Below are 72,089 nucleotides of genomic sequence, written 5' to 3' on the forward strand. Positions count from 1 at the left end.
ATACAGATGGGTCAAAGGATCCACAATCAGGACTTACAGGTGCAGCTGTATATATTCCAAGTTTGATCATTATATTAAAAAAAGAGTTACTAATCATATTTCGGTGTATGTAACTATTGGCGATATTAATGGCCCTGCAGTGGATAGAGGAGAAAGGAATATATAACGCAGTAATTGCATCAGATAGTTACTCTGCACTGGAAAGCATAAGATCTGGCAGATCTTCTTATAGGATGGATATAATCAATGAAATATTTCTTAATTTATACAATTTAAAGATTAAAGGCATATCAGTACAATTCATTTGGGTTCCTGCTCATGTTGGAGTAGTGTAAGGGAATGATAAAAGTGGATAAAATGGCTAAAGAAACTTTTAAATTAAAACAGGTAGATCTACAAGTTCCATTAAGTAAAGCCGAAGCTAAAGTACACATCAGGAATTATGCACAATCAGTATGGCAGGAATATTGGGATGACACCGGAAAATGTAGACATTTATATAATATACAAAAACAAGTTGGTGCTGGGAGGAAGGAAAGCAGGAATCGAAAGAAAGGGGATTTAATAACTTGTTTGAGAATAGGTCACACAGGTCTTAATAATATTTTATTTAAAATTGGTAAACACCCAACTGGGGAATGTATTGATTGTAGTCAACAAGAAACTGTTGAACATGTTTTGCTTCACTGTAGGAAATACAATAAAGAAAGATGTCAGTTTATTCAGTCATTAAAGAATGTTGATCACAAAGACTTCTATAGCAGGTATTCTAGGGGAAAAGAAAATATATGACTAAATCATTAAATTTATAAGAGAAACAAAGTAAAGCAAAATAATTTAGATTTTCGTTCTTTTTGTTCTTTTTATTTTTTATTATTTCACGTGTCTCATAAGCATGTATCCTGTTTCACACTCCAGTCCAGTTAGTGGCGGTAATGCACCTACGAGTTGGTTTGCCAACCGCCAATAAACACCAAAGAGGAAGAAGAAGAAGTAACTAGGAAGCAGTGGTGCTGCTGATGTGACTGTTGTTACACGTGAAGGAAAATGGCATCGAACAGTCATGTAAAGGTAAATTTAATATGACTATCACACAACATGACACTGCACTGAAAATAAACTATTTCTAGGATTAAGAGATAAATACAGCTGGGTTTTCCAAGTCACTGCAAACACGACACAGCAGATGTTGCAATACTTGGGGTTTTGTGCAACCGAATATTGAATTTATATAATTCTATTTTAATTGTGTTTGACACAAAATGCACGTATGTAGTTTGCATTTAGTACCTTGCATTGTTTTAAGTGTAGCACAAGGAATATCGCAGTGTTTGCACAGATTACTACCCAGCTAACAATTTTTGGTTCCCAAAACGTTTTCCTAACGTTAATTTTTGGTTCCAAAAACGTTCCCCTAACGTTAGTTTTTGGTTCCCATAACGTTATTTTTTTAGGTTTGTTTTTGGTTAGGCAGGAAAGTTTTCTTTACGGAAATAGAACGTTATTTTTAGGTTAGTTTAACGTTATGATAACGTTAGAGAAACTTTAAACTAACCTAAAACTAACGTTCTCCTAACGTTATTATAACGTTAGAAAAACTTTAAACTAACCTAAAACTAACGTTCTCCTAACGTTATTATAACGTACTGAAAGAGCTCAAGATTCTAGCTGCAGTGAAGTATGGCACGTCTATTGGTACATTCCATGTTGTGTTTTTTTCTATCATATTTATCCAAAATAAGTTAAACACATTTCCATATAAAAAGGAATAAACCAATATATTAATAACAACATTTATAACAATTAAATTATTTTATTACTAAAATTTTTTTTATTGAAACATTAGATGAATAACACAGGTTATTTTAAATAAAAAAAAAACTCAACCCACCACACATTGAATTTAGGGTGTTTTCACATATACACTGTTTAGGTCGGCCCAAATGACGTGTCGCTCCGAGTACGGTGCGTTTGGGTCAGTGTGAACATAACAGCCGCACTCGGGTGCGCACTAAACGGCCGCTCCGAGACCGCTCTAAACAGGTGGTCTCAGAGCGGCTGTTGCCGAACTCTGGGGCGACCCACCTGTGGTGTGAACACTGCTGGACCTCGGGCCGAACCAAATACAGGAAGTTCTCCACATGTTTGAGCCACTGGGCTTTCGTTGTGACGTGAGCCGGGTGTTATATTGTGGGTTAACAACAAACAAGCCAATCCTGGTCCGTTGCATAGAGATTCGCTGTCTCCTTTACGTTTGAGCTGATGATTTTATAAATGCATAGCTGTCCTCCACACACAAATAGTGACATTACGGGCTTTTTAGCAAACGGCTCCGTGAGAAAGGTTTAATAGAACAGCTACGCAATTTCGCGTTAAAGCAAAGAAACTTCGCAAAGACGTGCATCGTGTCTCCACATCCTGATAGCTGCGCTCTCCCTGTCAGGCTGGTTGTCTTGGATACGTGGGGGTGGTCATGAGACGGTTAGAGCTGTCAGAGACCAATGACAGCGCTGACCGTTGTCACATGGTGTACGGTGCGGCATTTCGAGTAAAGTAAAAAATATATATATATGTGAACACGGACCGCACTAACTGAAAAATTATACAATGTATTTTGGTGCGCTTCGAGGTCGCACCACGGTGCGCACCAACATATGTGAAAACAACCTTAGATAGCATTGTATTTTATCAAATATATAAATGACTTCAACACAATAAAGAAGACTTATAAAAGATATTTATTGAAAATGAATAAACATTTAATTTACTTTGGATCAAAAAAATCTTACCACAGCAGTTAGCCGCCTCTCCATTATTACAATAATCAAAAACATTCTCTCTTCATATAGACGGGAATCACTAAAATATATATTAGTTCTCACATATAAGTTACTAAATGAAGAAAGAAAATAAACCGCTAGAATAAATGGTAGACTGAGGTAAAACCTATTGACAACAAATACATAAACATTTCATTCACTTCAGGTTAACAGATCAGTTTAACGTTAGCCGAATAGCTCTCAGTTTTTACAACAATCAAAAGCTTCTAACATCACATTCTCCTTCATGGAAATTATAAAAATATATTTTCGTTTTCACATATTAAAGTTACTAATGAAGAAAGAAAATAAATCGCTTAAATAATGTTAGACTCTGAAGTAAAAACCAAATGCCAAATAAATAAACATTTCATTCACTTTAGGTAAAAAGATCTTACCACAGGCGGCTATTCGTTTATTCGACAATAAAAAGTTTCTAACATCATACTCTCCTCAAATTCTCCTCAAATCGATCGGAAATCACTATACATTTTTTCTCACATATTTAAGTTACTTAAGAAAGAAAGAAAGAGATAAAAGAAACGCTAATATAATGTATGTCTCTGAGGAAAGAAAACCGTTAATGACCGTTATTTTTTATATTATGCGAATTTGCGTACAAGAGAAAGCGGGTGCTCGTGAAGAGGAGCACGCGCATAACAGACGTGCTCACTTAAGAAATAATGGGTTTAATTATGCTTTCACTTAATTTCCTAAAAAAAAAACATAATAACCAAAAAATAACCATTAGAGAACGTTAGGTATAAGTTATTTTTAGGTTATTTTAAAAATAACCACCCTGCAAAGTTATGGGAACGTTATTTTATGGTTCCCAAAAAATAACCAAAAAATAACGTTCTGTATAAGTTATTTTTAGGTTATTTTAAAAATAACCACCCTGCAACGTTATGGGAACGTTATTTTATGGTTCCAAAATAATAACCAAAAAATTACCAAAAAATAACGTTCTGTATAAGTAATTTTTAGGTTATTTTAAAAATAACCACCCTGCAACGTTATGGGAACGTTATTTTATGGTTCCCAAGAAATAACCAAAAAATAACCAAAAAATAACGTTCTGTATAAGTTATTTTTAGGTTATTTAAAAATAACCACCCTGCAACGTTATGGGAACGTTATTTTATGGTTGCAAAAAATAAAACCTAAAAAGAACGTTCCCAGAACGTTATTATTTGGTTCCCAAAAAATAACCAAAATATAACCAAAAACTAACGTTAGGGGAACGTTCTGTGTTTGCTGGGTAAGCGGTAAATGCTGGGAGTGATTATCAAAGGGGGTATTTGTGTCTTATTTGCCTTTATCAGTCATTGTTAAAGGACTTTTAACTCGCTCTTAACACACTCTAAAGCCCGGGATACACTGCACGATTATTGGCTGTCCCAGACGAAAGATTGCCATCGTGAAACAATCGTCGCGTTTTCTGTGATCGTGGCTCTTCATCGGTGGTCCTATGTCGTACAATGAGAGAGGTTCAAAGACGGCCTCTCTCCCGGTCTTGCGTCCAAAGATAGCCTACGATAGTTTTCTGACAGTGTCAGAAATTCAGCATGATCCACGCACAGTGTGTTTGCTGCTACGACCTGCACGCCTGTTTTTGTTTACCACGAGCGCATGCTGGTGACGTTGCGCAACGTGTGACGCTGCCGCCGAAGCTTCCGTGTCATCATCGTACAGTCTACATGCCTCTTGTACCCGAGTTTAAACGAGCCATGTCGCACAGTGTGATAAGGTAATGATCTTATAGGAGGGCAAAAATCGTGCAGTGTATTCCGGGCTTTAGTCCCAATTCGCCTACTTATACTACGACCTAAAAGTATGTACTGTTTTTGTGAGGAAAACGTACATACTTTTGAGTGTGTAGCAAAAAAGTATATATATATATTTTTTACTTTTATTAGAGAAAATATAAGCAAAACAATGAGTGTAAATGCAACACAATGAAACTGCTCAAGTAACATCTCATACAAATAGAAACCATATCATAAAAAAACTTTGAAGAGAAAACTTTTTAGGACAATATCGAATCAATATAACACTTTAATTTTAAAAGCAATAAAAGTAAAAAAAAAGAGTATGCACGTTCTGGGACATACTTCGATGACGTCATGCAACGTGAACGAAAACGTGGTTGCCTAGTTATGCACACCACAACTGTTAACAATATTTCATTCATTCTTATAACTTATGTCCAATATAATTTTATTTACTATTCCCATATTTTTTGTCATTGTTATTTTTCACTAGAGGTCGACCGATATGGCTTTTTCTCTGGCCGATATTTAGAAATCAGGGCGCCAATGGCCGATATGTTTGGCCGATTTTCTATATGTACACAATAATCAAAATGTTCTCATCATTACCAGATATTTTAAATGTAAAAATGTCACTATTTAAGTCAAAGTATTTAAAAAATTATGACACGTCTTTCTGAAGAGTTTTACAACCTCCTCTGCACCATGCATTTATCAGACACGGATATTACCTGAAACTCTGCTGTCATCATCTTTGATCAGTTTTTTACCATGGCTTTTATTGCTTTGTAGGATAAAATCCTTATTTGGTAGACCTGATAAATTATTTATTCATCATAAAGTTAACATAGTAAATGTCTATGTTTTTTAGTTGTGAGTTATTTAGGGCAAATCTTTCTAAACACATTTACATTTTCATTTCTGAGGCGCTATAAGTGACTGATTGTGCTGACAGTGACGTCTTGTGAGTTTAGTGTTGGGACAGATCTGTTGTTTCAACCGTTCATTCAAACATATCCGTTCAAAGGAGTCATTTCGCGAATCGTACGCGCTGTGTTCTAATCCAGGCTGAGCAGCGCAAAACTGTAAACAAAGTGTTACTGTAACAACACGAAAAACATTTCCTCTGTGAATATGATTTGGTCTTCCGACCTTTCGCCATCGAGTCAGTTTTGTTTTGAGTAATAAAAGCAGGGAGACAGTTTAAAGACAGAAAGCATGCGCGCGCGGCTCTGCTCTCTCTGTCACGCAAACAAAACTTATCATCACTCATTAATCACATGAAATGAGCCTAATCTTTGCACGGACAGTGCACCGCGAGACATAAGCCCGTCGCGCTGTTGTACTGGCTGCTTAATTAGCGCGATCCCGCCATCGTTTACTAAAGCTGTTTGTGAACAAGGCATGGCTGCACACACACGGGACGGGAGCGATCAGCTTGCAGCAAGAGGCAGCGTCACAAGTTCTACAACAACCCTCAGGTACCCACAGATGCGCCTGCCTATTAACCGGCCTAATTTTGCAGCAAAATCAGCCAAAGCTATCGGCCGGCCGATAAATCGGTCGACCTTTATTTTTCACAATACATTTTACTATGTGTTCTACCAAGTTATGGAGTGAAGCAGGGCGTCATCATCGTAGAACCAAACGCAGGTCGTTTGTGAGGCGGCTGGTTCTGACATTCATGTGCAATGTGTGTAACGAAAGCTACTTATTTTAAAGTCAAAATATTGAAAGTTTATAGTATAACTATTAGGGGTGGCACGGTCCATGAAAAAAATCTGAACCGTTCGGTTCGCTTGTCTCGGTTCGGAGCGCGTGTGTACCGCACGGTTCAACGGTTCATGGCATGCGCAATGTAGTCTCATGCCCTGTATGTGACCTCAGATAGCGTGTTTCCCTTTCGCGCGAAAGAAGAGGTGACTGGTTTGGAGTACTGCAGGTTATGTTACGTGTAGAAATGGCAAGTGGGAGAGAAGAGGAAGTCTGCCCGCAGTTGGAGGATGCGCCAGCGTCGTATAAGTTTGGTGTGTGGAAACATATTTTTATTTCATGTTACTTATGATGACAGCGGAAATAAAACAATAGATAGAACTGCAGTCTATGGGTTGAATGTGCTCGAACAGCCACAGGAGATCGCCTTCTCTCCGACCATTTATCTAATCTGAGGTACTGACAACAATGTTTTACGTCTTTTCGTATTCAGCGCTATTTTTAGCCTTTCATTGATAAAATTAAAGCGGCTGATTTCCGCGTAGTTTCATTTTGCTAGGGTGTGAAAGTTGCGCGATCTTATTTCAGAAATTGCCCCTCAAAGTAATCAGGACAGAAGTGGTCAAAAGTGGACAAAAGAGACTTAAAGAGATTTAAATATTACAGGTGCAAAGGTTATGTTTCTCTCTCGTCCACATAAACTCTCAGTATTAAAGCAGCCTCTCAGTGATAAACCTAAGAGCTACACTGACTGAAGTTGGCATTTTAATAAATGCAAGTTATCTTTGTGTGCTAAAAATGCACATAAAGTTTATGTAGATGGCAATACACATTCTCTTTTTTGCCAAATAAATGAAAAGCATGTTGAAATCATCAATGTCTTCCCTCTTGCTGTATCAAAATCTCATATGGCTTTCCTCAGAGATGGTCCAATGTGCTTAAAGTCAAATTCAGTTTGTGCATGATTACATGATATAACTTTTTTTAATACTGTATCCTACATTATGGATAATTAATACATCAATAAGATAATACATTTCTGGAGTGTTAAAAATTTAAAGAAAAAATAACAACAAGAACCGTACTGAACCGTGAACCGTGACCATAGAACCGTGATACGAACAGAACCGAGGGTTTTGTGAACCGTGCCACCCCTAATAACTATTGTTTAACGTATTTTATACTTAATTTTATACTTATGTATACAACAAAAAAACCCTGATGAAAATTAACCATGCTTTTACTATAGAAAAAGTGTAGTAACCATGTTTCTTTGTTTGGACTAATAAAGTTAACATTAAGTCAGTGTGGTTAAGCTCCTCCCTCCCGCACGCAATGGGTTGTGGGCAATATTAGCCGTTAAAGTGTGCATTGATAGTAGAATAGTAGACCATCCGGGTATCTTTGGGATACTCATTTCAACATACTACGATTTGGGACGTACTAATTCTAGTTTCACATACTATTTAGGATGGATAGTATGCGAATTGGGAATCAGCAACAATCTCTTTTAAAACATAACAGCATTACACATTTTCAATAGCAAATGTATTATCACTTTGCATGAAATAAGACTTGTTCAAAAGTAAATAATAATAATGCAACTGTGTTTGCATTTTGTCTCTGACAAAAATCTTTTTACTTTTTTTGGCTGGCTTTTTTGGTTAATTGGGTGAACAGTGTCTTGGTTTTCTCTGCTGGTGCCGAATATCTAGTTTTCTTTTCATTCCATGTCACAAACTTTTATAGATGGTTTCAGCAGTAACAACATGAACAAGCGTCTTTCGTTTAGGGATGGCGAAAAAGAAACATTTTCTTGACCGGCCACCGAGCCTCATTAGCCGGTTGAAACCGGTTAACCGATAGGCCTATTAGTTTAAAATATGCTACGCTATGCTATTTAAAATAACAGCCATTTCGAGCCGCGCCTGCAATTTCGCAACTCGCATCTCTCTGCGCTCTGCCTCCGGCTCACACACACACACAGACCTCACAACACTTTTTAAATCCCCTACAGCGCGAAACATAAGTCCCGCAAACGCGGCGCCGTGCTTAGTTTCGAAATAGTTTAGGTACTAGGTGATCGCGTTGAACTTGAAAATAAAGGCTTTTGTGAAGCTCATTTGAAAATTGCCGCGGCTCATTTAAGAAAATGACAGCTCAGAAGAGACTGCGCTTTAGTTTGGGGTAGTAATAATAAAGACATAGGATGATCATCATCACCTTTTCTGTTACCACTGAAATATAGATGTAATGTATTTCCAAATCTAAACCCATCTTATGCGGAATGTTGTCTAATAGACTGCAACACGATAAAACCAATGGATTAAACGGGCACCTTCAGAATGTGTAAAAGACGCACCGGCCAAAGCAGGTCTCGCACTGTGTTTGTTCTAGAACAAATGCAGCAAAGATATTTAATGCTTGTATGAGGCATATAGGCCTACGCTGAATTTTATTTTTTTATGATGAGGTGCGTTCTAATTAACAATGCAATGCAAGTGAACGCGCCGTGCCGGCGCCTTCATGCACGAACCGGTAATTATATACTCTGCTATATTTGCTTTTTATTTATTTAATACATGCATTTGGTTGATGAAACATTTATTAACATTAAAGCTCCACTGTGTAAGATCTACTCCCATCTAGCGGTGAAAGTCTATATGACAAGCAACTGAATAATACTTTCTAGCCCCCCCCATTCGGAACGCGTTTTAACTCGTACGGTGGCCCGGCCGTGTCATGCCAAGGTTAACATGGCTTCCAGTAGCTACAAAGCAAAAGCAATGAGAAAAAAATGAACAATTTGCAATGTCCTTTGCCTGTGATCCATCAAAGCACACCGATTTATGTTTAACATGAAAAAAGTCTGATTGTCATGATATGTCCGCTTAAAATCACATACAAAAAGCAACCATGACGGGTTTAAATGGACGCGAATTAATATTATGTCAAAGTACAATGCTTATGTTTTAAGTAAACGTTACATGTCCGTGTATATGTAAGAGCTTTCTCTCATATTGGTGAAAAAAGATCACGCAACTTTCACACGCTTGTAAAATGAAACGAAAGACGCGCAGATCAGACGCTTTTATCAGAGTATTATGTCAGACATTATGTCAGAGTACAATGCTTATGTTTTAAGTAAACGTTACATGTCCGTGTATATGTAAGAGCTTTCTCTCATATTGGTGAAAAAAGATCGCGCAACTTTCACACGCTTGTAAAATGAAACGAAAGACGCGCAGATCGACGCTTTTATCAATGAAAGGCTAAAAATAGCGCTGTCACCGTGTGTTTGTGCTAGAGGTCAGAAAAGATGAAAAACATTTATCTCAGTACCTCAGATTACATAACGTTAAATGGGCGGAGAGACGGCGTGTGTCTGTTTGAACACATTAAACCACATGCATGTTTACACTAACAAGTGTTATGCATAATCATGCTAAAGTTAGCCAAGGAACTATAAAACTTCAAGTTTACAACATGGACTGTATAGATGTAAACGAATATGCTGAATTACCTGTGGAGAATATAGAAAGTGCAACTTCAGTGTCCCTTGAGCCCCCTCTTGGAAAACTAACTCCAATAGTGACTTTGGTCTTGATGTTTTTCCTGTCGCGTTGTCGTTTAAAATCCCCGTTTCGCTTCCTTGGCGATTTGTTTTAATGTCCTCGAGAATATGTCTTCAACAGGCTTTCAAATCAAAGCATTAGATCGCAGGTTCATCACGGTGTGCGGTTGTTGTAAAATCCGAAGGATTCAGCTACGCAGGTCACAGGCTGGATACGATACGTCATCAAGCCTGGTTTATTTAAATCAACTGAGCATTACATTCGCAAGTCATACGCATATTACATCAATTTACAATTAACTAAAAATAATTGTCAGCTTTATAATTGTTAATATTCTGAAATAAGACTGTCTTGATGACGTATACCGCCTACACATGCAACCTCCGGAGGCTTCAGCTATCGGCCAGCATGAGTGTAGAGTGAAAGCGCGAAAGGCGGAGCTTGAATTTCAGGAATGTCCCTCGTCGGCGAATGTATTTCAAAGATGGAGGCACAACATGGATTCAGCCAGAGAGCGCTTCGACGGTATGCATTTTAAATAGCAGATTCTACACTTACGAGAATACTTTCATTAGTGGGTGGGAAGTAATTACACATGAATGAGCACATACTTTTGAAAGAAAACATGGGTTTTTGTTAAGAATTAACTCAATAAAGTACACAGTAGAGCTTTAAGATACAATTTATACAAAACGAAATTCACTTTAAAGAAATGCTTTCTACAAAGCAAAACTTAATAAAGTGGTAAAAATCATGGCTGAGGATTTACAGAAACAAAACTTACTCTGTACTGTTAGCCTAAAAGACATAAATGTTAATAATTTGGAACACAACCAGGAGGGACTTTAATTTTAATTATTTTATTGCTGTATTTTATTTACTATTCGAATAAAGGAATTTATCAAAAAATAGCCTGTAGCATTTACTTTTCGCAAACATTGTGAGCATGCCAAACCAAACGCAGTGACCTCGCGCCAAATATTTTTTTATTGGTTTATAAAGTACAAACAGACCAGTTATGAAAAACTGAGTGTGAGGGATTTGTTCACTTCACACAAAAAGATCTTTGAAAGAAAGAGATGACTAACTGTAGTAGGGTTTAGTCCACTGTCTATAATAGCCTAATTTACAGATCCCTTTTTTTAACCCACAACCGACAACTTTGACCGGTTAACGTTGATACGGTCAACCATCGGTCAAACGGTCATCGGTTAACATCCCTACTTTCGTTGTTAACACGTAACTTCCGGTAAACTCTGCTAAGTATAAATAACAACAAAGTACTTTAAACGTAGTTTATTTATATCCACCTTTTTCTTGAATGTGGAAGTAAGTGATGTGACATATTTCCTTTCCAGTGCGAGACTTCTGGTTCAATAGCCAGCTGGTAGAAAACAGTGTAGTGGGAGCACCCATAAAACATGATTTAAACAGTTAATATTTACTACACCTGCCATGTATGAACCAGTATGAGGATGAAATGAAGAAGTGGCTGGATATATCATATGAAGATATATTCAATCATTTCGTGTTGTTGATCCGAGGTGACGGGTCTTCAATGCGCAAAAATAAAAGCACAGAGACATACCAGTATCTTTACAATGGGAAAGTCAGTGGAGTGTTTGTACATGGAATTTACCAAGATTTTGTGTTTTTAACCTTTTCAGGGGATGGTTTGAAATGTCACAACTTACAATGTGTTGAATGAGAAAGATACTGCTGACTGTGGCGGACCGCTTGAGCTCGGCGTGTCGCTATAAACAAGTCGATTAAAAATTGCCATTTAAAAAAAACTCTAGTGTGAGGTTTTTTTAAATGCCAATTTTTAATCGACTTGTTTATAGCGACACGTCGAGCTCAAGCGGTCCGCCACAGTCAGCAGTATCTTTCTCATTCAACACATTGTAAGTTATGCTGCGTTCCAGGCAACCTGTAACCCGTAAATCACGACTTCAAAACCACGACTCACGACTCTGAACTGGGAGTACATCAATCTAGTACGAGTTCACGGGTGGGAAGTCACGGGTTTGACTGTCGTTCCAGTGCACTTTCACGGGTAGAAGGTTGTAAAAACACGGGTTACAGGCTGCCTGGAACGCATAGAGTCGTGAGTCGTGGTTTTGAAGTCGTAATTCACGGGCTCAAAAACCTTCATGGAACGCAGCATTATTTTAACAAACTATAATAAACATATTAAGCTACTACATGTATTGAGTATTGTTTTCGTTTTATAAAAATATTATTACATCGCTTCTTACGCACTAGGTGGAGACATGAGCTCGTGAAATTATTTGCTTACTTTAGAAGTATTTGCTTTTTCATTTAAAACATAACAAAAGTATGCGCAAACACATAACGAACTATTATAAAAATTAACTAAGCAGATTGTGTCGTATATATTCTGTACTGTAATTGCATTTTTTGTTATAATATGTAGTAGCAGAATAAATAAATCAGCATATTTTTATCAGCATAATATTATTTGTTTTAAAACAATTATTGGATTTATTGTTTACTGGCAGTTTCTATAAAAGGTTTTACTGGATGGATTTGTAAATACAGATCATGAGTGCATAATGATTTTCACAAAAGTTTAATGCATTCCAGAAAATGTGACCCGTCACGGAAACCAGGGACACAAGTCGGCAGCACAAGTTTCGAGAAAATGAGAATCACAGTTTTTTTTTTCAAAATTTTTGATTTTCGTTTTATTGCAGAATCTGTTAGTTGAGATCACGAAGAAGCCTCTCCATGTTTGAGATAGCAGTTTATGTATATTTAAAAGCGTACATTTTGCGGTTGAAATAGGCTTGTTTTTCCGGAGATTCTAGCGTGCAGTGGGGGGGGGGGCGTCATTGTCTGTGTTTTCGCCTCCGCCGTCAAAGGGAACAGCGTGACTACTGAATAAGGATAGTTCGCCCAAAACTGAAAATAATGTCATTAATGACTTACCCTTATGTCGTTCTAAACTCGGAAGACCTCCGTTCATCTTCGGAACACAGTTTAAGATGTTTTAACTTAAGATTTAATCCGAGAGCTTTCTGTCTACTCCATTGAAAATCTATGTACGGTTTCCATGTCCAGAAAGGTAAAAAACATCATCAAAGTAGTCCATGTGACATCAGTGGGTCAGTAAGATTGTGTTGGAGCATCGAAAATACAGTTTGGTCCAAAAATAGCAAGAATTACGACTTTATTCAGCATTGTCTTCTCTTCCGGCTCGAGCGTGAAGTCACGTGACTGTAGTGACGCGGCTGCCCTGTTCCTCAGACATGTTTGCTTAGTTTTTTTTTTTTTTTACTTATAGCGTGCGTCTCCCCAGACTGTAATGAAGCTCGGGCGCACAAAACAAAACAAAATTAAAAGAAGCTGGGGCGGAACAAATAACAGTCAGCCGCATCGTACGTCAGCCGCGTCACTGACTTTATGGGCGAGTACTTTGACGTCTTGCAGTGCAGCATGAAGTCAAACTCATAAGTTACACAGAGATCGTAGAATTCTTTATATAATTGGCTACATGTTTTGTCTATCAATATTTTCCATGAAGTCATTGGCTGATGGAGCAACGAGCGAGCGATCGGTAACATCCCTTAAGGACTTCACGTTTTCGGCGGTGCTGTTTTTGGATTATCTATTATACTACGTCCCTATTTTAAATACAAAATTTGAAGGCGGGTTCATGTGTTTGACGGAACGTAAATACCGGAGTGTAATCTGATATACCCTTACATGTTACGATGTAAATAGTCCTCAGATTGTATATTATATTGTATTACCAGAAGTTCATGCGAAATCTGATGTAAACAATAGACTATATGTATCTATATTTCACGGATTATACGCATTTGTGGACAAAAATCATTGGATGATTCAAACATCTGAAACAGACTGGATTTCGACACATAGATCCCCACAAAGGTAAAAGTCCTGTTTATTTTTGCATGTTGTTCATTCGGACTTCTGTAATAAAATACTACATATGATGCTAGAACATCTGTATCTCAAAACGGCTTTACAGGGGGTATGGCTTAGCTTAATGAGATGTAAATGAGCTCTATTGTCTCTCCAGCCAGGGAAAAGGGAAAGTGTTAACTTTTTTCTTTCTCAAATTTCTCAGCATTCTCTTTCTTGAATGTGTTACATTCAAATGGCCACAACTTCTCCAAATCTTATCAGATTTCCATGTGTTACACATCGTTAGAAAGCACTTTCAGAATCTATGAATAACTCAAAATGCCCCAGATCCGACTTGTGTCCCTTCTTTCCGTGACTGGTCACAAATGTTCTTCTTTAAATATATAAACATACAATATATCAAATAAAAGAACATTACCTCTGCTTAAAAAAAATCTAATCCTCTAATATGGGAAGGTTACTTTAAAAATACCACATTTTGAGCAAAAAGCTCTTTTTCCTCTCTCAAAAAAGGACTTTTGTTAGACATCAGATTCAGACTTTTTACTGTTTTTAATGGAGTGAATGCTTCAGTGTTTTATAAGTTGGGTAAGAGCGCCGCCTGGTGGATAATAGTGGAAATAAGGATCAATGTAAAAACATTGGCAGGGAAGCATTTTCTCTTAATTGACGAGTTAGCAAGATAACTGAAAGAGGAATACTGCGCATATGCAACTAGGGCTGGGGCGGTCTGGATTTTTTCTTACCGCAGTCGGTAATCAACAAATTCCCGCGGTTTTGCGGTTTATTGGCAAGACAACCAGTTAAATAACATGCATGATTTATTTATCTTCAATACAAAACATGTGCAAATTACATAACGAACATGTAAAGTGAATATTATTTCCTTCCACATTTCTTCAATTTAATTTCAACATTCAACAACATGAACAATTAATATTATCAGTTTAAAAAAAAAATGTTAACGCATTGCACGTGTCTAAACGTGCCTACAGACATTTCGCCACCTTTCTATCCTTAATTTATGATGGCATGCAAATGACGCAAATTATTGCTGCCCTGTCGGTCTGGTAAAGTAACCATTTGTATGAGAAATCATTTGTACTGCATATGTGTCCGTGCCTGAGTATAGCTTTGAAGCTGCACGGAGACGCGTGTGTGTGCGCAAGATGACGCGGTCCGTCTCTGTCTCTCGCGCGCCCGGGCAGTCCGCGTCTGTCTCGCGCGCGCCCGGGCAGTCCGCGTCTGTCTCGCGCGCGCCCGGGCAGTCCGCGTCTGTCTCGCGCGCGCCCGGGCAGTCCGCGTCTGTCTCGCGCGCGCCCGGGCAGTCCGCGTCTGTCTCGCGCGCGCCCGGGCAGTCCGCGTCTGTCTCGCGCGCGCCCGGGCAGTCCGCGTCTGTCTCGCGCGCGCCCGGGCAGTCCGCGTCTGTCTCGCGCGCGCCCGGGCAGTCCGCGTCTGTCCTACCATAAACATCTGTCTTTTTTCCACAAACGGAGAAAGACGCAAAAGCAAAACTTTTTGAAATGTGTCCTGCTTTAGAAATGGCCACTGTGGTAGGCTAGATGAAAAAGAGACAATCTAACCTCTTTGGATATCAATCCTCGGACTGATCGCGTGCTCTATGTTGCGTGACAATTTAATAATGTATGAAACCTGATTCTGTTGTTGATCTGTTGCGGCTGAATGACAAATTAATATTAAAAATCATATCAGGTTAATGTTCAGTTAACAAGCTGCGTGTATAACTTCCCCACATATACACACAAGTGCAAGCCAATGTTTCAAGTGTATTTTTTTTTTTTTTTGCGGTTATGACGGTAAGGAGCTCAGACCCGCGGCATGGGTCACGTGACCGCGGTATGGCGGTAATTCGGTTACCGCCCCAGGCCTATATGCAACTTCATATCACGTGACTGCTAGACGCCACTCGTTTATGTACAGCAGAGAAAATTTAAGAGCCAGAGACCACAAATTCTAACCTTTATCTCCCACTGGGAAAAAGTTAAAATCTGCAATATGGGAATACTTTGGGTATCCCAGAAACGAGCGCGGGTTGTCCTTAAAGATGGATATCCAGTTTGCAAGAAATGTGGATGAAGAGTGGGTGCAAAAGGAGGAAATGCGTCAAACCTGTGCTACCATATTTGCAAACACATCCCTCTGTGCAGATAAAGATGTGTTTTGTTCATAATTTAAAGCAGTATTATTTCCGTGATGCAGAGGGATACCGAAATTCAGTCATGAAAATCGGGCATAAATCGGAAACGTATGAGGGTAAAATAACGTCAAAAAGATTTGCATGCGCAGGATCATATTTGTGAGAGTGTACGTGACATTGCAAGCATAAAATAAATTTGCGTGCGCAAAACCAATTTTGTGAAGGTGTAAATCAAGTTGCAAGCGTAAGAAAACAAGTTTTGCATCATTGTACTGTTAATCCTAAGTGTAATTCATGTCTTGTAAAACTGAAACTTCATATTTACACTAAATAAGTATGAACTGTATGCATCTGACCTCAGTTTTTCCGCGCTTACACTTTTGGCACGGTTTTTGGGCTGAATACTGACAAAAGCATTGCAATGAAAAACACACTTTCATGTACAACAAATATGAATTAATCGTGCAGAATCTGTCTCTGTGTGTAAAATAAACCAGTTGTAAATGACTTGTTGCATACAGAGGAAAACTATTTCCTGAAATAACCCGACATCTACTGGTCCCTCTGCGTAGCATATAATTCCAAATTCAAACTATATTCTAGTTAACGTATTTCCTAAACAAGTTACTGTAAGATACTATCACAGAAAAATGTGAACAACAGAAGTAACAAAATCGCTACGGTTATGAATGAAGCCATATTAATGTGAGCAGTTTTACTGTAATGTATAAACGAAAGTTCTAAGTAAAAACTAGCAGCAGTCTTCAAGTAAGCAAGACTATACAAGGGTTGAGAAGAAAACTGGCGTTATATTGAACCAATCAGAATAGAGAAAACATTGAGTCATCAGGTGCCTCATTTCATAGCCCCGCCTTCCCACCTGCGCTTGCAAACTCAAATCAGTGAGAGAATCGTGACAAAACTGCAAGCGCAGAGGGACCTGTAGATGTTGGGTTATTTCAGGAAATAGTTTTCCTCCGTAGTTATTTACAACTGGTTTATTTTACACACAGAGACAGATTCTTCGCGATTAATTCATATTTGCCATGCATAAACGTGTAATTTTCATTGCACACCGCTGTTTGCAGACTTGCAATGCTTTTGGCAGTATTTCAGCGCAAAAACCGTGCCAAAAGTGTAAGCGCGGAAAAAATGAGGTCAGATCCATACAGTTAATACTTATTTAGTGTAAAGTATGAAGTTTCAGTTTTACAAGACATGAATTACACTTACGATTAACAGTAGTATGTTGCAAAACTTGTTTTCTTTCGCTTGCAACTTTATTTACACCTTTACAAAACTGTTTTTGCACATGCAAATTTATTTTATGCTTGCAATGTTAAGTACATTCTTAAAAATTTTATCCTGCGCATGCAAATCTTTAAGGCGCTAAATTACCTTCATAGAAACAGATCTGTGTTTATTTTTCGGCCGATCTGTTTTTGGACACAAAGCTGTTATATAAATGCACCTCTGAAGTGAACTGTCTTGATGGCATTTTCTTGTCGTTTAATCTCATTATAATGCCTGATAAAGCGCTGTTTATAAGCGCAGATGTCTGCTTTGTTTACATGTGAACGCTGGTAACCGCGCTCGCTCCGTCTCGTTCTCTCAAAACCCTAAAGCACATTTAATTGATTTATATTACAAGTAAATTTTAAGTTGATTATACGTAGGCCGTATCTAAAGAGAAATAACTTATTCCTTATTTTGTTCAAATGAGTGATGCAGCTTTATTTTTTTTCAAAAGTTCTTTTTCTTAAAAACTTTGATATAATAAACCAAATGTTCAACCAAAAACCATCTGTTTTCATTCATTTAAGGGTCATTATAGCTGATGATTATAATAATAATAATAATTTAATACCATATACCGTGAAACTATAAACACCGTGATAGTTTCTGAGACGATCATCATACCATGAAAATCTCATACCGTTACAACCCTACTCACCAGATATATAAACGTTATAATACTATGATTAAGAATTTGTTGTGGGAAGGTAGAAGAACCAACACTGGCATCTATAAATTATATTTGCCTAGTGATAGAAAAGGTTTAGCATTACTGAATGTAGCACTCTACAAAATAGCATTTGACATGTCTAAACTTGTTAGACACTGGGGGGGGAAGAGGATATAGATTTAGATTATATATTAATTGAACGACAACTTACTTCCCCCCTTTCGGCCAATAAAAGCTTTTTCACACAACCCAGAGGGGGACTTGCAGCCTCGTATGAGTAATCAAATATTGCTTCATTCTAAAGAGGTTTGGAAAAAGATTTTCCACATGTGTCAGCATAACTCATCAATAGGGAACAATCCTTGTGTTAAAGTAAGAAAAAATACCTTGTTTTGGGTCTGTATCTGTATCTTTTTAATCTGTATAATTTAAGAGAGAAATTTTATTTAGAAGCCCTTCTAAATTTCTGGAAATATCTACAAGTTAAAACTGTCTAAAAGGCAAGCTGTTCTTTGGGACGAGACAAGAATGTTATAGAAAATATTTGTGAACTACCAAAACCCCTTCAAAAATCATATACATGTTATCAACTCAGTTTGAGGATTTGGTGATAAGATTTGTGAAAACCTAAGATTGATCTGGCAAAGACATTAAAAGGAAACTTGGAACAGGATTTTGTCCCACAGTGCAACCTACATACCTAATTTACTAAGGTCTTGTGTTTGTAGTAAAACTAGGGTAATAAAAATCGTAATCAATGTGCCAAAAATTTTCATAATAATAATAATAAAATCATGGCTAATTTTCCTAAATGAATGAGTGCGTTTACATGCACAGTCTTACGCCGATTATGCTTAATAAACTGATAACACGTGGGGTCATGTAAACGTGTAAATTGGTTTTCTTTAATCGGGGAAAGCCCATAAATGGCGTAAGCAAAAACCGATCGGCGCAGGTAGTTTTTTGCTCATTACGCCGATTTCGCGTGGCATGTAAACACCTTAACCCGCTTTCTCACGGTTTTGTCCATGTGCGCATGTCTCCGCGTATGAAAGATAAACGTCACACGCGGAAGTAAGAGCAAGCTAACGCATAAAAGTCTCCGCTCGACTAAAGCAGTTGGCAGAGAAACTGAAAATAAAAGCTCATGTTACATTTACAGGTTCTGCAGACACGAGGAGAGATACAACAGTACAGCTTAAGACAGATATGCCGTTGACTTTTTGAACGACTATTGTGTACTATAGGTGGTGACGTCACTGCCTGCGAGAAAACTGATAAGTCTTCAAGTCCCATGTAAACGCAGTTGTCTGCATAGCCGGCTTATTGATTTGCATGTAAACGCATGAAAACAGTTTTCTGTAATAAGCAGATTTTTGATAGTTATCCGCTTATTCTATACATGTAAACGCACTCATTAACTATACAAATGATACCTGTTTGAAAGACGGGGATACGCACCTGTCAATCAGCTATTATAACAGAGCGAGGCCAGAGATGAACATGCTCATAAACAGGAAATAATATATGGAATAATGTGTGCATCTTTGAATAACTGTAAGAAGAATACATTTCCTTTAAATATAATTTTGTCATATAAAGTTTTAAGAGATAATAATGTTTTTCTACTGTTATTGCTTATTTAGACTTGTTAGTGCGGTTAACAGCATGTTTAGCGCATTTACCTTATAGTTTATTTCAGTAATTGCTTTTTTTCTGGTAATAATAATAAAATTTACATGTCAATCTTGCTTCCTTGTCTGTTTATTTATTTCATTATCCCCTTATGTTAAGTTATGTGTGGATATTTATTGCCATCTGAGACGTTCATTGCCGATATGAATACTCTCGTCTAATATTCAAATCATATGCGGAACAATCTGTGCATCTTTGAATAACTGTAAGAATACAGTTCCTTTGGAAAAAAAATTGTCAAAGTTTTGAGAAATAATAATATTATGCGAATATTTATTGCCATATTGCGTTGAATACTCTTGTCTATAATATGGAAATCACATAGTAGGAAATATATAATGTACTGCAAAGTTACCCTGCCAATTTTTATTTATGATATACGTGTAGATAAATAAACCTTTGCAAATCTGCTGATTTGATCTATTCATGTCCTGACCCACCAGGCTAGAGGTTTTAAACATCCTTAATCCACAATTACTACTAGTCTATCAAATAGTCTATCCGCTTGACTGACGACCGCATACGTATTGCAATAAACAGGCGTTCGGCGCTTTTTACATCAAAGGCCGATAGGCTATGCTCACTGATCCCCCTATATTTTTGAAAATCCTAGACATGGTTGGACCTGCCGAACGTGTTGAGCACTTTTATATACTGTGTTAAGCATAGAGGCTGCACAGTTTGACCAGTGGGAACTGCACATCAGGCCGCTAGACGGTGTTCCTATATAACTCGCAATGTATAACTAATATCAGACTGGCCCTCACAGCCTCAAAACACTACCGGCCGACCGGGAAAAGTCCAGACTCTCTCGATTGCCATTCCGCCCCTGCTGGGAAAGTGTGTTGGAATATCTGGAAAGATTGGGACTTTCCATTTTCAGTCTTTTGGCAGATAAATCTGAAATTTCTAAGATTGGAAATAAATAGTTCTCCTTTATTGCTTTGGGTGTAATAATGGCATTAAGACTTAAACTTAGGTTTCGGAAAGATTCTCAATGTCCTACACTTAGGATAGTTTACCCAAAAATGAAAATTCTGTCATCATTTACTAACTCTCATGTTGTTACAAACCTGTAAAAATGTTTTTGTTCTGATGAACACGAAGGAAGATATTTTGAGAAATGTTTGTAACCAAACCATTCGTGGAGCCCTTTTACTTCCATAGTATTCTTTTTTCTTACTATGGAAGTGAATGGGGTCTATGAACAGTTAAAAATTTGGATTGAAACTATGATTAAGAATGTATCATATGAAAAGCTAAAGTGAATGGAAATTGCATTGATGTTGACATGTGGGAGAATATTATTCAGATTATAACTTCAGAGGATGATTGGCACTAGATCCATACATGAGCACTTGCATACCCTGTTGAGATATTAAATACACTTGCATACCCTGTTGTACACATACAGTAAGGAAAATAAGTATTTGAACACCATGCTATTTTGCAAGTTCTCCCACTTAGAAATCATGGAGGGATCTGAAATTGTCATCGTATGTGCATGTCCACTGTGAGAGACGTAATCAAATAAATAAATAAATCCAGAAATCACAATGTATGATTTTTAAACTATTTATTTGTATGATACAGCTGCAAATAAGTATTTGAACACCTGAGAAAATCAATCTTAATATTTTGTACCCTTTGTTTGCAATTACAGAGGTCAAAGTTTCCTGTAGGTTTTCACCAGGTTTGCACACACTGCAGGAGGGATTTTGGCCCACTCCTCCACACAGATCTTCTCTAGATCAGTCAGGTTTCTGGCCTGTCGCTGAGAAACACAGAGTTTGAGCCCATCCAAAGATTCTCTAGTGGGTTTAGGTCTGGAGACTGGCTAGGCAACGCCAGAACCTTGATATGCTTCTTACAGAGCCACTCCTTGGTTATCCTGGCTGTGTGCTTCGGGTCATTGTCATGTTGGAAGACCCAGCCTCAACCCATCTTCAATGCTCAAACTGAGGGAAGGAGGTTGTTCCCTAAAATCTTGCAATACATGTCCCCGGTCATCCTCTCCTTAATACAGTGCAATCGCCCTGTCCCATGTGCAGAAAAAACACCCCCAAAGCATGATGCTACCACCCCCATTCTCTACAGTAGGGATGGTGTTCTTGGGATCGTACTCATCATCTCATCTTCTTTTTCCAAACACGTTTAGTGGAATTATGACAAAAGAGTTATATTTTGGTCTCATCTGACCACATGACTTTCTCCAATGACTCCACTGGATCATCCAAATGGTCCTTGGCAAACTAAAGACAAGCCTGGACATGTGCTGGTTTAACCAGAGGAAACCCTCCATGCTGTGCATGATTTTAAACCATGACGTCTTAGTGTATTACCAACAGTAACCTTGGAAACGGTGATCCCAGCTTTTTTCATGTCATTGACCAGCTCCTCCCGTCATTGATCATTGGGACCCCAAGAGGTGAGATCTTGCATGGAGCCCCAGTCTGAGGAAGATTGACAGTCATGTTTAGCTTCTTCCTTTTTTTTAATGATTGCTCCAACAGTGGACCTTTTTTCACCAAGCTGCTTGGCAGTTTCCCCATAGCCCTTTTCAGCCTTGTGGAGGTGTAAAATTTTGTCTCTAGTGTCTTTGGACAGCTCTTTGGTCTTGGCCATGTTAGTAGTTGGATTCTTACTGATTGTATGTAGTGGACAGGTATCTTTACGCAGGTAACGACCTCAAACATTTGCATCTAATTTAGGATAATAAATGGAGTGGAGGTGGACATTTTACGGCAGACTAACAGGTCTTTGAGGGTCAGAATTCTAGCTGATAGACATGTGTTCAAATACTTATTTGCAGCTGTATCATACAAATACATAGTTAAAAAATCATACATTGTGATTTCTAGATTTTTTTTAAATTGTCTCTCACAGTGGACATGCAACTACGATGACAATTTCAGACCCCTCCATAATTTCTAAGTGGGAGAACTTTTTGCAAAATAGCAGGGTGTTCAAATACTTATTTTCCTCACTGTCTTTATTAATTATAATTTCTTTGTTGTTTGATTTGAACACAATGTACTTATTTATTGTTTATACTGGTATGTTTTGTTATATATAAGAAAAACCAATAAAAACTGCCACGTCCTTTGCTTTTTTGAGGACTTCAGATTTGGGGTACATTGGGATGCTTTTGGGCTAGTTTTGAATGTATTTTGGGCTGGTGTGAATGAGTTATTGTTTCATAGACTGAAGAGGTGACGCATCTTACCGCTCAAGTACATTATCAACCGCCAGCTTGTTTTGTCAACACTCAATAAATCAGCAACACCCTAATTCAATCATTTGATTGGATCTTTTTTGTCCTATCTTACAGATTGGAATAATTGGTGGTTCTGGTCTTGATGATCCAGATATCCTAGAGGGAAGGACAGAACGGTATGTAGTCACACCATATGGAAAGGTGAGTGGTTCTGCACTGTGTCTAATGTACCTTAAAGCAGAGGGCCCCAACCACCGGGTTACGATCCTGTACCGGGCTGTGGACAGATGCCACCGGGTCGCAAGAACATTCTTGAAAAAATTCTTATAAGTTCTATAGCACTTTGTAATTTATTGTTTGTTTTGCTCTTTAAGAGTCGACTTAAGATAAAATAATTTTCACTTTTGTGGGGCACGCTCTCTATCTCCCCAGCACATCTGATATCACATAGCTTTGCTGTCATTAGAGTTGTAGCATACTTCCAAAACACAATCGATCCAAGAATTGACAGGAATGGCTCAATGAATAATTTTGAAATGTATCCCACAAAAATGTCACCCCTGCAGGCTTCTGGAAAACAAAGACTAAATTATCTAGCGAGATAGTGGCCCCATGATGAAAATGAATCTGCACTGTATTACACACTTTAAACTTGAAACAATGAAAGTAAGAACAATCTGCCAAAACATGGTTCTCTACACTACTAAAGTAAAATCATTATAAATTTTCCTAATGGATGGTTCTTGAATCTTTACTTCCATTTTAAACTTTAGACATTTTACATTTTCAGCACTAACAGACACTTAAAATAAGTTACGGAGCAGGTATTTGCAACATGCGAGTTTCACTCGTATAGGCCCCATCCCAACCCGCCTGCGCAAAATTTTCAGACATGTCTGCAGTGTTAAAAAGGTTGGGGACCCCTGCATTTAAGCATACATACAAGAGCATATTTATAAACAAGAATAATATTAAGAATAAATAAATAAACTACTGTCAATCTTTATTTTTTTTAACAGCCATCTGATGCACTGATTTTGGGCAAAATTAAAAATGTTGACTGTGTGCTTCTTGCAAGGTAATTACAATAAGTTATAATATGAATTTACATTGACGGTGTATTTAGACCATTAGACCACAGTCTTTTGGTTTTATCAGGCAGAGCGTTGACCTTTTTTCCTTTTACAAGGCATGGGAGACAACACAGCATTATGCCCACAAATGTCAATTACCAGGCTAATATTTGGGCATTGAAGGAAGAGGGATGCACCCACCTGCTAGTCACCACAGCCTGTGGTTCCCTTAGGGAGGATATCCAGCCTGGGGACATTGTCTTGATAGATCAGTTCATTGACAGGTTAGTGTTAACGTCTTTATCCAGGGCTCTAGAGTGCGACCTAATTTCTTAATGGTGCGACTTAAAAATATCTGAGGTCACACCGGTGTGACCAGTTGAGGGATAAAAGTCTCTAAAAGTCTGTGTTTTAACAACCGAAACCTATTAGGCACATATTGTGGTCTAAGCCAATCAGAGATAGTGAAGGGCGGACCCCTCCCGCTGACTGGCCGTGGTCCAGATATTCATGTTTGTGTGTTTGTATATGTTTGAAAATGCGTGTGTTGCAGTCATGCAGAGAGAGGTTAGTAGCCTAGGCCTGTCAGATGTAGCCGCGGATGTTGAGAGAAGATGAAAAGAACGATTGACAACTTTTTCCTTAAGAAATCATAACCAATGCTCTGACACAGAGCCATCAGCCTGGAAAATTAGAAAAAACATGTTAGATTATATTCTGTATATTAAAAAAATCTTTACTTTTCAACACCATGGGCACTTGTAAAACTGCGGTGTTAAATGTGATGTAGTCCAAAATTTGGGTGCACCCAGTCTAGATCCCTGTTATCATTTGCCCTCTTGGATTTTCATACTCGCAGAATTTGGTGGATTGGAGGAAATAGTGAGCTACTTACTAATCTGTATTGTCTGAATGAATATTGACTGTAATTTATATACAACCAGAATATGGCGGCCAAAGTTTTATATTTATCCCTAAAATGTTTACCTGTAAATGTGTCCTGACTTAACAGAGCAGCTCTCTCTAATCTAGAACTTTCTCTAAATGCCATCAGAATAATTTTTTTTCAGCGGCCGTCCATCTTCTTTTTAATAGTCACCTAACACCACGTGTCATTTTAAAGCCACATAAGGCATGCACAGTGTGTAATTAAATTACAGTGTAATTAAAACAACAGACTCTTTGGGGCGGTTTCCCGGACAGGGATTAGACTAGTCCTAGACTTAAACACTTTTAAGAGCTCTCCAAACTGAAAATAACTTGCACTGACATATCTTAAAATACATCAGTGCCCTTTGTTTTACCTCAAAATGCACACAGGTAATATTTTTAGTAAGGCATGTTTGTTAAAACTAGTTATATTTCCTAATTAAACTAAGGCCTAGTCCTGGATTAAGCTAATCCTGGTCCGGGAAACCGCCCCCATATGTGTATTTGTCCTGAAAGCATTTTCTACTGCATTACAGAACTGCAGTGCTGTACAAAAATACATTTTTTAGAGTATGTATTAAGACACTGATTAGAGATAGCTCATGTACGTTTAAAAAAAAGTATACTTAGGCCGTTAATGGAGCTAACCTTATGAGCTGATGATCAGAGTTAGGTGTGTTATATAAGAGAGACATATAAAGTATTAAGCCACCAGGAACAGGATTGAGAACCAGAAAGACACTGCATGTCACTGACCACGTTACCACTGACCTCGTGTAGACGGGATAAGCTTGGGTCAGCTTGTGAACATACCCACAGAGTCCAGCACACAGCCTTGCGCATTGAGACAAATTGCCATACATGCAATTGCAATACATACATACATACTGGCCTACATACTTCTAAACACGCATGCACAACCTGGATACAAAAATCCGGCAGTGCGTGTACTATTCTGATGATGAAATTTGTGTCACATGCGCTGAACACTGAACCTCGCTTACGAATAAAAAGTTAAGTATACCAAGGCCTTAACTGTGTCAGGTAAGATAGACATAAAAAATGTGTAGAGCGGTGTGCCCCCAGGAACAGGATTAAGAACCACTGCTCTATAAGGCATTAAAGCATTTGCATTTTAAAATATTCTAAAAAGGCATTTTTAACTGAAAACAAATCTCATCTATATACTGGCATTTCAAAAAATATCTTCAACCAAACTATATACACTGTCAGAAATAAAGGTACAAAACTGTACCTTTTCTGTCACTGGGGCTGTACCCTAAGTTTCCGTTTGGTACCTTTACAGGAATACAAAATAGAATACAATTTTGGGTAGATTACCGTACCTTAATGACCTACATTATTAGAAAAAAGTCAAAATATGTACCCTAGCTGTCAGTGGGGCAGCACCTTTTAAAAAGGTAATTGTATGGACCATTAGGTACAGATATGTAAACATTTAGTACCAATATCTACCTTTCAGATACTAATATTTTTGAGGTACTAATAAGCTCTCTTTGGTCCCAGTATGTACCTCTGAGGTACTAAAATGAAATCCTTAGGTGCAAAGCTGTACTTTTTGAAAGGGTACAGCCCCAGTGACAGAAAAGGTACAGTTTTGTACCTTTTATTTCTGACAGTGTACGACCATAAACACATGAAACATGACCATTCACACACACACTAGGCATGCACATAAAAGTGTAAAATAACTTAATACTCCAAAAAAAGATTACCTTTAGCGCATATATGCAGCCTAGGGGTGTGCGATATTGGCAAAAATTAATATCTGGAAATTTTGCCAATTATGATAATACATGAGATTGATTTTGAATCCTTCAAAGTGTATTTGTGAAAGTCTTATATTGTTCTAGCTCCCTCCTACAACATATTAATATGATTAATAGGTTAATGTTGATGACAAAAAATAGCAAAAAGCGTGATTATCTGAAGTATTGAAAATTAATATGATGTTGATTTTAAAAGACATATACGCGCAGCATTTAAATGTGCTGCTACATGATGCTCTGAATGCTCATGCAAATTTATTTAGTTTCTGAGCACTGAAGGCTGTTTTTTTTTTTGAAAAGCAAGTGATATACTCGATAATATGATATTGCAGATTGTTCAATAACAACGATATTATTGCTAACAATAATGCTGATGTTTTACTTTTTTTTCAAGGCTACGCTAGCATATTGCAGTGGTTTGTATTTGTTACGCATCAATAAGATGCACAGTGTTTTAATGTTCTAATTTATTTATATTCACAAAACTTATTAACAAAACATCGATTAATGAAGAAACAAATGATATGAAATGAAATTCGTTTTAAAGAAGCCAACAACACTGACCCACTCCATTTCTCTCGTCATATTGGCCTTCAATCCATTACAATATATGATCTTAAAAATTACAGTATTACAAAATTACTGTTCTGTCCTGTGAATCCATTCTGCACCATTTTAGCTCTCATATAGATTTAAAGTTGGTTTGTCACATCACAGAAAAAAATTGTTATTAACCACTCAGCCAAATTTGAATAATAAAAAAACTGCAGGTAAGTAAAACAAGTGAGAAAAACAGGCAGGATTCTCTGCTCTTAAACGCTGGAGGTGTCCGCTGACATCACGCCCACTTGTGGGAAAGCTGCCATCTCTCTCAACTTTCCAAGACCACTACAATGTGAATGAATGCTCAGGGGCTCATCCAGCCACCATTTTAGAGATGGTCCTCACTGCAGAACACAACATCCAGGGGGCGGGGTTGGATCTAGATCCAACTCCTCCCACTTTATATACTTTGTTCCACCAAATGAACCAGTATATTTGTGTTGTTGCAGCCCGCAATTAGTTGCAACCTGTGGTCATCAACGTTTGCTCTTATCAATTTAAGTGTACGTTTGATTAATAATATAGTCGAGAAAGATTCATAATTTAGAAAGTATCACAGTTAGGTGTAAGGGGAGGTAAGGGACATGTTCCCGACAGTGTCATATCACTGAAGGGATTTATTTGTACATTATCCCACTTATTACACAGGTAATCCTATACGAGTAAGTATTAAAACAAATTTATTTGATATCTTTTATTAGCACATTTAAAATAAAAAAGTAAACCATCTACGAGGGAAACCTGTTTCCTAATGGCTGTAAGCGAAAATGCGTTAAAACAAGTTCAAAGTCCATACAAGATAAACATTCCATTTATTAATTTCTAAATAACATGCCATATATATTTTAAAAATTATGCATATTTATACTGTATCCATTCATAGGTCTTAAATTGCACGTGGTAAGATTACTCGTAGGCTTACCCGAAATGTTTTACTCCAAAACATTATAGCAAAAAACTTACATTTCACCTTAAAGGCACTACTTTTATTGTAGTGACAAGTTTGTTTTTCTGTCAAAAGAATAACTTAATTTAGTTACAACTTAATGCGGAAATGGTAACGCAGCAACACGTGTATGACGTGTATTTTGGTAAAACTGCCGACCAATCAAAATGCAGTGGAAAGAGATCTCTGGATCCAGCTCCGCCCCCTGGATCTGGATCCAACCACGCCCCCTGGATGTCGTGTTCTGCAGTGAGGCGCTACTGCCATTTTAGCCCTGCCCAAATAATCCTAAAGACAGAAATGTGAAAAAACTGTTTAATGGTTTAACTCCACAATTCAATGTTACATAGTTAGTCTTTGTAATGTTTTCAGCAATGCATTTTCTAATATTTATGATGTGTTAAGAAACAATTCTCTGTAATTACTTGTAGTGATTACTATTATGTGTGTAATTTCACTTTAGAAGGAAAATTTTTGTTATGAAAACTGCCATTTCTTAGCAAAATCCAATGTCTCATTGAATGAACTTTTTGCACATTCAGATGATTTAAAAATGTAACATTGTTTAGAACGACATGCCTGCTTCTTTGTGATACCACTTTTATTTAAATCACCCTGGTACCTACCTACAGTACACCTGCCTTCATATTTTTTCTTTTTTTTCTCTTTATAATTTATTTACATGCCGAACTCTCCCACACCATCCTGAATTCAAGAACAACAAAACGTGTTCAGACATTTCATGATGGGCAGTCCACCAGCCCCCCAGGTGTATGTCACATCCCAATGGCTGAACCCTTCTGCAGTAAGACTAGAGAGGTCAGTGACACTAATTATTAGTACCTTATAATTTTTTTGTCATAAATATTTAAATAATATTTTTTCACATTTTCAAGTTTATTTAGTGTTTAAAGAAATGGGACAAGGCCTGGTAGAACTACTGATTTAGCAGTGTGTTATTGCCATGTTAAAGAGATATTGTTTTTTCCTCTCCAATTCTAAACCGCTTTTGTTCTGCTTAAATTTTGATTTGTTTTAGCTTTGAGCTATCATTTTTCCTTTTTCTCTGTACGATCTCTGTTCACTGCCTGAAGTTCTATTTATTAAGATTTGGCTTCATCCATTCTATAGTTTATAACTAACAGTTTTTTTTAATTCTGTAGCAATCACATCATGCCCTGATAATCTATTCAAAGACTTTAGCCTCCTACTGTAAAAGCTATCATTCTTTCTGACATGTTTAAGACAATTACAAAAAAAGCATTGATCTGCTTACTCTCTGTGTCAAACAGGTTGGGTCGGGTACTTTATTGTAAAACTAGTTTAGTCTGTCAATAACTACGGGTGTGGATTTATTTAACATGACCCCTGCAGGACTCTGCCACCAACAGAGTTTTTATTGACAGACTAAAAAAATGAGAGGTTCAGCAGTAATGTGAAATGTGAAAATTTATGTTTTTTTATTTAACCATGAAAACCTTTTATAACCTATTAAACTTAAAATATGTCTTAACTCTTCTTTTAGGTGCTATTAGAGGTTGCCCAGGGTCTAGGTGTGAAGTGTCACCCTCGAGGGACAATGGTGACCATCGAAGGTCCACGTTTCTCCTCTCGGGCAGAAAGTCTTATGTTTAGGCTGTGGGGTGCTGATGTCATCAACATGACCACTGTGCCGGAAGTGGTTCTTGCTAAGGAGGCTGGCCTGTGCTATGCTAGTATTGCAATGGCAACTGATTATGACTGCTGGAAAGAGCATGAAGAGGCGGTGAGCAGATAGAAACCAACGTATATATCACTGCATAAAATTGAACTTTATATTATGATACTTGAATAATTTTCTTGTTTTTGGGTTAGCTTCTATATTGGGTTATACAGTATCATTGACAAGGCCAGAAATTTTAAAACTGGATTTTTGGACCTTGGTGAAATGGGGTGGACCTCAGTGCCTACTCTCAAATAATTTAATCTTATTTTCTTGTAATTAAATAATTTAGTTTTGTTAGAGAGAGCAAACACAACTGAATGTGTGAATTCAGTGGAGCTGAACACGCTTCACATCACAGAGCAGCAGGTGTCAGATTTAATTCATTACTTTCAGAGTGTGCAAGGCAATCTTACTGACCAGACGATTGCAGAAGCTGCGTGTGTTTTTGTTATAATTTACACATATAATGTTTAATAAGCGGGATAGTTTTGTTGTTGTGTTTTTCATTAAGAATAATAATAACCCTTTATTCAAGCAGCGCTTTAAATGGAGAAAGAGACCGTTAACAAATTTCCGCCACTGGCTCAAGCACTTAACTAAACAAGCTGTTGCACTCGCATTACACGTGGAATCATAAGTGATTTAACGCAGCGTACGCAAACAGTTGTGTCTAATTCAAAAGTAAAATGCACAAGTCTGTATGCGCATTTATAAGCCCCTCCCACCAGGTGATACCGGTATCACCGGGTTTGTCACGCATTGATTAACCGGTGGGAAAATTCTGTCTCCGTAACAACCCTAATTCAGACCAATCACAATGTACAGATTAGCTGGCCAATCAGGGACATTTTTTAACAATAAACCACACAAACACATTGTATTATACCAAATACACAAATAACATTGTTTTTTAGCAATGAAATAGGTGTTCTTTAAATTTAATTGATTTTTTTAAAGCTACAGTTGTTTGATTAACATAAGACAGACATTTATTAGATTACTGTCGCATTAAGACCAGATAAGCACAGATCCATATACTGACCAGTGTTGGGTATAACTTGTTACTAAGTAATTAGTTACTGTATTTAATTACTTTTTTCTTTAAAAAGTAAAGTCAGGGATTTCTTTTTCCAGAAATGTATTTATAGTTACTTCTGATGTAATTAAACTAAAAACTGTGTATGGACTGTAGAACAATTATATACACTCACCTAAAGGATTATCAGGAACACCATACTAATACTGTATTTGACCCCCTTTCGCCTTCAGAACTGGCTTAATTATACGTGGTATTATTTTAAACAAGATGCTTAAGTAATGTTGGCCCATATTGATAGTATAGCATCTTGCAGTTGATGGAGATTTGTGAGATGCACATCCAGGGCGTGAAGCTCCTGTTCCACCACATCCCAAAGATGCTCTATTGGGTTGAGATCAGTTGACTGTGGGGACCATTTTAGTACAGTGAACTCATTGTCATGTTAAAAAAGACAAACTTTGAAATGATTCGAGCTTTGTGACATGGTGCATTATCCTGCTGGTCATAAAGGGATGAACATGGTCAGAAACAATGCTCAGGTAGGCCGTGGCATTTAAACAATGCCCAATTGGCATTAAGGGGCCTTAAGTGTCCCAAGAAAACATCCCCCAAACCATTACACCACCACCACCGGCCAAACTCTGACTCTACCATCTGAATGTCTCAACAGAACTTACACAGCTCCCATTAATTTGCAAAATAAGAACCACAGCAGCGAATTTCAAATTTGTTCAAACATCAGATTTATTACTAAATCACAGACACACAGGCTATGCATTATTACTTTTTGTTTGTTTTTATTAAATATTTCTTGTGAGTTTTTCTACATTATTTTTAGCAAACCATACATGGTTTTGGATAAGCATAAGTACACTTTTGAGGCAAATCATTTCATAAAATTATTAAAAGTTATTAAATGTCTATAATTACACAACAGAAGTATTGTTTTAAAATAGAATAATCATTTGTCTATAGAATCACATTATTACATTTATGGTTAATTCATTTTGGATACAGCCTGTCACCCTGCAGGCCACAGTTACATTGTCTAAGTAGGAAGTCTAAACAGAACTCATCACATAGTCGATACTGGGCAATAACCAGAATGTTGAGCATCATCATAAAAACCTCGATTTTTCACTAAATGGGCCTAATTAAAGGGATAAAGCCTTGGCACGCTGCCTTTCTACTATATAAATACTTATGTTACAAGTAGGGCTTGTCTTGTTGTTATGCGCCACATAAAAGCCCTTTATTTTATAAGTAAAGGAAAGTTTTAAAAGTGACACTTCATGGAAAATAACGTAATAGACAAAATCTGCAAGCATAAAAGTTTTTTATATTTAGTTTGTTTGGAACGAATATTTGAGGATATTGTTTTAAAGTCAATAAACTTTGTCTGAATATTATAGTTTCCGATAGCCGGACGACCGGTTAAGCTGGTAGTTTGTATCAGTATTTACTTCCCTTTGCACTTCAGAGTCCTCCTTCCGAGTTCCTGCCGCTGACCTCCAGTTTGAATTCCCCTTTCACCACATCCTTCCGGCCCTATCCTTAATTCTCATTTTCTGTCTGACTCATGCACATAGTCATGCACATCAACTCATTAGTCATTCGTCCTGCTCTTTCAATCACAGAGAGACCAGACACACATCAATATAAAGTTGCTAAAAGGAAAACAAGTGCTATTTAAAAACAAAAAGAAAAATAGTATTAAGTGGTTACCTACTTGATTCAGTAGGTATCAGTAACTACTAGTTTTAGAATAATAATTACAGACAATATTCATGTTGTTTCTTGAGCACAACATACTAGTTTTCTACATCCAGTTTTTTATAAATGTAATATAAAACCCTTATCTGGGTTAACTTGGTGGTCACAGACAAATGTGTACGTCAGGTGTGCATTTGTGAAATTTCATCATTTTTATCATAATGGACGTCACTATCTAGTCATATGTACAGTGTTGGGGAAAGTTACTTTTAAAAGTAATGCATTACAATATTAAGTTACTCCCCAAAATTGCATTACTTAGTTACTTTTCATGAAAAGTAATGCTCACGTTACTTTTGCATTACTTTTGCGTTACTTTTTCTTACTTGGCTAAGGCTTGATCTCTTTCAGGCCTTGCAGGTGTTTTTTTATGATCACAACAATGTCAAACTCTGGCCTGCCATCTCCATTTCTGACTCAAACTGTTCCCGCTCAGGCGCACAGAGTGCGTAATTCTACGTTAATATGTTTAGTTTAATTTGGTAAAATCTTTTAATTTTTAAATTGAATGAATTAAACTGAAAATTAACTCGCATTACTTAAAAAAGTAACTCAAATCTGAATGTGTAAATTTATAAAGTAATGCGTTACTTTACTCATTACTTCAGAAAAGTAATATTATTTCGTAATGAGCGTTACTTGTAATGCATTGCCCTTAACACTGCATATGTACATTTAAACTACCACTTGCAACTAAGTGTTAAATAACAAACCACTCAAATACAGTTGTGATCAAAATTATTCAACCCCCTTGATCAGCTTGTTTCCGAGAACTACATTTTTTGAAAACAATTCAACAGGGGTATCCGAGTGTTTTTCTTAAACCCTGGATTAAATGTTTATTCCAACTTTTATCAGGTTATCTTGCAGGTTTTTGGCAGTAAGTTAAGGGTGTTTCTCAGTTTCTCTGATCAAACATTTATTCCCCCAATGCTTTTTATAATTTTGTTCAACATTCTTTACAGGTTTTCAGGTATAACAAATGATACACTTATAAAAATGCAGCCAGCTGTCCCTAGAAACTCCTATTGTGAGGAACTATGTCTCTTCCTGTAGCCATAGAATTTCTAATGTAATAAAAATAGTTCTCTGTAGTTTTTGGGAGAGCTTATTTGACCTGACCATATTTGCTACTCCACTGTAGCACATATATAGGCTAATTGTATGTATGTGTAACAGAGCTAATTCAGTTTTGTTATAGTTTCCAAAGGCTTTACTGTGTTTTAACAGAATGTTATGCCATACCATACCATACAAATAAGAAAAACACCAGTGTTAAATAGAGGCTAAATAATTATGACATAGTTGTATTACATCCTATAAAAATCCTATAATTCAAAAGCATTAAATTATTATGGAAATTATCACATTTAATTTGCCAATAAACTTGTATATGCAATTTAAAAAAGTTTTAAATTATTACTATCTCTGGGGGGTTGGATAATTTCGATTGCAACTATACATTGTGTGTATTCATATTTTTGTAAACCAAAAATCAAACCTGCACACTGTACACTAAATTTGACTCAAACTTGTTTCAGGTGTGTGTGGACAATGTTCTGAAAACCATGAAAGAGAATGCAAATAAAGCTAGTAGCATTCTGCTAACCGCTATCCCACAGATCTACAAAATGGACTGGGAAAGCACAATAAATGTGCACAAGGCAAGTATTCTAGTTACTCATTTAAAACTTTTAGGGTCGATTTCCTGCACATGGTTTTGAGTAATCCTGGACTAGGCCTTAGTTATATTAGGACATTCAAGTAGTTTTTACAAACAAACAATACAGGAGTGCACCCTGCGACAAAACATTGGCACTGATATATGTTAAGATATGTAGGTAGCAAGTTGTTTTTAAATTAAGACTGCTTAAACAAGCATTTTAGTCTTGGCCCTTTCCAGGAAACCGACCCTTAATGTTTCTGCTTTCATGGTTGATATTATCTTAAAATGTTATAAATTGATTTAATGATACAATTAAGTTATGCTGTTAACATGCATCTTTGTCTCTGACATCCATACTGTACTGACATTTTGTATGTCATGTTATTTCTTTTATTTTTATAGTTGATGTCACAATCTTCAGTAATGTTGCCCAAACATTAAGGCACATTGCAATCAAGAAGCCATCAAGATCTGGTGTTCAGGGCTGCAACCATGTATCATGTTGTGCAGGACTATTCAGCTTCAGTACTAGAGGGCCAGTGGCACAAGTTATGTTCTAACCTAAATCAAACATATCTAGTCTGGTTAGGGCTTAATCTAAATACTGCAGGAAACTCCGGAACTGAAGCTGAAAAGCCCCGATGTAGTGTGACACTCATACCAGCCATAGTTAATTTTTTTTAAGGTGATGTTTGTCAAACATAATATGTCATTGAATATGTGCATAAACTCTGGCTGGTATAATGAAACTGTCATAAGCATGTGGATGCATTTTCAGAGAGCATGGAAAAATATATCAGATTGTAATTTCAACATTCTGTTACACCATTAAAATTTGCATTCTGCAAAGTACACAGTACACAGCATTTTGAGCAGATATAAAGCTAAATGCAGTTATCTTATAATGGTTAATAAAAATCGTATTTTCTCCGATTAAATTTGTGTTGATATTGTTGAGCACTATGATAATAGTGCTGTTTAACTCCCTCCTCCACTTTAAGTCCAGCTGTAACAAAAACAGGCCGAAGAAATTGCTTGAGATCGACTGTTCCTGCAGCTTTCAGTTTCGTTTTTAGTTACCTTACCTTTAGGCTATTTAAGGTTTTCTTTTAAGCTACTTTAAAGCTTCAACTCTGCGTTTCAAATTGACTTTTTTTTTCTAAGGGTTTTCTTTACCAGACTTTTAAGGGTCTTCTTGGTCTAATTGTATTTTTTATTATTTACTTTTTCCTCTGTTTTAAATGCTCAGAACATTTATGCACGTTGCCTTCTTTACCCTACTTTGTATGCTTACTAATTAAGCGTCACAAAATAAAAAATTTTTGCAGTACAGTAGAATTTTCTCTCTCTAGATGTTTGTCGAAAGGTATAAAATGGTTCAGAGTTTAAAGTAACCAAAAGTCAAACATAATTTACAGTATTGTTGATTATTTAACTCACGCACTATAATGAATTTATCTGCAAAATTAAACGCACGCTAAATATTTCGGTATCTTCAATGAAATAGTCGGCGTACCTTATAACTAAAAACTAAAGTTAGAAGTAACTTTTAGAAGTAACTTTTACCTGGGGATATATATATATATATATATATATATATATATATATATATATATATATATATATATATATGATTTTGGTTCCAAAACGAAATAACTATTTTTTTATCTCTTTTTTATAGTGCATTCCAATTAATATCAACTTAAACTGCAGTTGGTTTGTGTAGATTTAAACCTTCATAACTTTAAAAAAATACAGCTACGTAGCACAATAAAAACATAACATAATAATAATAAACATGTTTTGACAAAAATTTAAAAAGAAGTTAACTCATTTTGGAACCAAACTCTTCAAATATTCCCGAATGTAATGATAACTTTGTAGTTTTTAAGACATTTCTGAATGCATTAGCCTAAACGCGACTTTATGGTCCTAAGTTAGGCACAGAAATTACAGACATTACGAAAATAAAATTCTTGTAAATTAATAAAATGTATTAATTTACAAGATTATTACGCTGACCGACATAATTAATATTAACCTCCCGAGCTTCGGTTTGTTATTTTTCAGATTCCTTCCAGCTATTTTGGGTTTAGGAAGAACCAAATAAAATAACCAAATATTTTTCTTTGAACATGAACCAGGGTAATTGTCCACGTTTGTGTACATCAGGTTGCAGGTACATAGAATTAAGTATCATGGTGCAAACAACAAAAAATGTGAAGTCCTTTGTGGACACACCAAGTCTTAAGAGGTTAAGCAAAATCCATCATTGTATTTTGAACAATATCACAAAATCAACTGGACAGCATTTAGACACAACATCATGCATTTTTGTTAGATAGGGCAAATCCAAATTTGCCAAATTATAATTTTACTTTTGTATCTTACACATTATTTACATAGCCTTTTTATCTTAATGAAATTACTTTAAAGTTAATTTGAATGTTTTTGCCCTTTATCTCTCTGTAGGGCGATTAATCAATTTCCAGCTTTTAATAAATAAATCAATTTCTAGATTAGTGTTTACAATTCGGTCTCCAACATAGAGCAGCATGAATTATATTATGAAATCCAACAAAAAAAATTTACAAGTAAACTAAATAACTTATTTCTAATTTAATAAACCTCGTAAAGAGCTTTAAATACGATGAAGATCGCATAAACCACTGAGAAATTCAACCACGTCAAGGTGGCCCGCCTGCCGTGCTACATCCACAGGTCGCAAATTGTTGCGGTCTGTTGCATTGGGATTTGCGCTAAAGCAGATTAAAAGCTTCACAGTGTCTATGAATCCAGTTCTGGCAGCGTCATGTAATGGTGTGCTGCCTGTCCCGGGATCATGCACGTTAGGATCGGCTCCATGTTCAAGCAAAAGTTGCGCCAAAGATGTGTTACCCATCATCATCACCTGTGTATAATACAAACATTTGTCATCGTGGATCCAAAAAGTATTTATAAAGAAACAAATACAGCTTAATTTTAGTTTCATTCTACTTTATATTTTAATATATTGTCAATTTAATCAAAAATAACAACAGCATTATAAAAATACAAATTTTCATTTTAGTAATAATCCGTTGATCATTATAATTTAATATTATACATAATTGCGAGTGGTTAAAAAAAAATAAGTGTGGATGAACACTTCGACCTGTAGAGAAAAAAGTCATAATTTTACTTTAGTATTTTACAAATTATCTTAATAATTTATGCAAATATTTATATAATGGAAATGAACCTGTTAAATGACTTTTACACAACACCACTAAGTTATAGACTTTCGAATCAATACGGTAACTAGATCTAGCTGCATGTCTGTTAAGGGCCCTGATTGAAAATGGTTATTCGAACTATATTATTATTATTATTGCTATTATTACTATTATTATTATTATTATTTGTCATGTGCTTAAATATTAAACACGGGTAAATCAAATTAGTCAAATTTAAGCCAAATATAAGAAAACAACCAGCTCATGTTTCCATTGTGAAATAATTTGGCTTTTCTTGCAACATTTTCTTTAAAAGTCTTATGGACTAATTGTAAATTGCATTCTCCAAATCTTTTATATGCATCTGAAAGCTATTGAGGGTTAATTCGTAGACCAACCTGTATAGGTGTTCTTCCAAATCTGTTAACAATGTTTACATCCACTCCTTTAGAAAGGAGAAACCGAACACCCTCAGTGTTACCAGTAGCGGCTGCTTTGGTCAGTTCATCCTCGGGATCCGTCATCATCCCTGTCAAAGTACTAAAGGATTCCGCTTTACCAGGTAAAAGCATTACGGATGATAGTGCAAAAATTTAAATAGTTCACATTGCATTTCCACTGTTACCTGATCTGAAATGTTCATTTGCACTTCGTGAAGGAACTGAAGGAGCTTCAGCAAGTGTTGTGTTTGATTATTATTAGACGTAGGCAGTCCAAGACAGATATTTGTTCGGACTTGCCTCTGTTATAAACGTCGCAGCAGCTGTGTGGAGCGCATGCGCAGTCACACACGGATGATCCAGGAAGTCTAGATTATAGACGTAAGAAGAGATACTGTTAAAAAATCTACAAAAGAATAATAACTTGGATTTCTTTGTCGTTGTCTCCGAAGGTAATTGCAAGTCAGGCCGTTAAGGTTTTTTTGGACGTTGGTTCTGTTCAACTACCGTGTAGACACTTAAACTTTATTTAAACCAGATTTAGCTAATGGTTTTGTGTGCCTTTTGGAATGATCTGGATATCAGCATTGAGTAGTCATGAAACATGTAATTCACTACTGTCAATGAAGAATATAGAAAAACATGTATCGAGTTCTGACTGTTCAATGATTTGACAGACTGGAGCAAGCAGACATTTCCTGTAAACCCCTACATATAAAAGTTATATATTACACATGCATGCGCAGTTTTCTTTTCGTTTTGTTGCAGTAACAATTAAAATCTGTTTGAAGTAAAAATGAAATTGCTCGGTCATACAGTAGTAGGCTATTTGTGTGGCCAGCCACCAGAGGACGTCAGTAACTAAATGACAATACTTTGACCAAAAATATCTAGCACTTTTTCACACAGGACTATGTGTGATTGGATTTTGTTTTTCCCTTATAATAAAAACTGTTGAGGTGAGGATAACTCTTATATTTTACAGTGTCAAAAAAGGTTTCCCACGCTAAATACATTTTAGAATGTATTTATCTAACTTTTTGGGGACATTCCACAGACGTAATGCATTTTATTTTGTACAAACTGTATATTCTATTCCCCTTACCTACCCATTCCTTAACCCCAACCATCACAGAAACCCTTCTGCTACTTCACATTTTCGAGAAACATCATTTTGTTTGATTTATAAGCTTGTTTCCTCATGGGGACATCAAAATGTCCCCACAAGGTCACAAAAATACTGGTATTCCTGTCTTTGACGGGACAATTGGTCCCCACAACGTGATAATTACCAGGTACACCCCCCCCCACACACACACACACAGGTTTCCATGTTTTGTGGGGGCATTCCATAGACATAATGGTTTTTATACTGTACAAACTGTATATTCTATTCCTAACCCCAACCATCACAGAAAAATGTCTGCTACCTTAGATTTTCAATAAACATCATTCTGTTTGATTTATAAGCTTGTTTGCTCATGGGGACCTCAAAATGTCCCCACAAGGTCACAAATTTACTGGTAATCCTATCTTTGTAGGGACATTTGGTCCCCAAAACGTGATAATTACCAGGTACACACACACAAACATTTTATATATGAATATCATTAATGCAAAATTAAGAATATACTAATATTCTGAACATATTCAGTCACTTTGTGCATTTAAATGTTAATACATTAATGTGGTGCTCTATTAGTAAACTTTTTGCTTGCATATATGAATGATGATAATATGACACACAAAAATTTAGAATAATTAGTGGGAGCATTTAATACAGATTTATTACTGATTACTAAACTTCAAAGCAACCTTTGCTCCCTGAATTAAAGTGGATATTGTAACATAGTTGTTTTGGTAAAGAATCTGTCACATTCAAAGCCATTCAGAACAAATTTACTTTAAATTCACTATTTCCTCTGTGTATACCACTAGGTGAGAGCTTGCGTTCCTTTCTATTGGGAGTGGACAGAAAAAAACTTGATACTTTAACATTTTAAAAATTATGTATAAATCATATCTGTATGTCCAAACTTAGCAGAGTAATCTAAGGCTACGTTCACACTGCAGGCTGAAACAACCAAATTACGATTTTTTTTTTGCCCCTGTGCGACCTGTATCTGATCTTTTCATGACAGTCTGAATGACACAGATCTGATCTTTTCAAATGTGACCCAGGCCACTTGGGTATGTGGTCCTGAATTGGGTATGTGGTCCTGAATCCGATACGTATCCAATCTTTTGAAATACGACCTCCATCTGAATGGCCAGGCCACATGTATCTGACCTGTACGTCATTAATATGCTACAAACAGAGGTTATCTTGTTTGGCTCTAAGCTACAGATTGAAAATCACAGCAAAACTTTGAGTCATCTCCAGTCAAAACATCATATATGTTAAAAATCTAGGGGTCATTTTTGATTCTGATATGAAGTTTGACAAACAAATAAACTCTGTGGTCAGAGCTAGTTTTAACCAGCTAAAACAGCTCAAAAAATTAAAGAAAATACTTTGCTTTAAGGATTTGGAGATTGTCATTCACGCCTTTATATCCTCAAGGCTTGACTATTGTAATGCTGGAATTAGTCAGTCATCTCTGTCACGTCTACAGATTGTCCAAAACGCTGCTGCTCGCTTTTTGATGGGAACTAAAAAGAGAGAACACGTTTCACAAATTCAGGCCTCTCTTCATTGCCTTCCTGTGAAACAAAGAATTGACTTTAAAGTTCTTATTTATGTGTTCAATGCTCTACATGGACTCGCCCCTATTTATATATCGGAACTTTTATGTTTTTATTCGCCTCAGAGATCACTTCGATCTTCATTTCAGTTACTTTTAAATGTTCAGAAATTGCGCCTGAAAACAAAAGGAGATAGATCTTTCTCAGTCTATTCCCCAAAACTTTGGAACGCACTTCCACTCACAATTAGAGCCACTCCCACATTAAATGCTTTCAAAGCATCAATTAAAATTTACCTTTTTTTCTCAGCCCTACTCATAGATGGGTTTTTATATTGTAGGTAATTTTAAAATGCTATAAGCTGTGGTGTTATGATGTATACATGATTGTGATTTGTTCTGTTTTTACCTTATTTTAATTGCTTGTCAAATTTTTTGTATTGTTATTTTGCTTGTGAAGCACTTTGGTCAACCTTTGTGTTGTGTAAAGGTGCTATATAAAAAAAAAACCTTGACCTTGACCTACAAACGTCATAATTCTGCGTTGAAGTAGGCGGGAATGAGAAGATAAACAACAACCATGGCGGACGATGCTGCTGAGACCAGTCAATGAAAGGGAAGCAAGATCACAGACTTAATGAATATTTGGGGTGACCGCTCTATTCAGGCAAAACTCGAGGGCTCTTATCGGAACCATGCGGTTTACGAAAACATTTCCATCGAAATGGCCGAGTGTGGTTACAGACGATCCTGGCTACAATGCCAGTGAAAAATAAAAAGCCTCCGAGCCAAATACAAGGAGGCACACATGTCTCTTCCCGTGACAGAGTTAATCGAAGGTGCTCACAAATATAATCAAAGGTGGATCTGGTCATTCGAAAGTTATTGATGAATTCTGTATTAGTGAAGCAACTCACATCAGTATCCCACCACTCCTGGCTGCGACTCTGTACCCACACGTTTCTCTGTACCGACGTTGCTAACTCTGCTCCACAAACCGCCATGCCCAAAAACCTTGCTCTCCTCCTTCTTTCTAATTGTCTTCTTAAAATGAGAAGATTGTAATTGTGCTGGCTCCGTTGGGAAAATAACTTTAATATTGCAAAAATAGCTCCGCAGTTGACTATACTGTTGTTGACATACATGTTTAACGTTAGCTACTTCCGCAAACAACGAGTGACGTCGTTGACCGTTGAGTACTCTTCTGCGCATGCGGGTCACTTCTGGGTCATTTCACGTTCACACAGGAGATCACAAAAGGTCACATTTAATTAGAAATGTGAACGGCCTTGCAAAAAAAAAATCAACTTTACTTCGATCTAATGGCCCTACCACATCCACCCCCTAACTGTTCAAAGGGCACACCAATCACTGGGAGTGACTCTAATGGGGCTCAAGGAGGACCTCTACTGGCAGACTTCTGACATTAAGGACAGGTTGTACCTTTTGTTCTGACACACATTTATTTATTTTTGGCCAAAACAATGAGAACTCGCACAAGCTAATTTCTTCTGCCTGCCTAAGTGGCCAGCCCAGGGAATCGAATGGCCCAACTCGAGCACAATTTCCTTTGCCTCCTGGGAGCATCTAAGCCAGGGGTGGGGAACCCTGGTCCTGAAGGACCATTGTCCTGCAGTGTTTAGTTCCAACCCTAATTAAACACACCTGAAATATCTATTTCAAGTCTATAGGATTACTTGGAAATGAAATTCAGGTGTGTTTGGTTAGGGTTGAAACTAAACTCTGCAGGACAGTTGCCCTCCAGGACCCAGGGTTCCCCACTTCTGATCTAAGCCCTTCCCTTAATAATGCACACCATCTTTAATACACATTAGATTCCCTGAAATACCTGCTATCTGGTTTTTATCTTTGACTTCTTCCTAAACCTGCCTATATAAGGGGTCAATCACTAACCCCTCCTGCTACAACAACCCAGTCTCCTGAGGGATTTCTGATGGGGCCATGTCCTGTTCTACAGCCAGATCATCACAATGAGCTGCTGAGAAATGAAATTTCTGTAGTCTCTTCTGTCTTTTAGATTTCCTAGTCTTGCCTGGCTAGACTTCCAAATCTGCATCAAAGTAAGGTAACATACTTAGATAATGTGTTGAGTTGTGCAATACTTCTGTTGCAGCTAGCGATGCATTCGGAAGATAAATGATGGATGGAGATTAATCATCTTTAGCCGTCTTAGGCATATTTATTTACTGGCTGCCGACACATCATTCTCACGGTCAAAGCAGCTCATCACACAGAGATGAACACTGAGAAGAACTACGGTAACTCACAGAGGACAAACATTAACGCAAACGCGTTTTACATAGCTTACACTTTGGTGCCCTCTAGTGATTACTCATATGCATAACACAAAACAACTGAGGACCTTATGAACATATTCTAACACCCCCACTTTTACTCAGGTTGTTATGTAACAAAAATAGAAGATATAAATACATCTAGACCCTTTGTCAAACACATATTATTCTCCAAACAGAACATTTGCAAACCTACTTAATTTGAATTTAGTTACAGGTTTGGTCATCACATCAGCAATCATGTTATCAGTAGAACAATACATTAAAGTTACCCTTCCTTCATTTACAATAGACTTGATAAAGTGATACTTTATGTCTATGTGTTTACATCTCCTTCTGTTTACAGGATTTTTGGCAAGAGCAATTGTCTTCATGTACCACAGTTTGTGCATACTTGTAGTTCTCTATACCTTTCAGTAAATGTTCCAGGTATAAACACTCTTGTATGGTTGAAGCAAGTGCCATGTATTCTGCTTCGCATGTGGAAAGAGCCACCGTTGGCTGCTTTCTAGTCTTCCACGATACTAGAGAGCTGTTTTGGCTTAAACTCACACAGCATCCAGTAGTACTGCGTCTGTTACTGGCATCAGCTGCCCAGTCAGCATCGCTGTAGGCTTGTATGCCTAATTTCTCAGAGTCATTTGTCCTAAAACTTAACCCTTTTTCTGCTGTACTTTTGAGATATCAAAGCACATGCTTCACAGTGACCCATTGTTCTTCTGTAGGTTCAGCAAAATACTGTGATAATCTGCTCACAACAAAACTCAAATCTGGTCTGGTACAAACAGTCAGGTATATAAGACTTCCCACAGCTTCTCTGTAAATTTTTACATCTTTCATCTTTACAGCCTTTTCAGTATACTCTCATTTCTGTTCACATGGTGTAGCTCTCATGAAATCCAAAATGAGCCAATATTTGGCATGACATTTCAAAATTTCTTACTTTCAACATTTGATATGTTATCTATATTCTACTGTGAATAAAATATGAGTTTATGAGATTTGTAAATTATTCCATTCCTTTTTAACTCACAATTTCTACAGTGTCCCAACTTTTTCTGATTTTGGGTTGTACAATCTTGCATATTAAAACGCTGTAGTATCTTGTTAGTGTATTTTTCCTGTGTCATTTTTATATACCCATCTGACAGATTAAAGTAATACCCAGAAAATGTTTCAATTTACCCAAGTCGTTCATTTTAAACATTTCAGCAAGAATCTCTTTCACTTCTTTCAGTCTCTCATGATTGCTTGCAGCAATGATTAAATCATCAACCCATGTAATTATGATCACCTTTACTATGGAGCGAATTTTGTGCCAAAATTTTACAAACAAATCCAGCATTTTGCAAACAAACTCAATCTGCTTTGCAAAGGGAAAACTTGACTCGCAAACAAACAGAAAACCCTTTACAATAATAAAGGCAATTTGAGAGAAAATGCAGAGGTGTTACAAATATGTACTGTGTTTTGTAAATGTGACCATGATTTTCTCACAAATGTGACCATGATTTTCTCACAAATGGGACCATGCAATCCAAAACGGCAGATGGCGCTGTTTCAACTTTTTCAGTTGTCTCACATCCCTACATCCAGTAATTGTGTTCCTTTCTGCCTCCAGGAATCAGATGAGGGCGCCACGCGTTCAACTAAAAAGGTAGAAGGAGAAATAAGGATTAGAATCCTCAGGAAGTTGCATTACTTACCCCAGGACGAAGGAGCTCCGTCCTTTCTCCCCTTGGCCCTCTCCTCCCCTGCAGAAATAAAAGAACACGTCGGAGTTATTTTTAAATCCCCCTTTCCCCGTCCCAGTTCATTTTAACTAATTTAAATAAAGTTTGTTTTAACTGCACTTACTTGTTCTCGTGCTTGGTCATTGGGGTGCTTTTGGGGACCTCCTCGAGGTGGACGTCCGGAGGGGCATTAGTGGCCCGCCCCGGTTGGTGACAGATTTTGGCGTAGTCGGCAGGGCGTCCATCTCGAGTGGAGCAACCAAAGTTCCCCAATGGCCGACAACAAGCCCCCTTGAGGCCCCACCCCGAGTAATGCCAGTTTTTATGGGGAGCCCCTGGATCCAGAAGTATGGTGGCGCAGAATCTGAGGTAAGATTGTCCGAATGGAAGGCCCAGATAGAGTACCTGGGTACCTGCAGTATCCAGGGGTTGACTGCAGCACAGCAACTACAGTTCGTGTTAAACTCCCTGGAAGGAGAGGCATGGAGGGAAGTCCAGGCCGCCCCAGAAGCGGTGCGAGCCACCGCCCAGTCTGTTTTCAACTTCTTGTCCGAAACAATACGGAGATACCACACCTGTAGCCGTCCTTAGGGCCCAATTCTTTGGATGCAAGCAGGGGCCCCGTCAAACAATCAGAGCGTACGCCTTACGACTTCGAGAACAACTGACCAGGCTACAGAAATGCCCAGATCATGGCCTAGAAGACGGAGAGACCCTCTTGAGAGACCAGTTTCTGCTGGGGCTACGGGAAGGCCTCGTACGGCAGAGCCTGCAGGTCCAATTTTGTAGAGACCCGGAGCTATCGTTCGAAGACCTGAAGAAAGAGTGCTAGAACGCGATCAGGAGGAAGTGAAGGAGCCCCCAGTGTGTGCAGCGGTTAGCAACCACGCAACGGCCCCTCCTGAAGAGACTGGGTGGAGGCAAGCCCTGAAGACAGAACTGCTGAAAGACGTACAAGAACAGATGAAAGAGTTCTCGAAGACGCTATTGGAGGAACTAAGGCTGGGGGTGCCTCGGCCAGAGACCAGGGTTGTCCCTCGGGAACGAGCTTACTCTGATGGCGGTCGTGATCCAGAAAAGAGGCCAAGTCGGCCGAGCCGCCCCCGTTTTGAATGGGATGATCAGGGTAGGCCCATTTGTAATTGTTGTGGTGAGGCCGGGCATTATAGCCGGCAGTGTGGCCCCCGAAGAGGTTCGATGGGGGATTTTTGAGGTGCCCGGCCACAGTGGGTCATGTGGTCGGACCCCTTCGTGAAGACCCATCTCGAAGAACGGAGTCCAGAGATGAATGGATAGGACGAAGTCCGGTGGTGGTGGTGAAGGTATGTGGGACAAAGATACCATGTTTAATAGATACTGGCTCACAAGTGACCCTATTTTCAGAAAGCCTGGCTCGTGAAGTATTCGGCCTGCGGAGCATGAGAGTGGGGGGAGTCCCTGTAAAGGTGAGGAATGAGAGCTCCTACCCAGTCCAGCTACACCGCCATCAGCGGTTGGCCCCGAGTAACGGCAGTTGGCTCCCACCAGGTACGAGAGGAACAGGATGTCAGCTTTCGACGGGTCTGTCCCACCGTGGTAGAGGTTGCCCTGACCCAGTCCGATGTCCCCCCAAGAAAGGCAGGGGAGAGGATGCCTGGCCATCTCCGAAGTGCCTCCTTGAAGGGTGAGGGGTTGCAGGAGGCCCAGACACGGAGGCTTGAACAACTCCTGACCCGCTGGCAACATGTGTTTGCTACCCACGAGGAAGACTACGGATGTACGGATGTGGTGAAGCACCAGATTCCGACTGGTGAGGCCGGGCCCAGCAGAGAAAGGTATCGCCCCATTCCACCCACACTGTACTCGGAAGTACGTACGCTGTTGCAGGGGATGCTGGAGCGTGGGGTTGTACGAGAGAGTAGCAGTCCCTGGGCAGCGCCTATTGTGTTGGTCCAGAAGAAGAGCTGGTCCTGGAGGTTCTGTGTGGACTACCGTAAGTTGAATATGGTGTCGAAGAAGGATGCATTTCCGTTGCCCTGATTTGAAGACTCCTTAGCCAGCTTGACACGGTCAGCATGGTATTCGACCTTGGACTTAGCCAGTGGATACTGGCAGGTACGTGTTGAGGAAGTGGATCGCTAAAAGACCGCCTTCACCACCCCTTTTGAATAGTTCAAATGGGACCGGATGCCCTTCGGGCTTTGCAACGCCCCCGCCACATTCCAGCAGCTGATGCAACGGTGCTTAGGAGGTAGGCTGATGGAGTCCACCTTGGTCTATCTAGACGACGTGATCGTCTACTCCCCAGACTTTGACACCCACCTACAACATCTCGAAGAAGTGTTTCAAGCAATGGAGAGATATGGCCTCAAGTTGCAACCGGATAAATGCCATCTGCTGCAGCGGAAGGTGAAGTTCCTAGGCCACTGTGTGAGTGCCGCTGGTGTGTCGGTGGACCCTGAAAAGGTGGCTGCAGTAAGGGAGTGGAGCGCCCCCACAACGGTGAGACAAGTTAGATCCTTTTTGGGGTTTGTGGGCTACTACCGTCGTTTTATCAAAGGATTTTCTAAGATCGCTAAGCCCCTTAACCAGTTGCTGGCCGGGACAACCCAGAGGTCATGGGTCTCCAGCGATCACGTGGGCGCTGAGTGTGAAGTCGCTTTTCAACAACTGAAACAAGAGTTATTACAAGCACCCATATTGGCTTATGCTGATTTCAATTTGCCTTTCATCTTGTACACAGACGCCAGCAATCTGGGATTGGGAGCTGTGTTGGCCCAGCGCCAGGAGGGAGCTGAGTGAGTGATCGCCTATGCTAGTAGGAGCCTCCACCCGGCGGAAAGAAACGATGCAAACTACAGCTCATTCAAGCTGGAGCTGTTGGCCTTAAAGTGGGCCTTGAGTGAGAAGTTTAAAGTGCCCATCTTATGACTGCTTTTCCACAAGTTATATAGGTGTATGAGTTCCATAAAGCATGTTTCAAAAGTTGTTTGCTCGAAATAGCTTGTAGGAAAAGATTGTTACCCATCTCTAGTAGCCTCTGTTTCAGGGCAGTTCAGATTGTGCCGTTTTGAGCTAGTCTTACATATTTATGAGCTGCTGCTCCTTTGATCACGCCCCACTACTAACGTCATGTGCCCGTGCGCGTGCTCAGTGGTATCGTGAGCAGTACAGACCATACTGTGTTATTATTTTATATATTATTATTATTAACGGTTTATGTTGCCAACAGACAAATCATGCAGAAAAGTATCACTAATAAGTACACTACAGGAGAAGAAACTCATGACACACAATGATTCCAGAGTAAATTGTGATGTTACGTTAGCAGTCACAACAATAAACTCGTTTTCCCTGGACAATGCTAACATATTCCCATTATAAAACATTTTCAAGCGCATTATTTTCACAAATTACAGAAAATAAGACCCGGCGGGGGATGTATACTGCTTGTGGACCGCGTGCTAATTGCTAGAAGCTAGCGGGAGGTCCGGACCGTAAAGTTATAAGAGGCTCGGGGGTTAGCCTCGTCAGAAAAGCCGGGGCGGTAAGGCCCGGTCTCGGTGTGTCAAACTCATCATGACACACAAAGATTCCAGCGTAAATTGTGATGTAGCAGTCTGAACAATACAATCGTTTTCCCTGGACAATACTAACATATTCCCGTTATAAACATTTTCAAACGCATTATTTTCGCAAATTACAGAAATTAAGACCCGGCGGGGGACGTTTACTGCTTGTGGACCACGTGCTAATTGCTAGAAGCTAGCGGGAGGTCCGGACCGTGTATATATCTATGCGGACCGTAAAGTTATTAGAGGCTCGCCTCGTCAGAAAAGCCGGGGCGTACGGTCTCGGTTAGTTTGGCAAAAAGCTTTTAGCTCTAGCATCATAAATGTAGTATTTTGTGACAGAAGATGACAACATGCAAAATATAACGTGACTTCTTACCTTTTGTGATGAAACAACGCGATCGCGAATCAAATCCAGTCTGTTTCAGATGTGTGAATGATCCATGAAAGTCCAATAAAATGCATCCAATTACCATTTTTGTCCACAAATGCTTATAAATGTTTAATCCGTGAAATATAGATACATAGTCTGCTGTTTACATCAGATTTCGCATGAAGGTCTTATCGCCTACAATCTGAGGACTGTTTGCGTCGTAACACAGTGTATATAAGATTACTCCGGGTTCCAATAACCACGCGTTAAAACTTTGTTTTTAAAAGTAGGTGGGAGTATAATCCATAATATCCAAATAGCGCTGTTATTTCCGTGAGAGATGATAACAGCACAAAGGGTCTCATTCAAGTGACTGCTCTATGCTCTCTAGCTACCTGGTGGGTGGAGACCTGCGAGTGGGGTGGTGGGCAGGAAAATTCAAACTGAATGTGACGAAACGGTTTGTTACGTCACAACGGAGCTGAGTTTTAACTAGCGCAATCTGAGACTCAAGGCAGAGGACATTCAGAAACCTGTATCTCACTCAAAACATCATGGATGGATTTTTTTCCAAGTTTGTATGCGTGTGGGAGCATCAGAGACACAAATGATCACCCCAAAACCCAGAAAAAGTGAGTTTTTCATAATACGGGCACTTTAAAGATTACCTGTGGGGAGCTAAGGTACAAGTAATAACTGATAATAATCCTCTGGTTCACTTGCAGATGGCGAAATTGGGAGCAGTAGAACAGCAGTGGGTAGCCAAGCTAGCCAATTTTGACTATCAGCTGCAGTATTGGCCTGGGAGGGAGCATGTGAACGCAGATGTCCTGTCTTGGTTAACGGAGGAACGAGTCCCAAGGCGGGCGGCACCAGAGGCGGCCCCGGAGCAGGACGACAGGTACCTGGTGGGCGTCATAGAAGCGCCCGGGCGTCAGCCGGATGGGGCGCCATCGAGCTGGGGATGGGACCCAGTCCGCTGGAGGGAACGCCAGCAGGAGGACGAACGGGTGAAGGCCGTAGGCCGCTGGTTGGAACAGGGTCAAGGACCATCGCCGGCGGAAAGGCAAGCCCAGGATGCAGTGGTACAGAAGCTGTTAGGATAGTGGGAAAGACTACAGCTGCGCGATGGGGTGCTGTGCAGAATTATACAAGATCAAGGCTCGGGAGAAGAAGTCTGCCAGGTCGTCGTACCCGAAGGGCAGGTACGGGCGCTGCTCATGGCGTACCACGATCGGTCAGGGCATCGGAGGACCGTGTCCCTGCTTTGTCGACACTTCTACTGGCCTGGACTAGAGACATTGGTGAGTGAGTTCATTCATGCTTGCCCCCGTTGTATGCTGTTTTAAGCGAGGAGAGAGCCGAAGGCGCCCCTTGTCCCGATTTAGGCCTGAGCTCCCCTGCATATGGTGGCCATGGACTTCTTGACCCTGGGAAGGCCCGCCGACCAGTATCAGAACATCTTGGTCGTTACGGACCTGTTTACGAAGTATGCCTGGGCGATCCCTACTCTGGACCAGACCGCCAGTACCACCGCGGCAGCGCTGTGGAGGACGGTGTTTCAGCCGTTCGGGTGCCCGGAATTCCGACCAAGGGCCCAACTTCGAGTCAAAAATTGTGAGAGAGCTCTGCCAACTGTACGGTTGCACCAAAACCCATACAATATCGTACCACCCGCAAGGAAACGAGGTGTGTGAAAGGTTCAACCAAACCCTGCTGAGCCTGTTGGGAACGTTGGATCAGGAGCGACAAGGGGACTGGGTGAGTGCTTTGCCGGCTTTGACCCAAGCTTATAATAATAGTGTGCATAGCACCACGGGGTATGCCCCGACATTCCTTATGTTTGGCAGACACGTGAGGCTACCTGTGGACCTGATGATGGGGGCACCGGGGAGAGAAGAGGAGGTGACGGTATCCGAGTGGGTGGATCGGCACCATCGACGGCTATGCTTCGCTTACGAGCAGGTAACACGGCACATACAGGTGGCTGCAGACAAGAGCAAGCGGTTGTATGACCGTACGGCCCGGAAAGCACCTTTGCTCCCCGGGGAGCGAGTGCTGGTGCGGGACAACCGTCGACCCGGGAAGGGGAAACTGAGTGACCGATGGGAGGCTATCCCTTATGTGGTGCTGAGACAGCAGCGGCTGGGCCAGCCCGTGTATACCATCCGGCCTGAGGGAAAGGCAGGGCCGGAGCGCACAGTCCACAGGAATATGATACGGCCTTGTCCAAACTACCCGCGACCGAAGCAGCAGGTCCCGAGACAGCCCATACCTACAACACCATGGGTGAGTGGATGGGCCGTGGTCCCAAGGGAAAGGAGAGACGCACTAGCCCGCATCGACCCCGTCTCTCCACCCCGTCGATCCCAGCGAGAGACCCGAGGGCGCCCCCCTGTGAGGTATGGAGAGTGGACAGGGGCGGAGCGTTCTAGGGACTAGAACGATTTGGCGGCGGAGGATGTCACCAGTGACTGTAAGGGCGGAACCAAAGTGTGGAGAAGAAAAGTTCTGCCCGGGCCGTTTTGTGCAAACACTGGCACTTCCGGGTAACCACTGGCAACGAGATCAGTAGAAACACGCGGCAGGTGTACAGGATGAGGTGGCGAACGCTGACTGGACAGTTCACGGGAAGCAGGAAGTATAAATAGAGCATGGCAAATACAAGGCGTGGTTCATTTTGTTTGATCCTTTGTTTCTGGTGGATGTCAGAGCGGGTGTGGTGGCAGAGCGGTGTTTGATGTGGCAAAGCGGAGAATCAGGAACCGAAGTGAGAATCTGTGAAGAAAAAGCAGAGAGACGAGTTATTGAATCAGGCTGGACAGTGGACGAATTGTAGTAAAGAGGCACCGTTTACAAGTGAGTGTGTGCATATGCCTATGGAAGGCCATCGTGTTACACGATTGTTGACAGAGATTTCCTAGAGTTAAGCGGCCTTGGAGAGCCGCGAGGAGAGGACGGACAGATACAGCGGAAAGCAGATATATGGTATCAGACTGTGAGTACAAGCACCTATTTACATTCATTGAGACATTGATGAACGGATCATAAACTGCTTTGTGGAGTGTGTCGTCCTATAGTGGCCCCACCGTGGAGAACGAAGCCGGTGGGCGAGCCAACTGGTTGCAAAGCATTCGGACCGTGGTGTGGGGACTCGTGCCAACTACTAAAAGAACACGTCGGAGTTATTTTTAAATCCCCTTTTCCCCGTCCCAGTTCATTTTAACTAATTTAAATAAAGTTTGTTTTAACTGCATTTACTTGTTCTCGTGCTTGGTCATTAGGGTGCTTTTGGGGACCTCCTCGAGGTGGACCATCCGGAGGGGCATTAGTGGCCCGCCCCGGTTGGTGACACAGGAGTAAATTTTCTTGTGCAGCTTTTTGTTGCACGACTCTTACACTTGTCAAGTCCGCAGTTGGCGAAAATGTCTCTCCATAGTCTATTCCCATTCTCTGGTTGTAACCTTTGTCCACAAACCTGACTTTGTACTTGTCTTTTCCATCTACATCATTCTTTATAGAGTAGACCCATCTATCCCCCACTGTTTTCTTGCCGATGGGCAGTGTCGTCGGGGTAAATGTTTTGTTTTCGTTTAGAGACTGGATTTCTTCATCCATGGCTTTTATTAGGGGTGCACGATTCAGAAAATTTCACGATTCGATCCGATTCCGATTCTTAGGCTCAAGATTCGATTCAAAATCGATTTTCGATTCAAAAACTATTCTTGATTTTAAAAAACGATTCACAGTATGTAAATGTAGTTTACTTCTTCCTATGTGACTGATTGTAGGAGATATACAATTTTAAAGAAAAGAAACACAACAAATTAAATGTAGTTTGATATTACTTTATGTCTTTATGCAAAAATAAAAACTGATATGAAGCAATTAGATGACCTAGATGCCCGTGGCCGGCGTATGTTTTTTTCCCAATGGACGCGTGGCTTTTTTCAAAACAGTCAGCAGCTGTCCGGGGTGTGGTCTAAAAATATTCAACTTTGGGTGAAAAGCTCAGCTTGTCAATGTACGTTCTCACACGGCCGTCCAATCACAGTGGTCGAGGGGCGGGACAAATATCACAACAACCAACCGGCTCACAGCTCAAGCATCACAGCAACCAAAGCACTTGGCTGAAAAAACAGCTGGCATTCGACGTCCTCCAGGCGTTTAAAAGCTTTGGTGTGCACGCTAGCTAAGCCAAGTTACCTTGATGCCATGCAGGCAGCATAATGTTTCAAGCGGAAAATTATAAAACAACTTATAAATAACCAACAGTAGCTTGTCTACAGTATATGGGCAGGTGGGGCTGTGCCTGTTTTATACAGTCTATGGGCAGTGCCTGACCAAATTATTAATCCACTTGAAAACACAGAACTCAATATAAACTGAATTAGTAACGGAATTAGTTTTTACGTTATTTACGTTGTGTGAACGTAGATCCGAACAATAATATGTAATTCCTTGGCAGCAAAATGCATGACGTGAAAGCATCATAGGCTACGACAGATTCAACAGGTAGTGATTTTACTAAAGAACTCGTTTGAGAGATTGTTATTTAATGAGATAATGGCCATCAAACAACATGGCACAATACAAAATTGCATGTGTTGTCATTTAAGTGTAAATATTCCAACAACAGTAAATCATACAGCCTATGACATGACACAGAGTCTGCCCCGCTAAAAAGTTGACTGGAGTAATACTCCTTACTGTAAACTGTAAATAACAGAGGTGTAAAGTACTTGAGTAAATTTACTTCGTTACTGTACTTAAGTATTTTTTTGGCTACTTTGTACTTGTACTGAGTATCAAAAATATAGGCAACTTTTACTCTCTACTCAATTACATTTTTGATTGGGTATTTGTACTCTTTACTCCACTACATTTGAAATGACACTTAACGTTACTCGCTACATTGTTTATTCGTCAAATAAAAACGAGACGAAAGTGTCCTGTACTGATTGCCCGAGTAACTTAAGTACATTATAAGATTGATAATAAGTGTACAATTTCACTGTCCTCACATTTAATCAAGTATGCTGTAATGTATTTACTGTAAAGAGGGATGCATGACGGAAGAAATGTAGTGCACTTAATGTGAGATAGTGGTGTTACGTACTACATGTGTTTACAATTAATATTTCAAATGAACAACTTCACGTTTTTAATATGCATTATCATATTTCTGTTAGTGTAATTTTAGTTTACTGGAATTTTTAAATATAAAAAATTATATCTTTTTTAGGATAGGCCTATAAAGGAATATTTGGTAACACTTTACAATAAGGTTCATTAGTTAACAGTAGTTAAAGTATTAACCAACTTGAACAAACCATGAGCAATACATTTGTTACATTATTTATTCATCTTTGTTAATGTTAGTTAATAAAAATTTAAGCGTTAATTGTTTGGTCATGTTAGTTCAGACTCAGAGTGCATTAACTAATGTTAACAAGATTTTAATAAAGTATTAGTAATTGTTGAAATTAACATTAACAAAGATGAATAAATGCTGTATAAGTGCAGTTCATTTTTAGTTAATGTTAACTAATGTAGCTAACTAATGTTAACTAATGAACCTTATTGTAAAGTGTTACCATATATTTATAATCACAAAGTTAGGCTATATATTTTTCAGCATGGCACATTCACACAATGACACAAGTACACAATGACACTAGACTAAAATTAAATGGGTTTAAATTAAATTTAATGTAGATTTCTAGACTAAAATCTCATGGAATTAAGTTGAATAAAATTAGACTAAAACTAAATCAATTCAGATGACAAAAAATATGACTAAAACTAAATTAATTTTAGTCAAAGACTATGACTATGTTTAATCTGTGTTTGTTCTGCCAGGTCAAAATTTTGAGGTGTTTGATTTCTTTTCTATATTAGGAAATAAAACCTCATAAATAAACTTTAGTTTTTAGGCGGTGACCAGTGGTTTCCGGGTGGCTCTTCTACATCAGGATTTCACAGTGGATTACCCGTCTGAGAACTTGGATTTTCCATCTTCCATCTCCGCCTGTCATCCACCTTCAGGGCGGCGTGTATCATCCCTCTGTTGCGTGTGGTGACTGTGCTGGTGTTCTCGACGGAGTGCGTGGGTGGCTCTCTCTCTCCCTTCGGATCTGTACTGGATTATTGTGTAGCGCCGATTCACTCTCTCCTACTGTGGGAGTGCTTCATTCCCACAGTAGTGATTTCACCAGAGTGAGTCAACGGGTGTGCGCCGTGTGTGGATCTACCAGTGACTTTGCTCTCCAGGGGGCGTATTACAGAAAAGTCCTAACTTTAAAATCTTATCTTAACTGTTTGGTAACCATGGTAATTTCAGTTAGGACCTCATTTAAGACAAAAGCTATTACAGAATGATGTTCCTAAATGCATTATCTTATCTTAACTGCAGATAGGAAAGTGGTATTACAGAAGCATCCTAACTTGACAAAACATCCTAAAAACGGTCTTAACTTTAGGGTAACCTCACAGGTGTCCTAACTTAAAACTTTAATGAGAGCCAGCTGAAACAATCACATTATGATAGAGCTGTGGGAGAATGACATTACATTTTAAACAAAGTGGAGGATGAAAAACATCAATGTTTGTTTTTGGATTACTCTTTGAATGTTTTTTACCTTCACACATTCACATAATCACAATGTTTCTCACTAGTGGAGCGATCTTTCAATTTCTGTCATCCCTCATTATTAAACAGTTATCTTATCCATGAACACTTGATGGGATTATAGTGAATACAGTACACACTTGACTCAGCATTTATTTCTTGTCATGTCTCTATCAAATGTTGAAATGTACAATAGTATCCTAGCACTTAAGAAGAATAATTTTTTAAATTTTTGTAAGTCACATTTGCTAAATGTTTAAATTGAATGGTAACTGATAGATGATATGCTAAAACACTAATACAGAAAGACACAGACTATGATTACTATGAATTTAATAAAATGTATTTTTCTGGTCCATTGAAATTAAAAGGACAATTATTTTGTTTACTGTAGCAGCAGCTCAAGCATTGCTGGTTGCTTGGTAACAGACATGACAGTTGATAGCCGAACATGATTAAGCGATTTGGGATTTCCTAACTAGAGATGAGATAAGATTTGGTGAAATAAGATGAGAATCCTAAATCAATTTAAGATTTGCTTCTGTAATATGAATTTGTGAAAAATCTTAACTTGACACATCATATCTTAAGTTAAGACCTAAGATAGAAAGTTTCTGTAATACGCCCCCAGTTCTCTATATCCCTTTTCTAAATAAATTGTTAAACTTGCACTTGACTCTGAGTTCATTTCCTGACAATACACCTCTGGTAAATAATAATGACACCACTATAAACATTAAGAAAATGTCTAAACTCACCGTTACATGTCCTACTGTATTAGTCTGAGACAACGGGGCTTCTGGTTAAAGATGGAGAAAGTCTCGATCATAATAACAAAGTCCAATATCTTTGATCATAATGTCCCTTTGCGCAAAGAAAAGCAGAAATACATTTCTCAGATGAGCATTTATCATCGATGAGCGTAACGTTATATGTTTTTTATACAATATGTAGTGAAGAACAATCTTTCAACACAGCATGAAGTCATTATCAAAGTAATAAGTGCTCGTTTCATTTTGTTGACGTTTGAAAAGATGTCCTTAGTAATCCAACATTTTCATGAATGATGTATAGTCTCTGTATCCAAAAGTAAACAGACAACAGCAGATGTTATCGTGGAAAGGTTGTTAAACTCGATGATTTGTGACTTGCTATTTTCAAATTCAGTTCAATCGCGCGTAGGCGGAACTAACATTGACTGACGAATCATATTCAACGTTTCATGTTGACAAGCGTGTGCACCTATAGGGTAAAAGAAAACTGCGGAACTGCCTGAACATGCAAACTTGCACTTATATTTTATATTTTAATTATATTTATAATTGTATTACATATATGAAATTATAGTGTGATAAGACGTCTATTCGTAGTACTATTATTTATTTTGTTAAATAATTTACACATTTGTCTGGAAAATTGCCTTCTGATTGGGTGGGCCAGAACTCAAAGTGAAACTCACTGTGTGGCAAGGCCTCTCGTTGGCCTGAAGAGTTGGGAGGGCAGGCTGTTGTAGTTACCACCACTCTACTTTACCCTGCAGGTTACCTCGAGGGCGTCACTCTTCTGGGCCTGTGGATGTGCCAGGTGGGCAGGGACTTTGCTCGGCATGCAGGACTGGACCTACGATTTACTCAGGTAAGGTTAGCTTTTGTTCACTCTAGGATGGCTTGGCAGTCAACAGAACGGGTGCAGTTCCTCAGGTAAGTTTTAACTCCTACTCACTCTGGGATGACTCGACTGCCGACTGGCGATTTAGGTGCTTGTAGCTCTCGGCTCGGGCTCTGATGTGACTCTTCAGTTCGATGGCATACATTTCGATAAGTACAAGACAGGTCGGGTCCGTGTAGCGCTTAGCTCAGGCTCTATGGTGTCTCTGCGGTCCAGTGGCGTACAACTCTGTAATGACAAGACAGTTCAAACACAGGTAGCTCTTAGCTCTGCTCTTCAATAACGTACATCAGGGGTCGGCAACAGGCGGCCCGCGGGCCAAAAGTGGCCCGCCAGCAATATTTTCTGGCCCGTCGGATTATTTTGAAGTCCGTTTAAAATTTTTTTTTTTTTATCAAATACTACTTTTATTTTACAATAACAGTTTACAAAAATGGCCCCGTGTAGGTCCGTGTACCTTCGGATAATTCGTTTATTCGTTTCTGTCTTCAAAACGGAAAAACAAATAAACAGTTCATTTATTACATATTCCACTATACTGGTTAACATAAAACACCAGTTTTGGGTTTGTTTTTGTCAGAATGTGATCTAATGCATCAAATAAATTTACAATAAAACCAAAACGAAAAATCTAGCATTTTATGATCAAAGTTCGTTTTTGTCCACCCGAAGTTCCCTTGTTCTGAGCGCTTGTGAACAGTAGCATTATAATATTTACATTAAAAAGCAACTTCATTACTTAAGGAAGAGACGGACACATAAAGCTACCTGCTGTGCTGGGGCGTGAGGGTGTAGCATACCTGTACCAGCGAACAACATTATTGTACTATAATAATAATAATACACTTTATAATAGGCATATAATATAATAATAAATAATACACAAGCTTGAAGACAAAATTAAAGGCGTTAAGTTGAACAGACCCATAGGCTTCTTCACACTTAAATCAATTTAATACCTTAGCAGACATATGCCAATGAAATCATTTTAATAAGATTGTGCATATGACAGAGCAATGCTCTCCTGTAAGTCTTATTCGCTTATACAGTCCGACTTTTAAACTTTTTTCTTGCAATTATTATTTATTCGGATATTGCACGGTGATTAAAAAAATGTGTATGCTATTGCCCAATAGATGTGGCTGCGTTGCGATTTCACTGTTTGCAGCATACCGTGTAAAATGACAATAAGGATTCTTGTGGTGTGGGACTAAATTTAAGAGTATAAATACTGTAGGGGTCGGAGCTCTGGTCTTCCCTGACGGGAACGGGCGGTCTGGCCTGTGTTTCCCGAAAAAATTGAACTTAGCACTTAAGAGCGCTTTCTACGAGCTTTAATGAACGTTAGTTATTCTTTCACATGCATTCCCCAAAAATGCACTTTAACAAGATCGCACAGTGGCTATCCATTTGTCAAGAACTGAAATGTCGCCTATAGATGACTCTTAATTGTACAAGCTTGTTAAAAGTTTAGCCTAATAATCTTCACCCAATGTGCATGTAATCATATTTTTAATACTATTGTTTAATATTTTTCAATGAATTATTGGACGTAGAATTATTGAAGTAGTAACAGATTACAGCCATAATAAGGGCGTGAATTGCACTGTGCTCCCATGTAAGATCTCATTCGCTTACAGTCCGAGTTTTGAATTGTATTTCTTTTATTATTATTATTTATTCGAGGCACACACATAAAATAGAGGTCTGCGCGGCATTTTTTTTCGTCCCGCACCTAAATTCACTCTGTTTCACCGCTTAGAATGCTTTTTTCCAAACTTCTTTCCCTGCGACATTTGTCACTAATTATTAGCAAAATATGAATGAAGGGAAAACGTAGGTAGTGCTATGTAAAAAATAACTTTTAACTGAACTAGCTTAACCGACATTCACCCTATAAAGAATGTTCATAGACTGTCTTTTAAGGGGCCCTTGTGGCATCATCGGGATGCAAAGACATATTGCCAGGTTTAAAGGGCATATTTAAAAAAAACATTCATGGTCAACGCAAAATGTAACAGAGAAACAGACATTAAATAGGGCAAAGCATATCACTATATAAACATATCACTAAAAACCATATAAACCTATTTTCTGCCAAACAATCTTGCAGGTGTACATGTGATCAGAATGAAGTGCGGATTCGCCAACGCTAACGCTATCAAAGGATGTCGGGAGTGGCTATTGTCAGTCAGGGCTGCATTTCCCAAAAGCATCGTAACTTAAGTAGCACAGCTCTACCATGATGATGTTTCGCCTTTCATCTATTCTATAAAATGTAGAAGGCAATACTTGAGGAGACTAACGATTTGCAGAGACATTGTATCATTAAGCTCATATAATTCATTCTTTGATTGTGAAGTTAATAATGACCAAAGGTTGTGCTTAATATAATGTGTACAGTAGCCTAAGCATAGAACAGTGTACATCCGTGCTGGTAAAATAAATGTAAAATAAACATTACATAGAAAGGCATAAGATATTAATATATCAATGATAGCCAAATAAGTAATTTTATAAACTTAAAAAGGCAATTCACAATGAAATGAGTCCTAACTAAATATAGAAAAGATGATTTCACATGGCATACATTATTAAAACGTGCAATTTGTCATTGAACAATATTAAACAATATTACCAAAAATATTATTACATGCACATTGGGTGAAGATCATTAGGCTAAACTTTTAACAAGTTTGTGCTACAATTAAGAGTCATCTACAGGCGACATTTCAGTTCTTGACAAATGGATAGCCACTGTGCGATCTTGTTTAAGTGCATTTTTGGGGAATGCACGTGAAAGAATAACTAACGTTCATTAAAGCTTGTAGAAAGCGCTCTTAAGTGCTAAGTTCAATTTTATCGGGGTGGCTACCCGTTCTCACCAAGATGCGTACAAATGACACGCAGTGTGATTATCGTGCAATAGATACGCCAAATTCCGATTTTGCGTGCATATGATACGCCAGTCCTTCCCATTCACTTATATGGCGAATCGTTTCGTGACGTTTTATTTATTGTTTTCTCATTTGTTTTCTGTTTTTTAAACCATTTTCGCTTGGGTTTAGGGTTAGATTTCACATTTGTTTAAGTAGGTTATTTAATATACAGGTTTCTCTAAGTTTTTATCTATATTTAAGCCATGGTCGCTTGGAGTTGGGGTTAGAGTTGGGGTTGTCATTTTTATATAACAAAAAGTTGTTCTAACCCTAAACCCAAGAGAAAATGGTCAAAAAAAAAAACAGAAAACAAATGAGAAAACAATAAATAAAACGTCTACGAAACGATTCGCCATATAAGTGAATGGGAAGGACTGGCGTCAGGGAAGACCAGAGTTCCGACCCCTACCGTATTTATACTCTTAAATTTAATCCCACACCACAAGAATCCTTATTGTCATTTTACACGGTATGCTGCAAACCGTGAAATCGCGAAGCAGCCACATCTTCTCATGTAGTGGAAGAGGTTTGGGCAGCATTTATTTTTAGGCAATAGCCTACACATTTTTTATGACCGTGCATGCCATATCCGAATAAATAATAATAGCAGAAAAAAAGTTTAAAAGTGGGACTGTATAAGCGAATTAGACTTACAGGAGAGCATGATTGCTCTGTCATATGCACAACCTTATTAAAATGATTTCATTGGCATATGTCTGCTAACGTATTAAATTGATTTAAGTGTGAAGAAGCCTAGGGGCTGTTCTACAAGTTAACGCCTATAAATTTGTCTTCAACCTTGTGTATTATTTATTATTATAGTATGCCTATTATATAGTATATTATTATTATAGTATAATAATGTTGTTTACGCGTGTATGCTACTGGCTGCTACACCCTCACGCTCCAGCACAGCAGGTAGCTTTATGTGTCCGTCGCCTTCTAAAGTGATGTACTGCGATGCGACCACGTGTTCCCCTTAAGATGCTATTTAATGTTAAGATTTATAATACACAAGCGATCAGAACAAGTGAACTTCCGGTGGCAAAAACGAACTTTGATCATAAAATGCTTGATTTTTCGTTTTGGTTTTATTGTAAATTTATTTAATGCATTAGATCACATTCTGACAAAAACAAACCCAAAACTGGTGTTTTATGTTCACGAGTATAGTGGAATATGTAATAAATGAACTGTTTATTTGTTTTTCCGTTTTGAAGACAGAAACGAATAAACGAATTATCCGAAGGTACACGGACCCGTGTATCATTCCTTCATTCGTTTTTTTTTTTAATCAAAACCAAAAAGAAAATAAAGAGAAACGACTTGTTTTTCTATTATTTATTTCCTGAACTAAAACCAAACGACTTTTTTTCCGAATGTGCGCTCAGATCAAAAATAGAAAAATGAATGAAAACGGGTTCGGACAAATTTTAATTGAACACCTTAGCAGACATATACCAATGAAATAATTTTAAACAGATCAGGTACTAACAGATTACATTTAAATAAGGGTTTTAATAGCAACCATACTTTCCTGTAGGTCTCATTCACTTAGAGTCCGACTATTGAACTTTTTTCATTATTATTTTTCGCGTATAACACACTGATAAATAATTTGTATTAGATAAAAAATATTTGCACTAAATGCTGCACAAAACTCTTCCTCTAGCCCAGAGGTCTAGCCCAAAAATGCGTATAATACGTAATAGTTTAATCTTAACGGGCCGCTGCTTCTCGTTCTCTTTCTCTACCAGCGCATTTGCGATCATAACTAAAATAATTGCAGAGGTATGAATTCATGAATCATTTGCAAATTTACCTCGCAAATCATGTCAATGTGTCACGCGTGAAGACATTAAACTCCGTGACATCGCAAATGACTGAAAAGAAATTGCAGGCTTTTAGAAACCACAACAAAATATGATACAAAATAAACTCTTTTACTGCAGTAATATTTTAACTAGTTCACTTTTAACGTAGATTTGAAAGGAAACAGTCCTGTGTCAATCACTATTAAAAACATATGGTAAACGGGAGTCTCCATGCCTCGGTGCATACTGTAGCTGCAACTCCTTCTTCTCATCTTCTCATTCACTACTCATTTTTTTTCTTCTGTTCTGTTATTTGAACTTGGGGCTCGAGCCCGACCTTAAGGTCCGACCTGCCTTCGAGAACAGCAAATCAAGTTCGTTTACCATTAATTATTAAGACTAAATGGGCAGGCAAATTCGTTATAAAATTTAAGTAATCCGCCAAAATATGGTTTTACATGTCTATTAAAATAAAGCCATTATTAATTTTCCTAACGCATAGTTCTTTGATCTTTGCCTCCGTTTAAAACGTTATACATTTATTGGCAAAGGAGCAATTTGTTTGAACAGCAACTCTGCTTCCAACAATGGTTTCGGTTTATGCTGGTAAGAAATTTGACTGAGAGGCTTTGTCCTATTTAATTTATTATTTATATTTCATTATTTTTTTCTCTGCTGACAGTACAATGTTAATATAATATTTATATTGGCACGAACACAATTTTGGTATAGCATTTATAATTGTTATAGATTACTTCATCTCTCTCTTTTCGTTAGAGACATTTGAATGTGAGATTCTGGAAACGAGATCTAACGTTTTGCGGACCCGTCGGGTCGGGAAATAAAGCGGGTGAACACAGAGTGTATTTTAAGCGGTTTACTGAATAGTATCTTGTGGGAGCTGGACAAAAAAAAAAACACTCCAGCGCAGACCTCCATTAACCTTAGGTGTGTATGTGTGTGTCCCGTATAAATATTAATAAAAAAAAGGAATAAAGTTCAAAAGTCGGACTGTAAAAGTCTTTCATGAGAGCATAAATGCCTGTAATATGTTACCACTATAGTAGCCTACTTGGTCTGTTTAAAATGTTTTTATTGATATATTATGCCTGTAAAGGTGTTAAATTAAAAAAATTGTCTAATCCAGTAATTTATTTTTTGATCTGAGCACACAATCAGAAAACCCGTGGTGGTTATTTTTTCATTTTTGTTTTTAATTTGAAAAAACGAATGATACACGAATCCATAACCATGTTTTTAGCAACTTTTAATGATGTCTTTCGTCTTTTAAATAGGAAATAAAGACAATGTTTCTTGACAAAAGATCAGATAGCCTATACTAGGCTAATTCAAAATATGAAGTGTGGGAATAGCAGCTGGCCCGCCATCTACTGGCTAAAAAAAATATTGGCCCGCGGCCAAAGTTACTTGCTGACCTCTGACGTACATCTTCTGTATTTACAGGACAGTTCGGGTGTGTGTAGCTCTTAGCTTGGACTCTGATGTGGCTCTGTGGTTTGATGGCGTGCAGCTCTGTAATGACAAGGCAGTTCAGGGGTATATAGCTCTTAGCTCGTACTCTGTAACTCAATGGCGTGCCGATCTGTGGCAACAGGAAGGATCAGGTACGTATGCTTTTGCTTTAGGTTCTAATTCAACAGCTTCTTCAGGTAAGTATGACTCTTGGCTTTACTTTTCCTCTCACTCTAGACACAACACAAGCGAGTATTACAACGTAGGTGACGAAAAGGTGTACATCACCTGACCTTTATCCTCAGCGAGAGCAGGTGGGACTGCGAGATGATGTCCGCAGCAGACCTGGCAACTTTGCTCCAACCTCAAGGTCAACACAGTACCTATACTGGTGAGGCAGGCGACTGGAGTCTCTCTCTCCGCACAGGGTTGCACACAATAGACAGTTGGTACCTCCACTCCAACTCCTCCAATCTCTCTACTCTCCGTAATTTCCACTATGGTCTTTTCCACAGCATACAGATCCAGGACACGCAGGCGGGGAGAATAAGCAGGTACGTCCTCAATGATAATTACGCCCCAGCAGCTCCACGGTGTGCCTCAGAGCAACTGGTATGCCCAAGGAACGGTATGAGCGACAGGAGACACGGCACAGCACTGCAAATGCTTCAGGTGCACACACGTCAATAAAGCACACTCACACACGGCACTTCACGCTTTTATTAGTGAAAAATAAGGCCCATACCTCCACACTGGGTCAATACACTTTACTGGGGAAAGGGGTGTTTGCACTCGCAGCCACAGGGGTTTTGGACGAATGACACGGGTCCCCACACAACCTTCCAGATGTCCTCAGATCCACTGGCTCACCCACCGGCTTCGTTTTCCACGGTAGGGCCACTGTACAACAACACACTCTTCACACAGTAGTGACTGTCTGCATCTCCAAGTTTTTAAAGTACACAAATGTATCACTGGTACTCACAGTCTGTTAACGATTATTTCTCCCCTACAGGGTTGTCCTCTTTCCTCCAGCGATCTCCCAGGAAGCCACCAAACTGTACAAACTCTCCACCAACGATCGGGCTTTGTGGTGGCCTTCGATGCAGATAAGTACATTCAGATGGAATTATACCGTTTCTAATAAGATGTGTTTTCCTCCAAACCTGTTTCTATAACTCATTCCTCTGTCCTTGTTTTCTCCCACAGATTCTCTCTCTGTAAATCCTCTTCGTCCACTTCACAAACAATGCCACTTGCCACAACGCCCGCTTCAACCTCCGTCACAATGGGACAAACAATGCACACCATCTTGCGTTTTACATGCTTCTTATATACTTCCTCTTCCTCCAAATCCTCCAATCAGCATTCGCCACGCCGACGCTCTCACCTGTCGCTGGTTTCCGCTGATTTTGTTGCCCAGGGTAACCCGGAAGTTCCGGTGTTTGGGTAAATCGGTCCGGCGGAACTATTCTTCCAATCTTTGGTTCCGCCCCTATAGTCACTCGTGACATTAGCCTACATGTAATCCTTATATTGGACTGAAATGAGCTGTATTCCTTGAGGCCTAATCCTCCAATAGCACTTTTTGATAAGGTGTGTCAACCCCAGTGCATGCCAGGTTTGTGCTGTGAATCTGAATTAAAAGTGAATTAAAGACTAGAAATAAAAAGAGGTTGCGTGTCTGCCATGTTATTAGGCTATAGGATGCATTATAGTGCGCTCTAGCTCTATTGTGTTTGGTATTGTGTACCATAATTTACCAGACTTTTACCAGATCATTTGTCTATGTTTATGATTCTGACAGTGATTTTTGCTGTATTTTGCCATAAGTCTTCACTGTGCCTATTCAAAGTTCGAGGGCCAACACATAACTTTTAGTCTTATAAGCAGCAATAATCTACATTTTAACATTTTATAATGCCTAGTCATACCTCTGTTATTTTGATGAAAGTAACTCAAAAGTAACGCAAAAGTAGTGTAACTCATTACAGTTCAGAGACATTAATGTAACTAATTACTTTCAAATGACAATAATTTGCAATATATAGTGTATTACACTTTGGAAGTAACTTTCCCAACACTGTCTACTAAGCATGCTATAATGCATGCTGCTATGGTGGGATCATTTGCGTAAAATAAGAAGATCTGGGTGTCATCACCATAGCAGAGGTAGGAGAAGCCATGTGGCTGTAAGATAGGTTTTTCAAGGATGTTGTGTTGGTGTCGCCTGAGTAGCAAAGCATACAGTAGATGACATCTGATTTGTTGACATCTTGAATGGCAGTTCCAGAGTCCCACTGAGAAAGTTCGGGGTGTAGGTGAGGGGTGGATGAGTTGCATGGTAGAGTGAGATTGTTGTAACAGAAACTAACAAACACAACAGAAACAAACGCTAACACTTAGCAGTCAGTCAACGAGTACATAGACCCTTTTACTGTTTGTACACAATTGATTTGACGTAACATATGAGTGCACATTTTAGCAACGGAAGTATGGCAAAAATCAGAAGGATTAAGCACCACAGAGAAAATTATTTTAAAAAGTTGACTTTATCAAATGGTATCCAGCTACCAGATCCGTGTACTATAGTGGAGTTTATAGAAGACGTTAACAGATGGCCAAATATACAGTGGCCAGGTATCTATACATATATTCGTATATTATATTATTGCAACCATATACACAACAACCAGATATTTTGACGTTGGGAAACCATTTTGATAAACTTTCTGAATAAGAACCACTGGGGAACAACACCACTTCTGTTGCCAAAATGTGCGCGCAACTATTTGATCACTTGGGCTGTAAAAGGGTTTATTAACGTAACAAAACGAGTTACTCTAAAATGACACCAGTTAAAAGTCAAGGCAACAAAAAAAAAAAACAAGGTAAACTTGGGTATAGAGTAGACTTACTGCTACTATGGTCACCTGATGACTAATCGCTTGTTCCATGTAAGCAGGGTGAGGTTAGAAACTCCAGCATAATCCACCAAATAGGACAAATATAGTTGATGACTGGCATGTTCATAGGTAAATTTAACCAGCTTGCAGTTTTAGGTATACAATGACCCCTGGTGGCTTAAGTGTTTATAGACCATGAAAATATTTTAAAAGTATCATTATGAATATTAAGGTTTGCTTTTATCTTTATAAATGCATCTTTGGGCTATTCGGTTTCTACTAGTATATAAAGAATATGTTCTTCTAACAAGCCTTATGTTTGAATTTGTAGAAGCTCTCCTTGGTATGTTTGTGTATATTTGTGGCATTAATTTTTTTCTCGTAGTACAGGTTAAAGTGAAAGCAATGAGAGGTTGGGGGTTGGAAATTTGTGTGGCTCTTGGGGAAGTGTCAACTGCAGCGTTCATTGACAGGTTCATGCACCCGCCGCCCTGGAAGCGCCAGCAAACTCGCAAAGACAGACAATATGAATTAATCCCAGGAGAGTGTGCATGACAGTTTGACAGTGCTGTGAATTGAAAAGGACCTAGGCGCTAGGAATCGAGAGGCAACAGCATTTGTCAAATCATAATTAAATGATGAATCACTGTTGTGTTCTTAAAGGCCCCAAACCCATCTCAAAGGTGCATAATAAAAGAGCACAGCACAAGTTACATCATAAAAGATAAGGGTTTAGTGTGAAAAAATTAATAATTTTTTAAACAGTGAATTTGTTTCTCTTTTACCAGGTACATAAATTAAATTATTGTGAATTTAAAAGTGAATTAACTACTATAAGCTACTGACTGCATATATATTTATATATATATATATATATATATATGTATGTATGTATGTATGTATGTATGTATGTATGTATGTATGTATGTGTGTATGTATGTATATGTGTATATATATGTGTGTATATATGGAGCACCTGACTAGGCAGTAGGCTGTACACATGTCAAGGCTGTTTACATTTGGTTCTATATTTGGTCTGTTTTAAATTTGTTAATTTAGCACAACATAGGACAATTCAGTGCAACATAGGGAGGGAGAGAGCTCGCACACAAAGAATCGATGTGTGTGTGGGAAAACACTGCAAAATTTTCGTTAATTCATGATAAACTCGATCAGTCATCTGTTGACGTTTACGTGAAAAGACAATTACACGGAGGAACACATGATAAACACAGCCAACTTTGAATTGTTTTACTCAGTGTCATGTGAGAGATGCACTGTCGAGGTGCCGCACACAGCATGAGAGATAGAGAGAGCATGCGCGTACGAGAGTGGCTGAGCACTAGCAACAGTGAATGAAGCCGTTTTAAATATTAAAATAAAAATGTAAATAGTAATCATAAAAAATCTATTTGTCGCGGCCATTGTTGATTCTGTGGTGGCACGCCACAAATAAATCAATGTATGGGAAACACTGCAATTACCATCCAAATAGTGCTTAACTCATCGTTTCTGGTGGTAGGTTTGGCCACTTTGTTTTTATTGCAGTTTGTGGAGCCTAGGCTGTCAGCAAGCAGATAGGGAGGAGATGTTTGCTGTTTATAACAAAAAAATTTTTATGGTCTAAAATGCGTTAATTTGCTTAGAGCACCTTTAACTTAACTGCCTGCTTAACTTCTTCAACGTATCAAACACGCAGATTGAGGATGACGCAGGGGCGTGAAGCTAACTATGGGCTGCTGCCGCTGCACTTGGGGTCTTCCACGGGCATGGATGAAAGTGAACCAAAGTAATTTGTTAGTTTATGTAGGAATTTTGCATCCCTTTTCTGCCTTTCCAGTTTATTTAACCTTTTTTCATCATTTTTGAAGTCTAGCGAGCGATTTATAGGCCTACTCATGTTCTTTATGAAAGCATAACGAAAAGAGGCGTCTCCCAACGTCATGGCACAAATTGTAGAGTTAATTTGATTGGGCATACCCACATGCAAAGGTGTAAATTCAAAAGTTTGGTATCATTTTACAGGTTACCCTTTGAAATGACACAAATCACTGTTAAAAGTGCTAAACTTGGTTGTATGTGTTGTCAGTACTCTAATAAACACAAAAATAATAAGGAGCTTTATTTTTTTCTAAAGTTTGTATTTGATAGTGTATAACTCAGGCTCTGAGTGCTGCTGAAACCTGCAGATAGTTTGTTTGATTCAAGCCAATGTCAACTCACAGAATTTTTTTTTTTGTCTCTATCATAATAATAACAAGGTCATATGGGACACAGCCATCTTTTAACAGTATACATACAGGGAACTATATTCTTAGAAGGCGAAGCACTGCTACTTGGGAAGAGTGATTTTCACGCAGCACCCGAGAAGCCCCCTGAGGAGCAGAGAGTTTAGTCAGAGTTTTGCTAATTACTCCGCCCAAGTAGCAGTGCTTCGCCTTCTGAGAATATAGTTCCCAGTATATATACTGTTAAAAGATGGCTGTGTCTCATATGACCTTGTTATTTGTACACTGTGTGACTGTACAAATCAAAAAATATAAACAGGAAAATGTTTGCGTTATTTTGTCACTGATTGACAGAGTTAAAGAAGTTAAAGTCTTGCTTTGTTACCCTCTTGTTCTGTGTATTTACATGTGCGGGCTGTAAATTAAAGTCGTGCTTTGTTACCCTCTTGTTCTGTGTATTTACCAGGTAACTCTAACACGTGCAGACTTTAAATTAAAGTTGTGCTTTGTTACACCCTTGTTTTGTGTATTTACCAGGTAACTCCTACAATTTCCTAGCCTGACGTTGTCATACTCAATTCTAGTCAGAATTTGAGTCTGATACCGCTCCATTGAGCTATAATTATGAGGCGTGTCTCAACCGAAAAATGCCTCTGCACTCAATTGGATAGACCTACGACCAATCAGAGCAACGGAGTGTATGTTGAAATTACGTCTTTGCAGCCTGACCGAACTGCTAGTTATTTCGCTACGACACTAACATTGTGATTATACTAAGTCTGAGTTAGCGAATGTACATCAACACCTACTATGTTTACAACATTTCGTTTATATCACAACATGAAGTATTTACTAAGTCATAGAGTATGACTATCTCTTACCATTTGTACGTTAGGTGAACTTCATCCACGACGATACCCTACGTTGGCTTGAAAATATTGGAGCCTAGCATGTCCCTCCACTTATTAGACAACCACGATTCCGGGCTTCCGAAAAGAAGCTGGCAACGACCGCTAATTATATCCATCTCGTCGTGCACGCTGAGTTGCCTCGCCATGATAAGGTTGCCCATTTCAGTTGCGACCAACCTTTGCCGAATCCCATAAGGACGGCAAAAACATCAACAAATGCCCTGCTCGCGTTTCTCTGTTCCTCTTTTAAAATCAATGCTCTGTCGATATCTTTTAGAACAGACTCAATGTCAGAATCCACACATCTGAACTCTACAGCGGCAGCCATTCAACACACGCGCTCTTTGGTGACGTGGTTCATTACGTTACTGTCGTTTATCTGTCAATCATCGTATAAAGCCCGCCCTCACAATTTGATTCGTCGGCCTGTTTTGATATTCTCATAGTAGCTCCTCAACGGTGAATCCCCAGACCGATCTTCCCCGTATTTCAAATCGTGGTGGGCGGGGCTAAGATCTGCTGGCACCCAGGCTAACAATTTCCAGCTGTAAATTAAAGTTTTGCTTTAATACCCCTTTGTTATATAGCTATTAGGTAAAAACAATAAACATACACAACCTTGACTATGTGATCTTTATTTAAAAAAAACTTATTTCAAAACATATGTACAACTTATCAATTTTTTATTTCAAATAAAAAGTAATAACAATGTTTTTGCAGTTGGCTTCTTCCTTTCTTTGGTCTTCTTTTCCACCAAGGACTCGGATGTTGATGTGGCATGTTGCAGATGCCACATCAGTTGCAGTTGCAGAATTACAAATTCAGAAGTCTAAAGTCTCATCTACGCCACCTGTAATACACCCGAAAATTTAACAAAAAGGTACGAAGGTTAAATTGTCAAAAATGGGGTAAAGTGGAGACAACACAACAAAATATAGAAAAAAGCTAATCTTTATTGTACAATTAAAATATCAATCACTCCAAGGTCACATAATCAATCCAGTATCCAGGATATACAAAATAAAGAGAGAGCTGGCCAGCGGGGATCATTCAGTTTCCATTTCACACTCAATAATACCACAACCAAGTTTGTGAAACACTGAAAAATCAAACACAGCAATTTCTTAACCCTGACACACAGCCAATGTCTCCACTTTACTAATACAATCATAAAATTAAAAGCAACACACATCCACATAGAAAAAACAAACAATCAAAGAGATAAAAATTACCAACACAATTTAATAAAGAATATAGACAAAACAAACTGGTAGGCACAGTTACACATCCATAAACAGGACGATCAGAGGGAAAATATCTGCACTTTAACAGTAATGATTTACAGTAATAAATGCTGAAAATTTAATAAGGGCTGTCTATAGATTAAAATATTTAATCTAGATTAATCCCATGATTGTCGATGTTTGAAAATAATCGCAAATTAATTGCACATTTTTATCTGTGTTATATTTACCTTGATTTAACACTTAAGTTTTTAATAGTCTAATCAACATGGGTGTGGACAAATATAGATTCTTTATGCAAATGTATGTTTACACCAGCCTGTTGAATCAAAATTCAAAAATTGCCACATCCGTACCTTAAAATCACTGGCAAAACTAATAGATTTAGCACACACACAGTCAAAACCAATATCAATATATCAAAACTTTTCTTTCTTTTATTGTTTGATCAACTGCAATGCAAGGATCTAATATAATTTTACACATCAAAAATTTTTCCAACAGTTAACCAAACATTCATTTAAGCAGTGCTCGAATTGAATTAGGTCTTATGGGGGGTCCCCACCATGACATAGCAGCAAACCCAAAATGGCAACACATTACTACAGTACCTTTAAGCACAAATGTATGATTTATCAAAATGTCCCCACAAGGTCACAAAAATACTGGTATTCCTTTCTTTGTAAGGACAATTGGTCCCCACAACGTGATAATTACCAGGTACACACACACACACACACACACACAGAGAGCGCTTAGACAGTACGTACCTTCCCATTAGTATGGACAACATCCACCATGTTTACGTTATCATGTGACCTATGACATAGTAGACCACAAGAACCGACAGGAGGACGACATCAAAATACCACGAGAGCGACTCAAAACCTTCTCCATATGATTTCTAGAATTGCTCTCATGGTACTTTGATGTCATGTATGTTATGTATGTTACATTATTTCTACTACAAATATGACACACTTTCAATAAAGATTTAAGTTTCTACAGGTGAAATGCTCCTTTAAGTACACATGCCTCTGAATCTCGCGAGAAATAGTCCAATATCCCGGTTATTCTCGCCTACCCTTTTACGTATACTGAGGTTTCGGACATACCATTCGTTCGCCTACTGCCTTTTCCCTACTTCATAGTATGGCAGTATGCGGTTTCGGATTCAGCCCATCAATCAAGTTATCATAAGATATGAAAACTGCCATAGAACACATCCGATCTGTGTCACATTTAAAGGGCGTGTTGCAGGTTAACCACCACTGTCGATTAATGGGTACATAAATCATTCAAGATATGTGTATAATTTTTAAAATGTCTCAAAAATGGTCTTAAAGAACACTTTTTTTACGTTTTTGGTATTAACGGTTTTTTTACGCAATTCTGCGATGACGTCACGCTGGGGAGAAGTGGAGAAAGCCTCAGCCAGAGCCATAGAGATAGAAGACATTTATTGCTGTTTAATACTTGCGTATACAATTTGGAAATCATATATACATCGTAGGAAATATATAATGTGTTATACTGCAAAGATACCATGCTAATTATTATTTATGATATCTGTGGAGATAAATAAAACTTTGCAAATCTGCTGATTTGA

General features: G+C 38.5%; 1 protein-coding gene across 1 annotated transcript; it reads left to right on the top strand.

Annotated features, from left to right (window-relative positions):
• The first annotated feature begins 912 nt into the window (after window positions 1–912).
• On the top strand, window positions 913–35,207 carry mtap (methylthioadenosine phosphorylase). Its single transcript, XM_065254813.2, has 8 exons — window positions 913–1,071; window positions 22,945–23,031; window positions 23,850–23,908; window positions 24,020–24,187; window positions 28,889–28,991; window positions 29,698–29,937; window positions 34,231–34,353; window positions 34,758–35,207. The coding sequence occupies exons 1-8, from the start codon at window positions 1,048–1,050 to the stop codon at window positions 34,794–34,796; spliced, it is 843 nt and encodes a 280-aa protein (XP_065110885.1). The 5' UTR covers window positions 913–1,047; the 3' UTR covers window positions 34,797–35,207.
• Window positions 35,208–72,089: the final 36,882 nt, after the last annotated feature.

The sequence above is a fragment of the Paramisgurnus dabryanus genome, chromosome 4, assembly GCF_030506205.2.
Source record: "Paramisgurnus dabryanus chromosome 4, PD_genome_1.1, whole genome shotgun sequence".
NCBI classification, from domain to species: domain Eukaryota; kingdom Metazoa; phylum Chordata; class Actinopteri; order Cypriniformes; family Cobitidae; genus Paramisgurnus; species Paramisgurnus dabryanus.

Bases quoted from the DNA above. Each gene is read 5' to 3' on its own strand.
- mtap (XM_065254813.2), top strand. From the start codon at position 1,048: ATGGCATCGAACAGTCATGTAAAG. The intron at 1,072-22,944 runs GTAAATTTAATA...CCTATCTTACAG, and splicing joins CATCGAACAGTCATGTAAAG to ATTGGAATAATTGGTGGTTC. The intron at 29,938-34,230 runs GTGAGCAGATAG...AACTTGTTTCAG, and splicing joins GGAAAGAGCATGAAGAGGCG to GTGTGTGTGGACAATGTTCT.